The 72,089-nt window shown below is 38.5% G+C and overlaps 1 protein-coding gene across 1 annotated transcript; it reads right to left on the bottom strand.

The window, feature by feature from the left end:
- Nucleotides 1-26,382: 26,382 nt before the first annotated feature.
- Nucleotides 26,383-61,218, bottom strand: TNKS2 (tankyrase 2). Its single transcript, XM_075216430.1, has 27 exons — nt 60,629-61,218; nt 54,111-54,335; nt 52,810-52,905; nt 52,436-52,472; nt 52,203-52,278; nt 49,805-49,899; nt 44,196-44,262; nt 43,140-43,326; nt 41,791-41,912; nt 40,571-40,662; nt 40,399-40,477; nt 39,527-39,698; nt 39,288-39,367; nt 38,700-38,845; nt 37,617-37,782; nt 36,783-37,002; nt 36,406-36,515; nt 35,580-35,768; nt 34,634-34,886; nt 34,101-34,183; nt 33,778-33,898; nt 32,809-32,906; nt 32,610-32,684; nt 32,411-32,516; nt 31,585-31,771; nt 29,792-29,948; nt 26,383-29,107 (listed from the first exon to the last, which is right to left on the bottom strand). Exons 1-27 carry the CDS (start codon nt 60,828-60,830, stop codon nt 29,045-29,047), a joined length of 3,504 nt encoding a protein of 1,167 aa, XP_075072531.1. The 5' UTR covers nt 60,831-61,218; the 3' UTR covers nt 26,383-29,044.
- Between the last annotated feature and the right edge of the window lie 10,871 nt (nt 61,219-72,089).

Here is a 72,089-nt window from a genome sequence, read left to right as displayed (position 1 = left end):
TAATTATTTAAATACGCTAACATTTTTTTATTGATTTGGTTCTTCTTTTGCCCTCTTGAGGTTGTGGTAACATAAGAAGGATAGCAGCAGTACTTGTACCACTGCAGTCCATGCAAGCTTGTAGGGTGTTTGTATTTGTCATCAGTTATTTATATGGCGCCACTAATTCTGCAGCGCTGTACAGAGAACACGGGGAGAACATACAAACTCCACACAGGTAAGGTTATGGTCGAGAATCAAACTCATGTGTTGTGAGGCAGAAGTGCTAACCACTAAGTCAACATGCTGCCTGCACAGCTTCTTGTTTGCAGATTGACAACCAGGAGAAGTTCAACTTGATGCTGCACTGTTCCAGCTTCTAACCAAGACTGGGAGTAACCAGAACCACTGGGTTAGGATCTGAATGACCTTGGTTTTCAAGTCTCCCCTTCTCCTGGTTTTCAACGCAGATGGAATGAGGACTGGATATTTGGTGAGATGTCCCAAATTATAGAGGTTCTTGCACAGGACCTTCAAATGTCTGAGAGTTGAGGGAGTATATATATATATATATATATATATATATATATATATATATATATATGTATATATATTTATAGACCCTGCAACTTGAAACATAGGGTTAAGCAGCAAGATTATCATTCAACTTAATAACACACATGCTGGACATGTGTGTGCGGACATCTACCAATTGCACTGTGCACAATACCTGATATTGAATCTGTCAATCATCCGGCATTGGTGTAATTTCCCAAAGCTTTACTTGTAATAATTGTGAGTAAATACACCTGTTAGTAATTGTGCTCCACACATACTCCTGCCCAGCTATCTAATAACCCTTTTTCTTACGTGGTTCAAAAAAAAAGTTGGAACGCGTGACCCACTAAGCCATTGTGCTGTCCCATGTGTTTTAATTCTATGCCTTCCTTCTTTATTTTTAAAGGCTCAGAATCTTCATTTCAACCATCCTTATTATGTATTCATTCACTGAGACATCCGCTGGTAATTACTACGGCTGGCGATGGTGACCACTTGATGTATAGGGCAAAGCCTTGCCTCCCATGAAAACACCTTTCAGGACATTTCGCTGCTTAATAAATAGAGCAGCTGTCCTTGAACTAAATATTATTTTTCTCTTTTAATTATATTAATAAAAATGCAAAAAGAGGCACAAATAGCAATTGTACTGCGAGGTCCGGCATGTGACATTTTTTAAATGACAATAGTAGACATCCATGTTCTTGTGCCCAAGCACAGCAAGATGTAGGGTTCGGTTCTTTACATTAGCTGTATGTGTATAGACATTAAACTGGCATCACATTCTAATTTCTTAAATCTACATTTTTGCAGTCCATGATAAAAACACTGCATTCAGTCACTGTCATACACTTCTGTGACACACAGCAGTGAGCAGGGCCTGATTAAGGGTTCTGGCCGCAGCCCCCCGAATATATAGGTGTACAGGAACACTTCTGAATATGAATGTTCAGGTGTATTCTCCAGCATTCAAATTTAGACAGATTGTGCCATTGTCTCTTTCCTGTGCTTTATCTTCTCTCTTGCAGGTTTGTTATCCTCTCGCTGGCTTCTTGAAAGTTGGCGTCCTGTTTTGAAGATGCAAAACTTTATTATAATGCACAATGTTAACAAACCCTGAATGATTAGGCCTTTTAGTTAAAACAAAACCCTCCATTATGGCCATCTAAAAGTACCCCATTTTACAGGCATATATAAGCAATATCTGAATATTTGTGGTCAATCAAATACAAAACTCTACCAGCTGCATCTCACTAATATTTAGTCCCCCCCCTCCCACCCTATAGATTTGTATGACAGCCCCCCTCCCTCCTTATATATATGCATGGCAGTCTCCCCTTCACTTACCTATAGTTGTGGTGGCCAGCGTCGCTCCTCAGCTCCTCAGATCAGCAGTCAGGAAGTGAAGACTTCCTGCTTCCTGTCTGCTGCACAGCAACAGGCAGCCTAGCGATTGGCTGCCTGTTGCTGACCAATGATCACCAATTACTTTGATTAACAATTTGTGAATCAAATGCATTTTGCGGCCAGGATCATTGGTACCGGCGAGCCCTGAGATAGATGGAAATCCAATCACCAGCTATTTTGTTTTCCACTACCACCTGCCCCCACAGCTGATGCACTTCAGAGGGAGGAACCGTGCCTGTTTCATTGTATTGGGCCCCACAATTTCTGATGTCAGCCATGTAAACATACACGTTATTATTGCCTTTATAAGAACCTGTAATACACACATTTGGTATGCCTGTATATGTTTGAAGAATAAGCCTAGGGGTACCTACAAACCATTTTTAATAGCATTTGCTTTTCCCAATGTCTGCTAATTTTTCCTTACATAAGCCAAATGAAGTAAAATATTTGTTCTAATATACTATTAAAAACAATGTTCTATTTGTCTCCCCCCCCCCCCCTCTCCCCATTGGGTAGGTTTGATCTAGAGTACAGTTATATAGTGCCATACTGTGTTTCAGTGCTTATATGTCTAGTTTAATCGGTGACAAATTATATTTGGATATGCATATACCATAGTAGACAACTATTGCATCACTAAGCCAAAGTTCCCAGTCGCAGGGGAGTAGCACTGAGCAATATAAAGTACATTTCAGTCCGACACCTACGGAAGCAACACCCAGATGGTTAAAATATATTCAGCTGAATACAAATAGTCCTCGCATCAATGAAGCGTTTTTATTTTAATGTGCATTTTTCTTTTAAAAAGTTAGAACTGGTGAAATATATGCCCTATTCATTAAGCAGTGGCTTTAAATGTGTGTGACTAACTGAATGCTTGAATGATTTTTTTGTCTTCTTATTCACTGCCCATGGGAAAAAAAAGCCCTTATAAATAAAGATTTGTTATCCTGCTCGTAGCCAGTCCTAGTATTACAAGAAATCTGACAGAATGTAAGTTCCCATTAACTACTAAAGGAAAGACAAAGTATTACTATTACACAACTCTAAAATTAATACACCACATGAAAATCTTAGATGTGTGTATGTGTTTGTGTTTTTCCCAGCCATTTTAAATTATGGGATGGTCATTTAAAACCTAGTGTTACATTGGGGCCAAGTCAATATTTAATGAGGTGTTGTGATGGAACATAATTGGACAGTGTTGCTGCTAACCATTTATCACTCAATGATAGCAGGAGTCATTGAAAGAAAAAATGCTCTATTTATTTATTTGTATAAAGCATTTTTTCAAAGCGTAATCCCTGCAAATTAAAAACATTTTTAAAATATTTTGTAAAATTGTTTTACTTTTTTTTTTTTACAAATGGAACTGGAAGACCACGTCAGTAAGTGTCAGAATTGCACAAGTCCGCATAGGCTCATATGTAAGCTCCCATTTTCTGAGTATGCGCAGAATGATCTCACGCAAGATGCGCTACACAAACTGTTTTTTTTTATATATAAAGCATCTTTGCAAGGATCATTAATGCTGTTATGAATGTTGACAAATGTTTTCATGAAAAACATGTGCTCATGTCACTCGTACTGGGCTCTGTGGGATTTAAGAGCACGAGAATAGACTTCCTCCCAATTAAAGACTGGTGAACCAGTTCAAAGGTTCCTAGCTGGCTGGCAAAATGCCTGTCCTCATTTAACTTGTGTGCTGAATGAGCAATCCCAACTGGCATTCCAATCTTTCACCCACTATTTGAAAGTAACACAACATTGTAGCATACAAAAAAGTATTGTTGAAAACACATGCGTCTCGTCTTCCTAAATCTAAAATTGCGGTTTGTAACATAAATGGATTTTGTTCAGGACAGAGTAGAGTAAGAAGCAAATCAATGTAGACAAGAGCAATATAACCTACGTGTCTGAGAGTTTAAGAACTGTGTGTTACTATTCTTGAGTGGTCTACATTTAACCTTGGTGGTTAAACAAAGTAAAATGAAGCCACGAAAGAAAACTGTATTGAAGTTAACTCCTGTAGGCAACACTGAATGATGTTGTTGGAAGACAAGCTGCTCTGATTGGCTACTCGTGGACAAGCCCCTTTACTTTCATTCACATCACAGCCCCTCTAGGAGAATCTACATGTCTATCAGGCTTTGTTTTATTTTATTTTAACCCTTGCTTTACTTTTGTATTACTACAGGACAGAAGAAAAGAAGATATATATGGGTTTATGAAGGGAATAAATAAACAATGAATTTGTTGAGTATTTATTTATAATAAACAATACTGACCTACAGTTTGTGTTTATTTACTATTAGTTAGTTACTTTGTTTGTGTTTATTAAGTATTAGTAACAGGTCCCATCAAATCTTCAATAGCCACAGTTGCATAAATATGCCTTTACCATACTCGGCCAACATTAAAACGGTCCATCGCATCCCAACATTCAGGTGCAGGCAGGAGTAAGTGTCAGATTTGCATAGGCACATATGCATGCTCCCTCTTTCTGGGTATGTGCAGAGTGATGTCACGCAAGATACGCTACACAAACTGCTGTTTTTTTTATATATATAATTATATATATATAAAGCAACTTTCCAAGGATCATGAATTCAGTTATCAATGTTGACAAATGTAAATAACCCAGGCTGTAAGCACAGATGGTGGTTATAGTTTTGGGGGATGGTAACCCATTTTTCATTTTTTTTTCTTTTTTTTTAGCGTAAGTTTGTATGGGGACCAAATTTTTTGTCCCCATTACAAATGAGGTCCCCACAGTGTTGGTGCGCAAATAGGAATACAAGTACATACATCACCTCACTCTCACTCTGCTCCCTTCTTTCACCCTCTCCTCTCTGCATGTCTCACACCCTGCAAAGATAAAAAATATTTTTTTCTAAAATGTAAAGAGCCCCACACACTCCCTCAGACCCATACGTGCCACTCACGCCTCGATATGCCACTCATAACCAGCACATGCCCATCAGACCCGCACATAGCACAACATGCTTCCACATGCCACTCATACCCCCACATGCCACTCAGTAACCCCATCCACATGCCCTCCACCACTAATTAACAACTAATAACTACTAATTAACTAATGACCACTAATTAACCATTAATGACCACTTCACCATAACGTTCAATTATCTTGTCAGTCAAGATTCAGGTCTTTCCAGGGGATAAGGGAGGGGATCATATGGAGGTGATGTGCACTCTTCTGCTCTTCCCTAATTTGCACCATCAATTCTTCCTGCGATCAGATGATGAGCTGAAGATCAGTTCTTTATTCAGCACAGCTTCACTTGCAGATATACAAGTTAGAGCAAAGGTATGATTTAGAAAAGAGCCGGGGTCCACAGGTGAGAGTGTCTGCTGTCCTCCACTGTTCTAGACAGTTCTAGAATAAATCAATTTATTTGCTATGGCCAACACCACTTTTTCCTTCCAGTTACCTGTAGAACAAGTTTTTACAAATATCCCCCTACATGTATAAAATACTAAGAGTTTTCATAAATCTCCCCCAACCCTTCCCTTAGTTAATAAAATGTGTTATTCCTTAAGTGCAATTATCCAACACTTGACAAATTATTAGCACCTTATAACTAGTTGTATGTGACCACATGAAACTCTTGCACACAACATGTATTCCCTTCTGTAATCGCTCCAACAAATTCTGACAGCACAGGGGCATATGTGATGAAATTATTGACATTATCCAGCATAGGAGCAAGCTAATTAACAGCCCATGTACCCCAAGGTAGCCCAATTTAGTGAGTAAAAAACATACATGTTACTTGATTTGCTAATGCTTTTGAGCCACCGATTAAAGGGAAATTCAAGAGACCCCCTTTGTGGGTTTTAACGTAATCAGTGACTGACTAAACATGACTAAAAATGGGAAGGGGAGTAACAGGACAATGCATAGAATATATTAATTGTTACAAATTAATTGTTTTCTGTTCCGCAGTCTTCGTAGTATTTGTGACCACAGATTCTTCTAATATATATATATTATACCTCTAGTTGTTTATCATTGCACCTTTCTTCTGTCTGTTCTTTGCTGGCAGCCCCAACCTAATGCCAGAGTCATACTGTACAAGTAACAGGAAGGAGACAGATTCAGTAAGCATTATAGTAGTTTATAAATATACATCAGTCCTGCTACTGAGATGTTGAGGAGATGTGGTGAATTATAATTACAAATGTCAATTTCTGATTCTAAAGTACAGTTGATTAAACAAGTGTTTTCTATGATATAAAGTCACCAATATATACCTATGATTAAACTATTAATTAACATGGAATTTACATTTGACATATACATAGCATATCATTTCTCTTGTTATTGTTTTTTTTCACAACATTTATTTGAAGAACCATGACGGTTTGCATATTGCAGATATTCTTAGCACAGATTATTTCAAAACGTTTTTTAATTTATTTTCTCAATAATAATAGAATAGTTAAGAGCAACATTTACAACAGTAAAATAGAAGGAAACGGAAACAAAACAATCATACATTAGATCTAAGAATAAAATTCAAAGGATTAGAGGACCATGGACAAAGCAGATTTGTTGGATTTAGGGACCAATTAGGGAACCTGTACACTGTATTCTGAAATTTTAGAATCCTTTTCACCATCCAAGCTTGCTTGAAGTTTAGACTCTCCTTACCAAAAAGGGGGTCAACTTTGACTCAATTATCATTAAGTAAGCATTTACCTGGAAGGCATTTTTTCTTTACACCAAATTTATGTTTTTGAGCTAGCCACCAATTTTAACAATAATTTTTCCTCTCACTTAATGGCTATATAAATCGCAAAAGCATGAAACATATAGGGGATCATTTAGAGTTAAGTGGAAAGCCAAGTTGAACATTTGCACCTGGACAAACCGTTTTGTAAAGAAAGGGGTGCCATTTTTTGCATGCAAGGTAAACACTGCATGAAGCACTCAAGATACTGTGCAACTTTATTTTAAGAAAGCAAACTAGGACGCATCGCCTCCCAACACTAAGGGTTAAATTTATCAAGCTGTGAGCAACCAATCAGATTCTAGCTGTCATTTATTTAGTACATTCTACAAAATGACATCTAGAATCTGATTGGTAGCTATAGGCGACCTCTCCACTTTTTCAAACCTGCAGCGTCATAAATTTACCCCTAAGTCTCTCTGCACATTTTAAACTTAGCCCCCCCACCCCTACAAAGCCCAACAGAGCAACATTATTTTGTCAAGGTCCAATATTGCATCTTCTGCCTGGATTTAACTGTAAATTAACCATAATGGCTACATTTATTGCAAATTCAATACCATAAGATAAAATTCTGCCAAAACTATTCAGATCGGTAAAGGCACTGCATTGATACATAAATTGAATTTTAACTATTATTTATAGCTTATAGAAAAGTGAAATACACAGTAGATGTTATGATAATAGTAACAACGCATCCTGTATGCAAGTGTTCTAGGGATTTTCCATTGTCATTCCATCTAACCAGCCCCTTGAAGAGACAGCTATATGCCTTGGCCCCTGCTTGCTTGAATCTGAGTGCTGGGTGGTCACATATGAATTCCTCTAGCTGGTGGGCCCCATATCTTTGATCAATAAGTTCTTTTGTTATTTTGAACAATGTCTATAACAGACGTTTACTTCTCTAAGTGCCGCTAAAAGAGCTTGTACTTTAGAAAATGTTCTAGATGAAGAGGAAGAGGGGGGGATTGAATGCCTGGGCTGGATGCCACTGCTTCTTTGTAACAGCTCAAATATGTAACTTGGTTTCTTTTCTGTGAATTCCTGCACTGGATGCTTCTCATGGTAATCATCCAATGAATGTTGTGTTCTTTGTAAAACGCATTTATTGGGGGTCAGGAGAGTAAAGATTTCTACCATTGAGCCCTTCAAAATAATATAGTGTTAATTTACACACTTATATCTAGAAAGGTGTCACCTTTCCAAAAGGTATGTGAGGAATTACATTTTATGGTGATATTTCCTCATATACAACCCTAGGCAAGAAGCACATGGCAATGAAAGTGAAGACTGCTAAATAATGAGTTTTGGGTGATGTAATATGTTTATAATTCTTCTAGAAAATTCCCTGCAGCCTAAGACCAGGGCTACATTAGTCATATCAGGTCACATGACAAAGAAACCATCTTTCAATGGAATATATGTGTAACCGGCAGTCTTAGGCTAGGTACACACTGGAGCTTTTTTATTCTATCATTATGGCAATCAGCCGACATACGACCGGATGTCGGTTGGATGACGTGTTAGTGTGTATAGTTACATGATGGTCGAAAGTCGTCCCAAACGGCTGATTGTCGGTTCTTTTGGTTGGTCGCACTGTTTAATAATCTCATTCCAATCCCCTTCTGATCATGTAGTGTGTATGAATTCACGACCGATCCACGACCAACTGCCGACTCCTTTTGGGGTGGGTATATGTACATTTCTGATGCCTGTATATCTCCCATGTGGTGCCGTGTGTGCATGTCAGTCAATTGTCAATTAGGTGCCTCTAACGGAAAAGCAATAATAGCTGTCTATTGCATTTATGAGTATAGGATATGTCTGCTTGTATACTTATATATCTGTGTACATGTAATATAGAAGAAAAGTACGTACCTATGTAATATATAGATGTGTATCAGTGTGTACAAAACCAAAATCTTTTAACACGACAATATGGCTGTGAAGAGTTCCTGCCCGGACGGACGGTCTTTCGTTAATTGTTTAAAACGTGTCTAGTGTGTAAGCATGAATCACCCGAGCGATCAGACATTCAGGTAGGTGCAGTCGTTGTAGATAACACATTGGTCGGAAAAATCTCCAGTGTGTAAGTAGCCTTACTGTAGGGACCAAACAGTAGATAAACAAATTGTCCTATGCCTGTATCCTAAACCTCATATTGTCCAGTACAAGCCTAATAATCCCGTGGGCCTCCAGGAGTTGTGAACCTATGCATTGCCAGCTGATAGTTGGCATGGTATGCTGGGACTTGTAGTTTCTCAGCATCTGGAAAGCCACAGGTTGCCCAGGCATGGCCCTGTACACACCACTATCAGGATCTACTATATTTCCTTTACGATATCAATATTCCAAGGAGAGAGTGACAACATCACTGGATAAGCGCTGGAAAAAATTTGTATTCACAGAACTTTATTTATCAAAGCATTATCACTGAATTATGGACAATAGTGTAATCATTACAACAGTGTACTAGTTACATGCTTCCTATAATGTAGACTATAATGGTCATACGAACTTGTATTTAAGGAAACTAATCAGCAATTAGCTGTTATCTGTCTATTGCAAGTTAAACAATAGTTGGGTGCTTAGTAGAAATGTGACACCTAAATGCAATGTTAGTAAAAGAAGCAATGTACATATTCCAGTATTACTGAAATGCATGGTATTTTAAATAAAATATAATTCTTAAGCAGAGGTGATAGTGTAGACAGAATATAAATAAAAAACAAATTACCCAATTAGATGCCAATTAATACTAATGTTTATTAAATAATACTTTGCTGTATGCTGTAATGCAATATACTGAAATTGTTTTTGAAAGATCCTTTTGTGGCTGAAATCTGATATGTGTGCTGTTCTTTTTAAGACCTATTGATTCGGTGTTATTCACCATAAAAGACCGTGGGAAATGTAATTTTATTGTCAGGCATTCTGATGGTTAATAATGCATGTGCCTTCAGGGATAAGGACATGGGGGCTGAACTGAGTCTCCATAACTCAACCCACCCCCTAGTTCCATGAATAGACAAAATGGCCTGATTAGTATGGTGTGATTTTACTCATCAATGACCACCCCTTAGATGAGGAAGCTCCACCTCCTCACTTAACAAGAGGCCTTTTGCTGGGAACTCACACTGAATTTTTCTTGTCTCGCATATTCAGCAGAGATTATATGGGGCGGGGGGGAGGCATTAAGAATTCTCATGATTGGCAAAACACAGGCATAATGTTCAAATAGTAACATTTCTTTGAAACAAAACCAAGTTATCAGTGTTACAGAGAAACACACTGAGCACTTTACCCTCTATTGTAGCAAATTAAAAGAGGACATATTTTCATTGCATTGATTTCTAGATTATCTATATAAATATGTAATATGCTTCTCAATTCCCTTTAAAGCTGTACGTAATTTATAGGTGCTGTGTAAATAATTCTATAGACTGTCAGGCACTCTAAACTTTTACATTAATGTTAAACATGTCTTTGCTACCGTTGTTTAGCAACCAAAGAAGCAACAGTGCTTACATTTGCTGTAGTTTTATTTTTAATCACAATAACTTATGTATTATAAAAATCAACCTCGTCAAGCACAGAAGATATGAAAACTCATACATTTTCTATTTAGCATATTCATATGATACAAATATTACCAATTTGACCTTGAAAATATCTGAAGGTTTCCAGTATTAATGTACTCTGCCATAAAATGTTTTTTCTCTCTTTTCTAATTTACAAGGGACAGCAAGACAAAGGACTAGATTTACTAAGCTTTTGAAAAAGTGGAGATGTTGCCTATAGCAACCAATCAGATTCTAGCTTTCATTTTGTAGAAGGTACTAAATAAATGAAAGCTAGAATCTGATTGGTTTCTTAGGCAACATCCCCACTTTTTCAAACCCGCAGCTTAGTAAATCTAGCCCAAAGAGATGTTTTCCTCTCACTCCTTTCATGCTCAGCAAAGAAGTCTGCATTCTTATTACGACTGTACCACACAATGTTTTTCATTTTGGTGCTGTCGTCTTGTAGCCAGCACCAAATACCTTATTAAAGCAAAGCACACACTGTATCCAGTAGTACCTGCTGGTATGTCAGGCATATGTTGGTACAAAGAGCACTAGTATATTTTGGATCCGGTCACCAAATTCTGGTTCTCATGATACATACACAAACATGTTTTCACACTGCCTTACTCTTTAAATAACATAAATATGTAAATAATATGAATGATAAAATAAATATATACATACAGTGAAGAGGATGAATGGCAGTGCAGCGTGGCTTAGGGCAGAGGTGCTCAAACTCAGTCCTCAAGAGCTACCTAACAGTTCATGTTTTCAGGATTTCTTTAATCATGCACAAGTGAGTTAATCTATTTTCCCGGGTCAGTAATTATCCCACCTGTTTCTACAGACAGGAATAGTGAAAACATGACCTCTTGGCAGCTCTTGAGGACGGGGTTTGAGCACCTCTGGCTTAGGGGATTTTATAGTAATTGCATTGCAGAACAACTTTACTGATGGATTATAATTTCATTTGCTGGACAACAAGCCGTCTACCCATCACTCTCAGGAAGTGGTAACTGTGCAAAAGTGTAATCTCACATTCCAAGTCCCACCTCCTACCACTTAAATGCCAACCCTTTCCATTTTTATCCTAAAACTATCCTTTGATTAGTCGTATATATGGTGTAAATGAATCATAAAAGTGAGGAGTCATTGTGTTTATTACATGCTGCAATTGTGTGTCAGTGTGTTGAACATTTTATGTGATGCCTATAGATCTCTGGTGAAAAACTGGTCCCATTAAAAAGTATAGGACAATACCCGAAGACCACTAGCTCTGAGCTCATGTAATACTAAAGGCCTTTTGTGTAGTGGAAATGGCCATGTGCCCGTACACACATCCTAAACATGCATCCTTCCACCACTTCATCTCTTTACAATAATCTCCCTCCACAACATGGAATGTAATTTTGACTGGTCTTACCTGTAGAAAGTAAGGTGTGTTTACCACCCCAAGTGTTGTTAACACTGTATGGCTGCTTACAAAACAGCAACTAGGAGTATTTAACAGAATTTAGAATTTATTTATCATAATATCAATATCTTGTCCATTTGAGTGCCCCATTTGATCATCTCATTCCCTCTCTTTGACTATGTTCTAAAACAGCAACTAGTCTTGTTATTTTTATATGTAAATGTCACTCAGTTTGGAACCCTCCCCTATCCCTTCTCTCTTTTTTTCTGCATCCCTCTCCACCACATCTCCCCACCCCCCAAAAACTATAAAATATATATAAAAAATAGAAACCAACAACAAGGCTTGTAAATGTACATTAGAGATTTTATATTAGGAGCAAAGGCGGAACTAGCGAGCTGTGTGCCCCGATGCAGGGAGGTGGGGAGGAGGGAACCGGGGGCCCCCAACCCTCTGCATCAACCATGCAGTGGGCCCTGTTATCTTCAAGGGCCCCAGGCCACTGCACCTGCCGCACCAATGGTAGGTCCACCACTGATTTGGAGGCTTTACTCCAGGACCATCTAGAAGCATCTATAAGCCATGTCCAAACAAAGACACATATAGGGTGTGTGGTCAGTCTACTTAAGTTAATAAATGGTTTAGAAATTAATGACGGAGTATGTTTGAGCTCTAATAGACTTAATAGACAATCTTTTATTTTCTTCAACCACATCCTTTACAGTGTTCATCTAACTGGCTACAACCTTAGTCACTGACACAAAAGGTGTAGAAGAACAATCAAGTCATCACAAGGATAAGAAAGGCTTTTTCAGATACATTTCTACTTTTTGTCCATATGACCTTGTATATATGCTGAACCATTTAATGACACATATGTATTTTTTTTACCACCTGGATAATTTCTATCCACTGCTGATGAAAATACGCAATCTTTAAAATCTTCTGGTAAATTAGATTCTGTTAAAGTAATGGAAATCTTGGGCTCTTCAGGAGTTTCCTCCAAAATAAGTGAAATCCTGTCTGCTCTAACAAGATTAAAAACTAGATCAGGATCAAATTCAACATGCTTAAATCTAATATTCATGTCTTCTGAGAGAATGATCATATCAGGATGACTAGTGGATTCTTCAACTAACACAGGGATCAGGACTTGATCCAGACAGGTCTGTGATCTACTCCTTTTCTGTGCAAAGGTTTGTTGAATACTACACACAATTATGTCCTAAGGAAAGCAATATGAAAAAACCAAGAAGGTTGTAGTTTACAGGACTTTTTAAAGCACCTCTCAGATATATTGTCCCTCTTCTTTTCACAGAGAGGACAAGTTCAGAAAAAGTGAAGATGTAAATATAAGAGGATTTGATGTTGTGACTGATCAGTGTATGTATTTATATACATATACACAGTATATATATATATATATATATATATATATATATATATATATATATATATATATATATTTTACACACACATAGGCACACATCGTTCCTCTGTGAAGCCCTTCCTGCTCTGGTGCATGCCATGATGCCACTCTATGTTACCCTCTTCAGCTCTGACTATGGCATGGGTGTGGTATCCACGCCCAGAGACTTCCCTGAATACTCAGGTGTTTAACACAAAATTTGTGTAGTGGATACTAGTGGTGTGCAGGGAGCCAGAACATCTCATAGAAAAATAAATGTACATTTTGTTTCCTACATCATCTCCTCCTGCACATACGTTTAACATTTGCAATGGTGTACATAGGAAACTCCAAACTCCTCTAGCACATAACCAAATAACATCTCAATGCCCAGCGCCCATTAATTACTACTGCTGCTGTTATTGTGCAATTAAATGGACAGTTAATAGTTAGAGACTCTGCCTTTCTTGTTGTCACTGTTTCACAACCACAGGGTTCTTCCGGCACCTCAGTCTGGGGATTCCTGCCCTACAGACCAGCCACACTACCTGGTTGCAGCACATCCCATCCTCACAGTATAGGAGCACTTTCCATGGAGGCTCTCATATAGAGTACTCTATCATTCCATACACACCCTCCAAGGGTCTCTGTCTGTCATCCCATGTCCCTCCAGACCCGCTCATCCAAAAGCTATCCTCCTCAGCTGGTGGGGACTCTCCCCCTCTTGTCCACACTTGACCAGGTGCAGCTCTCGTGCACTCTTCCATCTTCTCACTCCTCTTCAGATACCCTTGATAGTAGGGATCCCCCTGCTGCTCATACCCCTCTCAGGGGCTTTCATTAAGTTGGGGCTCTAGTCTCTCCCTAATGGGGTCAATTACAGGTGCCCTTGTGGTATCTGCCGCACATCCCCCTCACCAAGGACCTGAGACCACCTTCCTCCTTCCTGGATCCTGGCTTAATGTGGCTCCTTCCATAGGGGCCACCTTACCTACCTATCTCTGGCACTTTCTCGACACTAAGATCCAACCCTTTCATGATGATGTAGCTACCCATGTCTAACTCACGCGAGGCTCGCACCTCGTTACCTACAGACCTCACGGTGATTGCCAGCAGTAATGCTACAAGCTCTTACGTTCTCATCTCTGCATGTCTCACCGCCTGCAAAAATAAAAATATTTTTCCTACAAAATGCACAAAAGAATGATCTCCAAAATTACCGAAGCACCCCACATACCCTCAGACCCACACATGACACAATTGTCCTGATATGCCCTCAGACGTGCACTAGTCACAAAAATGCCCTGACATGTCTCTCATACCCCAGATTACATAAAATGTTACACATACTTGCGTCCGACTCTAAATGAGGTCCAATGTGTTTTTTTTTAACAATATAAAAAAAAATAAGTAATGCATGATAATCGAGTATACGCACGCCCGTATTCAACAGGCAGCAGATCTGAAGATACGTGTGGTGATAAAAATGGATGTAAGGCTGCTGTGCTCTAACAGATAAGACACTACAGGATACGTTCAATAACTATGTGGAATACAAAGTTGCCAAAGGATGCACAGGAAACAAAATCAATTAAAAAAATGGCATTAATGACAACACATTAATAAAAGTGTTCTTTAATTTATTTTTCCCATGAAATACTTTTAATGGCATGTCATGAATGTCTACTGTATATTAAATACATTTTTATAGTTACTACTAATTGCAAACACGTTATATCATAAATACACAGTCATAATCACTAGTAATCAGCACTTAGACTAGTCTTGTAGCTGGAGCAAGAGATATAGCTGAAAGACAGGTACCTGAGAGATGCCCTAGAGTCGAATGCTGCTGCGTGCGCTTGAGCTTGGCACACCCTTACTGTACACAGACTACGGGCATACGCCCAGTCCTCTCCCCATTCCCTCCCTGAAATCGTAGTTTGTATTAAGTGTCCTTTGCGCTTGAAGATGAATTGAATGCTGCTGCGTTCTTTTCCATATGGTCCAGTTCTGGGCACGCGCAGATGAAATGTGTAGATTATACACACAAACTTGCTGTTTACGTGCCTTAATGAATCAGGCCCATAGAGCCTTCAGCCCACTGTAAAAGTACTGTAAAAGTATTATGCACAGTCAGGAGCCGGTTAAATAACATAGATATTGAATGTCACTTTATCATTTCCATTTATACAGTTGCAATCAAGGCTTTCTATTAACATCACATAGTGTTTTATTTAAAGATGTCATTTATGTTCGGTAATTATATCTTTCATGGCCATTGATTTAATGATGGAAAAGAACAAGTGATTTTGTGATGATTGCTCACAAAAAAATTATAGACTAAACTTGTCACACTGCTATAATAATCTTTTCTCACTAAAGGAAGTCCTCCAAAAGATGTTACATGCTCTTTGCTTTTTTGATGTTACATCCTTTTTTTTTTTTTTATGTTTTTGATGTTATATGCTCTTTGCATTGTTTATATAGGAGACATTAGTTGATTACGGGACTAATAATACAAGCATGGATTATTGGTCACTAATTAAATACTTGCCAACCGCCCATCATTTTAAAATGTCAGTGTATTTATGTGAGCTTCACAGATACTTCCATAATTTTGTGATCCCTGCTGATTAGCAGTGATCTCTGGCATCCGCGGATTCCAAAGATGATGCACTGATTTTAAAAATTTCAAACAAATCAATAATTGAAATTAAAATAAATTTACAGTAAATAAAAACTTTGCCCCATAGTGACTTTATTATTGGGCTAATTATTTTTTTCAAACAAATAATGTTTATTTCTCCCCCCAGGCGATAATGGCACAATTTGCAATATCAAGTTCTACCCATCTGTGACACCCACCCCAGCGACCAGAGCAGTCAGAGAAAATTTGGGCCCCGATACAACAACTTCATGTTGACTAGAAGGGAAAATTATGTGCCGCTGATTACCAGCAGCGCCCCGCCATAGGTGTATGTCCATACCATTGGGGCGGGGCTGTGCGTCATTTGGGGCGTGTCTAGGAAGTGAAAAACACAAGGCAAGGAATAATTTGATATATCATCATTAAAGGATACAATCATTTGATGCTACAGGGCTTCTGTAGTGCAGGGAAGGAGCCCTGTAGCACTGTCATTACAGAAATAACCAGCAGCTTTACTCACATATGCTCCCTGTGCCCAGCAGATTTACTCACACATGTACCCTCTGCCCACATGCTTTACTCACACATGCCACTTTGCCCAGCAGCTTCACTCACATATGCTTCCCTCTGCCCACATGCTTTACACACAGATACCCCCTCTGCCCACATGCTTTACACACAGATGTACCCTCTGCCCACATGCTTTACTCACACATGCCCACTCTGCCCAGCAGCTTCACTCACATATGCTCCCTCTGCCCACATGCTTTACACACCCATGCACCCCTTTCCCACATGCTTTACACACACATGCCCCCTCTGCCCTACTTCTTTACACACACATACCCACCTCTGCCCACATGCTTTACACACAGATACCCCCTCTGCCCACATGCTTTACACACAGATACCCCCTCTGCCCACATGCTTTACACACAGATGTACCCTCTGCCCACATGCTTTACTCACACATGCCTACTCTGCCCAGCAGCTTCACTCACATATGCTCCCTCTGCCCACATGCTTTACACACCCATGCACCCCCTGCCCACATGCTTTACACACACATGCCCCCTCTGCCCTACTTCTTTACACACACATGCCCCCTCTGCCCACATGCTTTACACACACATGCCCCTCTGCACAGAGGAAACACAACACACTGGGCATCTTTCACCAACACCACATTATTGGAACATGCAGTGGGAACCCGAAATTTTGGAAATCTAGGCTGATTCAGGAGACAACTCACCAGAAAGGGGACTGAACTGTAAAGATCGTTAATTCTGTAGAATAACATTTGATTGTTGCTATTCCCTCTATTAGACTGGATATCTAGGTTATTTTATCGGTAGACACAGCTGCTGCTCAATACGTGTTGTTTGCTGCTATTCTTTTAAAGTTTGGACACTTAGATTAATCAATTTTGAACAATTTTGCTGATAACATCCTGTGGTATTTTATTCCATATATTTATTTATTTATTCATGTATTTATCTTTATTTATTTAGGAACCTACCTATGATCATTGTTGAAGAAGATAGAAGATTTTCTGCAATGTTTAAGTTTCTAACTATGGATTTATGAAGTGTTGACCATTATCAGGGACTTGCACAATACTAGTTGAACTGGTTGGCTATCTATATTTTAATTGAGCTTGTTTATTGAATGCTTTGCTTTATGGATGGATGACTATTGTAATAAAATTATTTCAATTTTAATTATTATACATTGACATTGGTCAAATTGTTGGAGGACAAGATATATACACGAGATTGCTAACAATACATATAGTGGGATATTAATATCGGACATCTACATGAGCAATAAGATATCACAAGCAATTGGCTAGCTACCCCAATATATCAAATAAAGTATTCTATTCAACTAAATTCAAACGTCAAACCATTACTAATGGAAATACAGACTATATCATAAAACAGGCAGACAACATATCCGCCATTCCTGATACACGCATAATATAAATTGCGACCACCAGTGGGAGTCTCGTCACTTAAATGGCCACAGTGTTGTGAGATATTCTATTGTAAATAATGCTTTTTTTTTTTTTATAGAGCATTTTTAAGTATACATTTTGATAGAGATGTGTGCTAACCCTTGTGTTTCAGTTTCATATCATAAGTTTCACACGTTCTAAACTGCGTTCGTGGTTCAGCTTTGCTAATGGTTTTGCCCTAAAATCATGAAAGGTTTTGATTTTTGATCTGGATTTCATTAAAAATTGTGAAAAATAGGTAAAATAATGTCATTTTGAGCTGTTTTTGCGCCGATATTACTATTTATAGCATTAACATTAATTTAGTTATTTATAGTCTATTTTCTAATGATCCCTTCACAACTGTTCCAATTTTCACCAATTTTGGCTAAAGTCTGCAGCGATCTGACTAGCTAAATTAGTGACAGACCACTGGCACAAATATATGACACACATACATGGAAGATTAACTAAAGATACAATCCCTAGAGTAGGGAATACAACATGCACATAGTTTAACAAACCAAGCAGTTCAGCAACAGGAGCTGTCAGTTTTCAGAAAACTTAAACCAAGGATCAAGCACGGTTGCCAAAATGTAGTGATCCAATTTCAAGATGCTGCAAACCGTTGGGTCCTGACAAAGTGAATAAAGAACTTGATCCACAAGGCTAATGTACTTTGCTGAATCACTAACTTTCATCTCCTCCTTCAGCTTCTCCAGTAGTTTGATTATGGCCATGACTTGATTCAGGCTGTCATTGTCAATTTAAAAGGGTTTCAGTAGTTTGCATAAAATAGTAAGGATTCTCCAATGTGCTGGTGTAAGATAACATGTTCCCCCTCTCCCAATCTCATGGTTTGGTGTGTAAGCCTTAATGGCTTGTTTCAGTTTCCCTAGTCACTGAAGCAAAACAATTAAAAATTGAAAATAATACGCACCATTAATTTCCTTTCCTTTACAAACTCCATGGCAGCCCTGACCATGGGTTAATACCCTGCTCCGCTTAGTGTAGAGAGGAAAAGAGTCGCCGGACCTGGACCAAATATAAGGCAACTACTCCTCAGTTTCTTTTGTAACTTCCCAAGCCATCCTATAACATAACTATTAGAACAAGGGTGGGAAAATATAGGGCTGCCATGAAGTATATCAAGGAAAGAAAATTAACAGTGAGTATAAATTCTCAAAATTTCCTTTCCCAACTCCATGGCAGCTCTGACAATGGGATATACCAAGGCAGTACAATAGTCGGGGGGGGGGGGGGGGGAATAAAAACAAACACCTTATAAACAGTCAACAAAAATTTATTTACACCGTTTGCTGGAGAATCCTTCTCCCAAACGGTGTCTCCGTAGAAGCTGAAACGTCAAGCAGGTAATGCTTAGAGAAAGTGTACATCGATGACCATCCAGCTGCCTTACAGATGTCGGTTGCCGAAGCATGGGTTCTATGTGCCCAGGAGGTCGCTACCATCCTAGTTGAATGCGCCTTCAGTATCTTGGGTACCTCAGACTCTTTCCCCTGTAGGCCTGTGCAATCACTTCTCTAATCCACTTTGCCAATGTGGGTTTGGCTGGGGAAAGCCCCTTGCAAGGACCTTCAGGAAGAACAAATAGTTGCTTTGTCTTCCTAACCTTTTCCGTCTTGACAATGTAGGTAGATATGGCTCTCAGCACATCTAGAGTATGGAGTTGTCTCTCCTCACTATTAGTGGGATGAGGGTAGAGAGACGGTAGTACCAATTCTTGATTGATGTGAAAGGAAGAGACAACCTTGGGTAGATACTCCGGGTTCGTCCTCAAAATCACTATCTTCATAAATGTTCAGGAAGGGTGCTTCACACCATAACGCGTGTATCTCCCCTATCCAACGAGCCGAAGCGATTGCCATTAGAAAGCGCACTCTCCGAGTGAGCCATTTGAGATATAGATCCTGCAATGGTTCGAAGGGGTCAGCGGTTAAGGCATCTAGGACAATAATAAGGTTCCAAGGGGCTAAGAAAGGTTTCACTCTTGGTCATAACCTCTTCAGTGCCTGAAAGAATTGGAAGACAAGATCCTGAGATGACAGCTTGGTATCAAGGAGGATGTTAAGAGCAGATATTTGCACCTTCAATGTAGATGGTGCTAGTCCTTTCACAAAACCATCTTCAAGAAACTCCAATACATCTGGAACACTAGCGGACATGGGATCCTTCGCCATGTTCTCTGCCCAACAAATTAATTTTTTCCAAATTCTGTAATAAATTATAGAGGAATTCTTTTTTCCTTGCCCGATTTAGAATGTCTATTACCTTGTCTGAAACAACTTTGGATTTCAATAGTCGCCTATTACAGTCCTGTTGTCAGAGAATACTCACAGATGTTTGGCTTGTAAGTAGGACTGGAAGTACTGGACTGCACGCCAGACCGCTCTCATCTCCAAGATGATCCCCTGGAGAAGTCTCTCTTCGTCTCACTAGGTGCCCTGTGTGACCATCGCCTGCATGTGAGCACCCCAACCTACTGAACTGGCATCTGTGTTAAGAACACACCAGTCTGGTATAGAGAGAGTCCCACCTTGCTTTCTCAAGCCTTATAGTTGCCACTAGTCTAAGGACTGTCTTGCCGACCTTGAGGTTGATTTTCGAATCTGACGACCTCACTGTATGATCCCATTCTGCAAAGAGGTTTGATTGAAGATCTCTCTTATGCCATCTTGTCTATGGAAGGATTCCTATTGTTGAGGAGAACATCCCTAGGAGGCGAAGGTATGTTTGTGCCAAAATTTGAGGTTGAATCTCAATTTGATGTGCTAAGGACTGGATTTTGTCCAATCTTTCTTGAGAGAGACAGACTTTGTCCATTCTTGTATTTATTTGTATTCCTAGGAACACAAGCTGTTGTGATGGTGTCAGATGGCTTTTTGATACATTGATTAACAAACCGTGCTGTTGCAGAAACTTGAATACTTGGGATGTAACCTCCATGGCCGCTTCTTCTGACTTTGCCGCAATCAGGATATCGTCCAGATACAGTCACAAAGCTACTCCTTTCTCCCCGAGTGCCACAATGAGGACTTTGGTGAATGTTCTTGGAGATGTGGAAAGGCCAAACGGAAGATAAGTAAATTGGAAGTGGCGTCCTTGAATGCAAAACCTCAGGTATTGCTGGTGATGAATCGTCACCGGGATATGAAAATCTGCATCCTTTAAGTCTATTGCCGTCAGAAAATCTCCTGTTTCTACTGCTTTGAGGATTGTGCCAAAAAATTCCATCCAAAAGTGTTTTGCTTGCACATAACAATTCAGAGCCCCTAAATCTAGTACTGTTCTGAAGGCACCTAACACTTTATAGACAAAGAACAGTGTGGAATAGAACCCCATGTTTTCCCGATTTTTTTCGCCACCGGCACAATCGTTTTTGTTTTCACCAGGACTTCCTCCAATGCTTGCTGTTCTAAGAAGGACGTGGGGACTTATTGACTGGACAAATGTGTTTCCTTTTGGCCAGGTATGAAATTCTATGGCATATCCTCTGGTGACTATCTCCTGGACCCACCTGTCTTGTGTGTTCTGATTCCAAATTTTTGCAAAGCGTGATATCCTACCGCCCACTGGGGTTAGTGGAGACTGGATCTGCAGATAGTCATTGGGTTCTTTGCTGTCCCTTGTTTCTCCCTTTTCGATCTGAAGGGCTGAAAGAACCGTCTTGTCACACGGTCTTGATGTCTGGAAAATTGTCTGCCAGGCCTATAGGCATGGGCTTCTTTAAACTTATCCTTGGCGAGTAAGTGAGGAAACGTCTCCCCTTTCTGTCCTGTAGTAAACGATTAGCACTACCATTTGCTAGCCTCTGTATCAGATTATCCAGCTTTCTCCAAACAAGAAATTTCCCTCGTATGGAAGCATTGTCAGACAGCTTTTGGATTGTTGAACTGCCGCCCATGGACATAACCAAAGCGCTCTTCACGCTACAACTGCCGAGGCCATGCTTTTGGAGAACACAATCATATCCAATGAGACTTCACACAAGAAATCAATTCTCTTCTGCATAACCTCTAAGGACTTTAGAAGGTACAATATATTTATTCTATCTTCAATATCTGTATGTAACGTACTGGCCCACAACCTAAGGACTCTAGCTACCGAAGCCATGGCTATCCCAGAGTTTAGAGTTATGCCTGAGATGTGCAATTTCCTGAAGGAAGTCTCCATTCTCCTATCCATGGCGCCTTTCAGTGGTCCCCCATCATCCCATGGGAGAGTGGTCCTTCAGGATAAGCCGGCTATGGCTGAACCCACCTTAGGTACTGAACATCATCTCAGCATATCCTAATCCTGGAAAGGGTACATGCGGTTCAGTCTCCCCATATTAGGATGACTTTTGTCTAAGGCTTGCCACTCCTTAGAGATCAAGTCTTTTATCACCTTATGGGTATGAAACACTCTACATTTCACTTGGTGTTCTGAAAACAGTGCATCCTGTGGTTTGACTGGAACTGTAGGCTCCTCAATGCCTAGAGATTTGTTAATATGCTTGAGTATAACATTTACGGTATCCAAATTAAACATTCTGGGATTCTCTTTCACCTCAGCCTCACTATCTGACTCGGAATCCCAGTCCTGAAGGGAACCAAATGTTTCAGAGGATGGCCGTGGCCTCACTTTCTCCATCTCCTTTGCTATTGGAGTCCTGTCCTCTTTGCCCCCTGCTGTGCGGCCTGAAAATCCTGAATGGCCTTCACCATCCATGAAAAGAACCATTTGAATTATTCTGGGGGGCCAGGCTCTTCTATCGTTTCAGGGGTACGACACACACAACAGATCAATGCAATTTTTCGGCAATTGACCATCACAAGCTGCACACACTTGATTCTTAACTTTACATTTTCTTTTTCCCTGCACAAGCTCCACAGAAGTACTGTAAACAATAGAACAAAAAGGTACCAAGTAAGCTATTCTAAAGTAAACACCCACTTCTAAGAGCTTACCTTGGGATGTCCTTCAGCTTTTTTGGGACCGGCTCCTGGTCCATAGTGCACTGTATCCAGATAGCTGCCAAGTCCTGCAGCATACAACCACCTATAGCAAACAATGAGCCTCATATAATAGGCGTCAGTTGTTTTAAAGAGGTGCTTGTCCTGAGATCATCAGAGTGTGTTCATCGCAGGATAATGCTTTTCATCTGAACAGATGAATGGGAGTAGCACTGCTCGGCAACCTGTCAGCGCACTGTGCATGCGAGTCCTTCATGTGTACACACCCGATTCGGAAGTCCCCAGCAGCATCCAGACTTCCAAACAGCCCAGCTGAAGAAAACGTACAGTTCCGGCCCATGCCCCGCTGGAGTGCACATCCAGCCAGCCTCATGTGGAAAGCCACAAACCTCAGGTAAGGCCCCCCAAATAAAATAAACAAAAAAATGCTACACTGCACTACCCTATCATACACTTGCTGAGACAAGAAAAGAAGACACTGATGAGGAGCTGCATTATATATGCTCCAGGTGGAGCAAATCTTTTCCTGTCTACACTAAGCTGATCAGGGTATTAACCCATTGTGAGGTCTGCCATGGAGTTGGGAAAGGAAATAACACATTTTCACATTCTATTCAGGAGACCTATTATTTTTGTTTCCCGTACATCTTTATTTATTCGATAAGAAACAAGTCATATTTAAAAACAACATTCAGAGACAAAACCACATCATAGATATAATGAAATACTATTTTTATGTAGTCATAGGGGAGAAGAAACCAATCCGTAATGAAGCAGTTAAAAATAAGTTCCATAAAAGGGATTAATTTCAAGAATAGTCTTGTTGCTAAATCTGCTTGTTATTGTTACTGTGTTGAAATGGGAGAAAGAGAAACCAAACCAAAAGCTTTGAGTAGCATTATTGTACAATAGATAATTAGTATCACTTGCAGACACCATGTGGTGATATATTGAATCATACTCATTCATTAGATTCTTGCCACTAACAAGGAGTTGTAAACAATTTAGGGCAATATAAATATACATTGAACCTGTGTGTGCTTGGCATGTATGTTTGAGGGGCGGAGCCAATATGTGTATACACAAAGTTTTCTATATGTCTTTTGTCTCTCAGCCAAGTCTTTACCTATAAAAAAATAATAAATATATATATATATATATATATATATAAAAATATAAGCCATCAGCCCAGTGGCTAAATTCAGTTCCTCCTCTAACAGTGGGTCACACTGTGTCTTAGGGATCCCTAAAGAATGCTATAAACCAGTGGATCCCAAACTCTCAGTTTGAGGCCGCCCTAAGTTCTCAAGAATTTTTTCAAGGCACCCCAGAGCCAAAATAAATACCAAGTAGCCCCCTGCCTTGCTTATCATCGGCCCTGACCTCGCACCACAGGGAGCCGCGGCGCAGTTTGAAAAACACCGCTATAAACCAATATAGTTCAATGCTGCCCCAGGGCACAATTACCAGATTGCACTAAAGAGACTCGTAACACCTTTACCTGGATTACAGACAGTGATGTAGCAACACACTTTTTAGCAGGGAGGAATCTCATGGATTACTTTAGGATTGGATTTATAGAATAGACATAATAAAGGTAATTAGTCTAAGAGTAGTTGGTGCAAATGTGCCCGATAGTCTGCTGAGCACATTTATAGGTGTACCCTTACATCTTGATGCTTGGCAAGAAGTGCCCTTCATCCACCCAAATCCTCCCTTTCCTTTGGCTACCAACGCAAGCCAATAAGAACTCATTACATTGTGACTAGTTTTCCCTATACATGGAAGCCGTCAACACTCAGATTGTTGAACAAATTGGACAGAACTATTATCCTTTCTCTACAGCCAAACAATACTGTGCCCAAATCCAATGATCTGCAGAGAAAACATACTAGTTCACCTCATGCTTTATATAAAAGAGCTACTAATAACACAAATATATATTTAAAATAAAAGTTCAGGAGATGAACATAACTAATAACTGATCATGAGGATACCATTTGCGCTATTTTATTTATCTACATACTATATGCACATCAGATTTACTGTCAACTTAATTGAAGTTGAAAGGACCTGCATGACTCTAAAGTAGCAAATGACAGAAAACAATTAACTGTGAATTAGACAACGTTTCATTCTGTTGAACATCTTAACTCTTATGAAGGAAATGGGACGTTTTACATATATTTACATTTAACCAATTATCTAATGTATTTTATAGCAGGATGCAAACATAGAGATACAGTGGGAGACCATTAAGTCAGAGCTACAGTATATTAAAATGTTATATGTTACAGAACTGGAAATGAAGGATATTAACTTGTCCACTGGTACTAATAAATCTACCCAGAGCAGAAACAGGCTGCCAGCTGTCATGAAGAATGGCTGATCTTATCAGCCTCAGTATTGATGTTGGAACTGTGCCTCAGTAGATCCACATAAAAGGCTTTGTGCTACATCTTAGAAACAACTTTTCTCATTTTGTTCCAATGGAGAAAAGCAGCAGGAAATGTGGTGAGCTGATCCGGTGGTCTTTTCTCTATAGTTCTCCCTCAACAGACATCTATAGCGTTCAAATCTTTAATATGCAATTTATCTTTTGTCAGCAAAGTTTTCCCCATGTCACTCAATTTATATCATAGTTAATTGGTGTCATGTCATATTCTATAAGCAGATGTACAAAAACATTTTGTAGCGGAATTCGATTATTATGGTGTGTTTTATTCGTCTCTATCTAATTTTATGTCGCAGTTTATGAAACACAAATAGAAATATTTAGCAACTCATTCCGTATGCACTGAGAACATTTTTTTTTCCCAGATGGAATACAGTAGGAGGTAAAGATTATGCAATGCAACAGCCTGAAACAACCATACCTGACTGATAGGCACGCAATTTTACAAAATTATATTGCAAGGTTGTGCAGCTAACTAGCCACTGTCATACTTAATGATGGCTCAGTATATCCAGTGGGTAGCAGCTTTCTATATGCTAGTCCATCGTCTACCCCATAACTGATACTACTTTGTATGATAATACAGAATAAAATCTCATTATGTGCACTATTTTAATATCATGAAGTATCTGAAGTATTTCACTACAAATATGGATAACATCATTTAACTAAACTTTCTGTTATCAAGCCATTTGGGACCAGTCTTCTCCTTATGTTAATTGTTATGCCAACACCGACTTTTTTTTATTTTATTTAAGTACTAGATTGTTTTTGAACCAGTGCTTTCCTAGTCAATTTATATATCAATCCAGGCAGGGCTTTACTGTTGCTGGATTAGCTGCAACAGCTGCAGTGCTGTTTTACCAGTTAATTCACTTCCATCAGGTCCTCCACAAGAAGAAAGTAGGTCTATAGTTTTTTGTTTTTTTTTAGAACATACAATATTTTACTCTATAGTCAATGCCATAATGCAAGTGCTGACATTTATCTATGACAACTTGCCCAAGAGATGGCACTGCTCCATTGAAGACACTGTGAATAAGCAGAGTAATCTGAGTGATAGAAATTTTAAACAGTAAGAAAAGAAAAAAAAGGTAACTTTAAACAACTTATAAATGTAATAGAGTAGGCAGACATGACTACAGAGTCTCAAACCTCTGCCATAAAATTTACAATAATGGCTATTTTTCTGTATCAATTTTCAACAACTGGACAAATGCACAGAATTGTTTTATTATGAAACACAAGAAAGCACATAACACAATCATCCATTGCTACAGATTAACTAGCAAGCAAAGTGTATACAGTATATATATATATATTTCATCAAATGAAACACATCCACCAAGTTATGTAAAGTTCTCCACTGCATATAGAACCTGCAAAGACATAAGGACTATCAGAAATGATGGCTCAACAACGGGACACTAAATTTAGCCTTTCAGCTGTAGCTGAACTCCAACCCTCAGTTGATAAAAAATAATGGCTGGGATGGCAAGATTTGGCCACTATAATGCTAGCACTAATCCTGCTGGCAACTCTTGAGCCACAAAATGTATAAAAAGGGTTGTCGTTTCTCAGGCACAATTTTAAAAATTAGCTGTTATGACATAATAAACCCTTCCTTGCAATATACACACACTTATGTGTACATGGACCACTCAAACACTGCACAACATTATAGGCCCACAGCAAGAAAATCCAAAACCTCCATTAGAAAAGTGGAGGCAGCAGTCTGATCAAATGGATCAAGGCTGCTTGTTAAAGAAAGTAGACTTCTGATGGTGGACAAAAAAATACATTGCAGGAAATGTGTTATCAGGACGGAAGCTACTAAGAGTTCAAACCACTGCTAACAACAAATGTATTTAGTTTGTAACTTGACACAAATCCCCAAAGGAGAGTCTTATGTACTCTGCTTTAGAAGAGTGAGGTACCTTAGGTCACCTAATATCCTATGATGATGGAACATTAGACACCCTGTTGAGATTTATATAAAAAATAAAAATATAAAAGGTTCATAATTTTGTATGCCGACAAAATATAGTCAGAAAAGTTTCAACCAAACTTTTTAAATTATTGATCAAGGCCAATACACAAATGGCAATATCAAATGCAGGGCAATGATTTGTTCTGTTTCTAACACAAAAGGTAGCAAGGAATAAAACAATATTTCTATCCGTTTCCACAATGTATTTCAAATTAACTATTCAATTTGGAAACATTTTAGACAAAACTGCATTTTTTTTATGAATTCCAGGTACAAGCCATTGAGAGCACTGGCTCGGTAACATTTAAATATAATGCCACTTTCAGATGTAATTAACTAATGGTAGATAAAGACTGGGTGAGACTCAGCAATAGGCCCCCCTCCACCGCTAGCCCCTACTCACTCTACTGCCACCAAGTTTTAATAGAACATAGGAGAGCAGGGAGCAGCTATCATAGAGACCTACTCTAATAAAACACAAAATGGGCAAAAAAAAAGTGCATATAACCCACAGTATCAACATTTTCACAGACCAACAAATTGCTTTGGTCACAAATTACTGTGCCTGTACCGCTTAGTAGGTTTCATCTCTTGTAGAGACAATGCTTCTTTAGCTATATTGCTGTATCAATAGGAACTGGTGTAGCAGATTTAGGGCCCAGACTACAGCCCCAACCATCCTTTACTATAATCCACTGCTGCAATAAAAATAGAAATCCGGACAAAATAGATCTCCCCAATCAGGAAGCCTCCTCCGATGAAGGTCCAGTGGTGGTTCCCTTCACTTCGGACTCCATACCATAACATTGCAGCTTGGACTGATGCAGTACCACCATTTCTCTGAACCCCATACTTGCTGAAAGAATGGAGCCGCCTAGTAATATTCAAATAGCTGTCAGCACGCAGCAGCAATACAGTCAAACAGTTAGTGACAGCTTTCAGTCGATGTTGACAATCATTTCAATCTTACACTGTGGCTCCACCCCTCCCATCATGCTTCTGTTCGAGCAGCGATTGTAAGGCAAGAGATAGGAACTCAGGGGAAGGGTTTCCTTACTGGGGACACATAATTTTGAGTGATTGTGTTCGATACAATGGTCAAACAGAAATAAAAAAAAAATAGCTTTCACACTAGACAGAATACATTTTTTTGTTTTCTTTTAAAAATATAAAAACCTTCCTCTTAATCTAAATTGATAATTTAAGAAGATAAAAGTAACAAAGGTTAAGCAAGATACAACTGAAAATTATGGAGAAAAATTAAACTAAAATTTCTCAGGGCCAAGTTATCTCTGCAACTTAAGACCATCCTGGTATTTGGTAAATAATGGTCAGCATTGTGGAATACATCCAGCCCAAGGCTTCATTCCAATAAAGTAACATACCCATGTTTTTCCTTGTACAAGACTATATTACAAAGCAATTTAAATAAATATCCGGCTAGTACAAAAAGCTCTTATTTACAGTTTTACAAATGAACTGTATTCAGTGTAAATGCTGTGTTTCAAAATACACAATTTTAGTAATGCAAGTTAATTTTTGTTTTTAGAGGAATTTAGTCAGGATGTCCCATTTTTATTAAAAACAAAAAGAAAGAAAAGGTAAGAGGAAAACAAAACATGATTTAAAATTCAAGTTAACGCAATACATTTCTTTGTGTATAATTAAATATAGACAAACCCATTTAATATCAAGAATGGCGTCTGTTAAAGTGCTGATAAACAAGATTTTTTGTGAATGTTCAGGAAGTATACTAAACATTTCTTTAAAGCTTTAGTCTCTGAGAATGTTGCAATGTATTCACATTGTTTAGTAAAGTCTCTCTTTCCCATTGCCCTCACAGAGATGCTGTTTGCACATAAAGCTTGTGTAGACCAGAGGTTCTTCATCCATCTGATGTGGTGTCGGGCTTCACTATTTGATAGGTTATTAAATATTCTGGGTATGCCTACAGAAAGATTATTAAGTACATTAGCAATAGAACAGACAGTTTTTAGTGATCCCTTAAATAAACTATGTTGAACTCTATATTCACATTTATATGCAATTCATTTTCAGAACTAGAACATGAGGTAATAGAATGGAGGGAAATTATACATACAGATCTCTTACAGTAAGGAACAGATTCAACTCCCTAAATATCTGCAAGAGGCGCCTACGGAACAGCGGCGATACACCTCATGCAGATATTTTCTGACAGAAGTAATGCCGATATTTACTCGCTGTTCTTAAGAACATCGCAGACAAATTAATCTGCCCCTAAGAGTACCGAAAGTATATATGGTCTTTTAAGTAACAAATGTTTTAAACAATCATCTCTAGAATTCCTGCATTGTTGTTTTGTGTTTGCTCATCATAGCATCAAGGATTACAAGGATGAAACATCATTTGTTTCACAAAAAGTCTTAACATATTGGTACGCAATTTGTTAGGTGAAGATCTTCCATATCCACTTTTACTTTGGAACAACATTAAATAATAACCCCAGCCACCAATTTAAATACAGAAATTCCTATTACTCTATTTGGAATGATTATATCACTATGTAAAGACACATCATATTTTGTTCATTCTGAACATAGCACTATCACATGAGATCTCCCCAGGGCCACATACTATGCCATTAAATTACCTGCTCCCCGCGGTAGATCACATACTCTGCCAAGGCAAGTCCATTTACACTAGGCCGGCCAGTGACTGAATGATGGCCAGGAGGGGAATGGGCCATCTTCATTGCACTGAACTGCAGGAACGATTTCCCCAACGTCACTCGACAAAACAGAAGCTGTCTGTATGGAGGGAAATACAGTGGTGTCATTTCTATCAATTACCTTCCCTCCTATGTAACATCACTTTTCTTTATACTTTCACTATCTACATAAGTCATGATGATGCAAACATAAATAACTGAAAAACAGAAATATGGATATGTTGACTAACACTTACATTTCTAACAAACATTGAGATGTAAACATGTAACACTCCTATTAGAGTACTTTCCCTAGTTTCTACAAGTGTTACTATGTCTGCTAATGAATGGATGGTGCAGAGATATAAAGAGCACAAATCATATTGTGTAATAATGTAAATGCCTTGCTCTGAATGCCCACTGATTGTTAGTGTGAGAATAAAGGACCAACAGCAGTTTTTTCACTGATTATTATTAGCCCAAGGGTTACGGGAAGGACTTCCACAGAAATATAGCAGAAAGAATTGGGCATTTTCTGGTAATTCAGAAAAAAAAACAAAAAACAAAAACAAATATTCAGAGCAGTTTTCAATACTAAAAGAACGAACATATACATCCCCCTCCACAACACAACAAATATTATTTTTTTTATTTGCTGGGGGAGGGGGGGGGTTATTTTCACTTTAATGTATCAGTCTCAAAACTTATAGTGATTTGTAGCTGTTTTTGGTGTTTTGGATTGTTGCAAAACCCAAATATAAAAGCAGAAGATAGAAAATCACTGCCATCTGCTGGTAGAAGTTTTCCTTGGCTCTATGCTGTCAATTACTTGCCAGGTTTACAACACAACATGTAGATTTCAAATTCTTCTTCTTTCAATATATGAGAACATAAAACAGCAGCTAAAGCCAGGAAACAGGCTAGGAAAAATTGTTTCAAGGCAGAACTCCTGGTTACTTGTTAAATTTACACTGATCACCTCCTTTATTGGAACCCCAGGAACTGCAGCACACGTCTACATTTCTGTGGTAGAGCTTCAGAAAACTTATCACACATTAATGCAAAGTGGCTACTGATATAGCTGTGAGCGGGAGGACCAATAAGAAGCTGCAAGATCCATCCTTGTGACTTTTTATTGGTTGACAGTCACACCTACAGATGCTGTATGTAAACAACTGGTGCTGTACTGGAGACACAGACAAGCCCTCGGGACATGTACATCGTGTACTTCCTGAGGCCCCAGCAGGGAAAAGAAGCAAGTCAGTCAAACTGTAACAAGTAACAGGGAATGTGGCTTTTAAAGTTAAAGTGAAAAAAAAAAAAGAAAACAGACCCCCCCCCCCCAGCACAAAACAACCTCCTCAAACGAGAAGCAAAATAAACACAGAAGACAATTTAGTTAACCACAGTGACGTATTGAGTGAAAAATAGGCTTTCAGTTTAATACAATGTCATATTATAACATCCTAACTATTATACTACAGTGAATATTTCAGCAATACACAAGTAAACACTATTGCACAGCACATCAGTCCAACATACTGTGCCTGGGAAGATTGCCATGTTAAATGCTGGAATAGGTAGTGTAGAATGACGGAAATAGGACAATAGAAGCGCCATTAAGGAATGATGGGACCATAAAAAAAGTGCTATATCCAGGAATTAAAAGGCTGTGTATTACAGAGCTGTATTTTATATCGGTCATAGGCTAAAACCTCTACTGTAATGACACATACCTATGGCAAACATAACAAGATCGGTCTTTATGAAGTGGGCACCCAGTGCCTCCTCCAATGCCATAAACATACTGGTTGCTTTTTGAAGAGTTTTCAGCAAAATATATCCCAGCTCCAAACATACCACCGATGTAAGCATGCCTTTCATCAAACCCCTTGTGAATAATTGCATTTACAAACGGAGAACCTGGGAATACATGAAGGGAAGATGAATCCAATGACTGTATAAAAACATGGAAGTATATTGTTAATCTTGTAGAAAAATGGTTAATAAAAGAGTAACAATGATTAGCAATCACTTTTTTCTACAACATAAAACAGATTAAATAGGTTTTCCTTTAGGCCTCAGATCAAATACTGCTCTGCTACTAAACTAGACTATAAACATATGAATCTCAGGTGTACTTAGAAAACATGAAACTGCAATTAGCTCAAAACAATTTATGGTCCCTAATTAAGCAAATACTTGGCTTCAGGAGGTCTGTAACACTTAATTACACTAGAGATAAGTGTATGAAATATTGCATGTCAGTGGGAGTTAGTGGATGAGGATAGTGTTCATTTTTCACCAAGCAAATATACTTATCCAATGCTGTATGCAAACATGAGCACACATTAAACTTTATCTTTCATAGGTACATACATGACTTACAAAGCTACAGACTGCTTGCAAAGTACATATTTTTTTAATTGCTCAAATTTACAATATTTTAAAGCTTAGACAATTTTGCTGTCTGTAGCGGATTCTTGGGGAGAGCTTTCGATCTTTAATGGGACCTTCATGTTGTAAACAGGTGCAATAATCACCCTTACATGTGACACTTACCGTGAAACAGCATCCGTTCATTGGCGTGATTATGATTCTCCTCTGTAACCTCTTTTCTTTGGTGAGTGTACCTCTCCCAGAGCTTTTTATTACATACCTTCTGAATCTAGGGAATTACAGGAATGACATTAGTTTTGTATTCTTCTTGATGCAGACTTACACAAAGCACACCAAAATCGCTCCTAGCTTATCAATGTACCTTTAATATATTATATCTGTTGAAGACGCCACCTGCATGCCCCCCATCTCTATGTTCTCTGACTGTGCTCTGCATCTAAATTGTAAGGAAGGAAAAAATAGCACTTTTCAAATACTAGCAGACACTGAGTCTTTACAGAAAGGAACGGTACAAACTGCTGGGATAAAAAAGCATTGGAAGACATTGTAAATTATGTTACCTCCTCATCCACAGAAATAAATTCTTTGTCATCTGGAGCAAGGTCAATTAAAATAGTCCCACTGTTAGAGTTATTCAGTGTTAAGTATGGATTCAAACCTAAAGGATAAATAAAACAGATACATCTTTACACAATATAGTATTGAGAAAGGAAAAGCCTTACCAAATCTACAGTAACAGAATTATGGTACCTACATGTACTGTAATTTTAATGGCTAAATTGGCTTTGTTAGACTAAACTGGTTAAAAATAGCTGTATCTCTGGGCCCAAAACAATTGTCCCATTTGTCAACATTTTGATTGGGTCAGGTAGTAAAGTTCTGTCACTCAAAGGCCACCTCAGAATGTATGGGAGATCAAGGGATGTTGGGTCATATTGAATACCAAGCATTTGTTTACCACATGTGGAAATTGTCCGATTTAAACTAATTTGTCTCAAAATCAATGCATAATTGGGACTTTATTTGATCAAAGAGCGCTGGAGAAATACCGAAATTTTTCTAAATTTCAATTGTCTCTGTCTAATGATTGAGTCTCTGTGTGTGTGTATGCAGCCATCGGCCAAGAGCACTCATGGATATGGCCTGACTGCATATCAGTTAAATCTGTCCAATTTGAACATCCAGTTGTTAACAAATTGTACACAGATCAGCTATAGGGGGTGGGGGGGGGGGGGGGGGGGAGAGGGTAGTGTGTTGGGGTAAATGTATGAAGCCCAGAGTTTCCAGCGGGTTTGAAAAGTGGAGATGTTACCTATAGCAACCAATCAGATTCTAGTTATTTATTTAGTGCATTCTACAAAATGATAACTAGAATCTTATTGGTTGCTATAGGCAACATCTCCATTTTCAAACCCGCTGGGAACTCTGAGCTTGATCACATATTAACCGTTTTCAGTGAGCATTGTACTCTTACATGTTATTCCAGATATTTTACTGTACTCAAAATTAGACAAATATATATTAATTACCTTGTTGACCAGATATAAGCCTTTCCAGGCCTTTGATGATTTTATGTCTGTGTCCATAAGCATTAATCCCAATCTCCTTAAATTCCTTGTGTCCCATTTCAATTAAGACGTCAAGTGTGATCTACAAATAGAAAGAGTATTTATATTAAAATATAAGCTAAAAAAAAAATTCTTTTTTAATTAGTAAGTCACTAGACAGTAAGCATGTTTGACAGATTTAGTTAAGCATAAACTTCAGTTATTTGGCATAATGTTACCTCAGTAACGTATACTGTAGGTTTTGGTATATATTAAAGTCTAACACTGTAGTTTATTGAACTCACCTGCTCTCTCTCAAAGATGTCAATTAAGTGTTCAAGTCCAAGGTTCCTCAAAAACTGACTGATGCTTAGGTCAACCCCAGGTACTTTAAAAAGTAAACAAAAGTAATACAGGCATCAGTCCCTCTGTACCCAAGTCAGACCAGTGTAAGACACTTATTAGTCATCGTTATCAAGTCAAAATAATACAAATATTAGTCTTTCTGCTAGTAAGTGAAAGTTGAATAGGTTCCTCTTCCCCCGATTATCAGCTAATGTTGGAGGTTGTCAGGTGAGGAATAATGTGGTTGATGAAAAGGTGGTCAACTTCTTTAAAAAGTTTATCAATTTACATTTCAAACCAAAACAAACAGTAATGTTAATATGATTATTCCATGCATGTACTCTCCATAATGCAACAATAAAATAATTCGTAGCATTTGCATTCTCAATGTGCTCTACTTATTTAGAAACAATTTAGGAGATAGATTATTTGCAGTGATCAAATTAATCATTTCTGAGTGTGGTAGCATTTTTGAGAAATGTTTAATATTTACCGTCTTCCTTTTTCTCTAATCCTACAGCTCCTTCAGCTCCTCCACTACTTGCAGATGGTGCCTCGGAGAAGCTGGTAGCCAGGTTATCCAAGCTGCTGGCAGCAGATAGAGTGGGTGGACTGGAGGGCACATTAGAGAGAACTCCCGCTACTGTGGTTGTAGGCTGGCAAACACTGATAAGCTGAGGTTTATAAAATGCTGGTAGAGCAGCTGGGGGCATAGCTGCTGCAAGAAGGGCACGTACGTCATCAGCCTGTTTAAAGAACAAAATCGAAAAAGGCTCATGGATACACGGTTTCATAAGCTTGAAATGGTCATAACTGTATATTATTTTAGCCATACCAATTACATGTCAATGAAGAGGAAACTTCAGGGCCAGTTAGGGCATACTTTAACATCACTGACTTTGTTTTTCACTGGGTGGTTGCTGAATATAGGTGCTGTGTGCTAACCTACCTTTAAGATATCTGCAATCACTGTCTTACTAGTGTCAGTTTTTGTATTTTGGTAGATTACAAAAAAGACTGATCTGCCCACACACAGGCAGATTCCACTGATTTACCAGAATGGCTAACCGTTGTATATCTATGTTGTATTTGTTGAAGATCAGATGTTCTAGTGATCAAATGGCTAGATCTTATAAAGTACAATTAGTGTTGCTCACAGTTAGATCGTGGTCATCATCAAAACATATTTATGGTCAACATCTGATCGATAAAAATCCAATAGATGCAATGGATTTTGGACCCATACACTCAGAGATATGCAGCCATTAAGATGTTATGCAGCAATTGAAGGGAGGTGTAGATTAAGGCAGGGATGAGATAAAAATATATTGTAGCCGAGTTTGTTGGTTTGTACAGTGAAGTTGTGGCAAATAGTGGTGTAGTCATGTAATGTCAAAATGGACAATATAAACACAAGGATAATGAAACTAAATACTTACTGTGACCAAGTCTAATGAGGTTTGCCCCTCTTGATTTTTCAAAGTAGGATCTGCCCCATGTGCCAGTAGCAGTGCACAAAGCTGAGTTCTTCCCTTCTGAGCAGCTTCGTGCAGGGGTGTAAAAGCCCACTTGTCCGTGGCATTCACACATGCATTGTATTTTATAAGTAAAGCCGCCACTTCCACATGCTGCAAAATAATAACTTGACTAGTTATTCACATACAAGTTTATAGATTACGCACACATTTAAACAAAGGATATTAGTAAATGTGATCAAAGAAAACTATTGATTCCACGTATGAGAAACACTGGAAAGTGCATCAACATACACCATCAAACAACATATAAATCATTCTAAGTTCTAGCTATGAGAAATCACAAAAAACATTACAAAAAATGTGTGAATTAAAGCAAGTCTAAGTGTCTAAACTCCTAGTTCCACCTACTATACCCCAATGTCTAGCATTGTCCCCAATGGTAGGAAAGAGAAAAAATGAAACAAAATCTGTATATCTTTTAACCTGTGTAAAAATAAGCTAGCAGTTTTTATGCGTTGAACATTGACTATCATTACTAAAAAAAAAAATTCAGTGACGATATTCAATCACAGTATTTAATTGATGGGATGGCCTCCGTAAGCTAACAGTTTATGTTTAAAAAAGAGGATATTATCAAAAATGGGGGAGGGAGGAGACAAAGAGGAGCTATTTCTAAGGAAAAGGCCATACCCAGTAAAATACAAATACATTAATGCAATTTTCTTAATCACAACAACATTTGCGGATTTTGCTTTTGCCATGAATGTAACTTAAAATTCCAACATACCCCATAGGATGCTGCGTTGTGCAATGGGATTAGTCCCCCTTTATCTTGTGCATTTACATCAGCACCTTGCTGTAACAGGTACTCTGCAACTTCTAGATTATTGTAGCCAGCTGACGAAAAAAAGAAAAGTCTTAATGGCATGCAAGTGAGAGATGCTCCGATTAGTATCTTTTTAACCGTAAGTTTTCTCGTAAATATTTCTGAGCCATTTTGTGCAAATCCCTGAGAATTTCACTGAAAGTACCAGAATGGCTGACTGTAAGAAAATCGTGAACAGAAAATCTAAATCCTAATCTTATGTCAACAAATATGACAGCAGCTGAACAGACAAGGAGTCTTTCACAAAGTTAATTAAGGAGTAAACACTTAATACTGACCTGCTAAATGTAATGGTGTAGAGTGTCTGCCCTGCGTATCTCTACAATTGACTTTGTCAGGTGTGCACAATTTCTTAAGTCGGGCCACACAGCCTCTTTTAGCAGCATCTAATAAGGCGGCGTCTCCGCGCAGAAGATCTTGAATATCTGTATCTCCATCTTTGACCAGGTCCAGTGGTGTATTGCCGTCTCTATTCTTCTTAGTTGAGTCGGCTCCATGCTGTTCAGAATAGAGCATTTCAAACATTACAGGAAACACAAGTGGAACGGTTGTAATGGTACAAGAGGGCAACAATCCCCTCTGTTATAGAACAAATTCAAAGAGGACCAGTTATATTATATGAAGCACAACAACAAACTGTGCTTTTTGTTCTTTAATCGCACTAGCTATCTAAGATCTATGGAATGTAGGATTGCCATTTGTCATAGGGGCTGGGACATATTCTTACATTTTAACAAAGAAAAATACATACAAATTTTTTTTGTTCTGCTTGCTTGCTAATTTTTTTTGCTGTTTTTGGGTTATAAATACCTGATTTTTGCACAGAATGTTGCTCTGTTTTTTCAACACCATTTTGTTATGTAAAAGCAAGAACTATATTCGTAACAGTAGAGCCTATGCCGTCTTATTCTGTGATTTAGGTTATATGACATTTTCAAAATTGAGAAACTTTAAGACCCAAATGTGATGTAACTGGGTCAGATGGATAGTGCTAAAAAATGCTGCCGGACACAGAAACAGAATTATTGTTTAATTAAATCAACAGACTTGAATTTGTGTTCAGGATATTCCTTTATGCAAGATAGATTCAGGTTCACAATGCATGATCATACCTGAAGCAGTAACTTGCAAATCTCATATTTCCCTTTTGCTGCTGCTTCGTGTAAAGGGGTGAATTTCCACAGATCGGCAACATTAATAACTGCTCCAGCCTTGACAAGCAGCTCTGCTACCTCATAATGTCCATAGGAACATGCATTGTGTAATGGAACCAGACCTCTGAAAAACAAAGCGAAATACAAATACTGAAATCGTAATAAAAAAAACATATCAAATACCCAACAGTAAAAGTATGTGTTTACATGCTCCAATGTATTGCATGTGAACATACTCAAAGTTCAAAAAGAAAATAAAAAAAGTTTGAAAAATTTAAAACAAAACAAAAACACAAAAAAAAACCCAAACAAAAACAAAAAACAAAACACACAATGTTTTAGGGGCCAAAATATAAACAAAAACACCAAAAATAGTAGAAATATTACAGGTAGCACTGGAAATGTTAGAAGTTGCTTAATAAAATACAGGCTGAATTACATGAAAGCATCTAACAGTACAAAAATGTTTTTCCTATTTTACCCTCCAGTAAGATGTCCATAAATTAAAAGGAAAAGCAAAACAAACCACCACAATATGTACTTGCCAAAAGTGCCTAAAGCAATATATCACAACAATAAAATCAAATTTACTTGGGCAAGGTAAAAAACAACAAGTTATTCCTTTAGTAAGTGACGAGATATGCAAATAATGGTGGGGCTTCCGGAGGAGCACTTTACACATGGAATCCTGGTAACATTAAATAACGTACAGAGAAATATGGTGTGTAACAAATTCATAAAGAGTGTCTGCAGAACTGCTATAACAAAAAAAAATGGTGGATGATGCTGCACCAGGACTATGAAGATCTGAATTTGGCATCTTATTTATCCACACCACACAAGACAAACCAAACTGATAAATTGGCAACTGAGAAATAAACAGAAATCCATAGAGAATGAGGCATGATGCCACATAAATAGGCTGTTTTTACAGTCAAACAAAATAATTTGCTACAAATCCCTTTGAAATCTAACTAGTTGCACAGAATTTGCAGATTCTGTTGTCTCTGAGGACTAAGTGAATCAATGTAAACTACTCACCCTTTATCTTTTGCATGGACATCAGCTCCGTGCTGCAATAGATATTCCACAACCGCCACTCGATTGTATCCTGCAGCAAAATGGAGCGGAGTAGACTGACGCCCTTCTACATCTCTGCAATTAACCGTTTGTGCATTGCACAGTTTCTAGAAGAAGGACAGAACATAATTAGTCTTTTTTAAGACAAGAATTCCTAAACAGTTGTTAAAAACATTGAGCATTATGTCTCAATAACTTTAGTAGTCATTTTAATAACATCTCTTTAAGCAGATAGCCATATAATATGTAACCTTTGCCTATGCAATGGGGAGGTGGCTGTTATGTGAACAGAATCGACATTCGGCCTATTAATTCACTATATAATACGGACATCACTTCCTGCCTCAGTGATGTCACTAGTTCCTACTGGATGGTTAGATTACACTCATTGAATATTGGTTCAACCCACAAAATAGCTGCCCCCTCTGTATGTAGGTGACAGACACACTAACATCCAGTCATACTTGTTACTCAATTAACATTCCTTCTAACATACAGCTTGAAACAACTTGCATGTAAAATTACATAATCACATAGAAAAATGCTCACTTTCACTATATCTAGATCTCCAGATTTAGCCGCTTCCAGCAACTGACGATCTGCATCAGAGTTACTGAATGTTAAGCCTTCTGTTGAAAAACAAGGTTGAAATGAATACAAAGCATTGGAACTACATCAATACACTTAACTTGAAATGAAGCACAACCAACCTAATAAAAAAGGGCGACATTTAAAAACAAACCATTTGTTTAGCTACATGAGATAAAGACACAACCATATGTACGTACCCTGGAGTATCTGCTGTACACTTTCATTTCCCATTTGAAGAGAAGTGAAGCCCTGAAGCGATACAATTGCTGGATCACATCCTGAGTTCAACAGAAGTCTGCAGGTTTGCAAATGGCCACAATGTGAAGCACGGTGGAGGCAGGTCTGCCCCAAGTTATCCAAAGCATTAACCTAGGTAAAAGAAATACAATAAATGAATGGCGTCATTCATCAATCCACAATAATGGCACCGAGGAATTATGTCAATACTCAGGGAAGAGGTGGACCAAATATAGATGCTATTGTAACCCATCATGCGGCAGGGGAACAGGAATATATGTAAATTATGCCATTAGCCAACCTTATGGATTTATCAATAAATTAAAATCTGCCAACACCATCTGTAAAGCTTAAAGCAGGAGTTTTCTATATTAAGCCAAACATCTGTTGACATCCTTCTGTAACTCCAAGGATACATAGGTGAAACAGAATTGAGAACTGAAAGTATCTCAAATAACGGATTTTCCTACCACAACCAAGTAACCCCTAACCATCCATTCTACAAATACAGAGATTCAATTTGGCTTCAATGGTTTCACAGATGTAATCAAAAAACACCATATCCCACATCTGTCAGCCTGGCAGTCTGCAGACTTTAAATCAGGATGCACAGCTTACATTGTTAATAGTTTTGAGATCCAGCACAGAGGGCTATTCCGGCCGCCATTAAGACTACATGAGTATCTCAGAAACAGCTGGAAACAAGCAAGATGTTTTATATGAAAAAGGATGATGCAAACAGAGCAAAGTACTTGTTTATTGGCCAGAGTAGAGAAACTTTATATTATACTACTGCCAATGGGGTTCTCAGTTGTTCAAGAAAAATTCCTACCTTGGCCTCATGTTTCACCAACACCTCTACAACATCATTATGACCTTTCTCTGATGCTACATGGAGCGGTGACAAAAAGCTTTTGAGAGAACGGGAAAAAAATATGGAGTTAAAAAAGGTTTTCAACGAATGAGTGGAAACACACACTGTAATGGGTAGAAGGAGCACTCACTCTTTGGTCTTCTCATTGACATTTGCCCCTTTCCTAAGTAGTAGTTCACATACTTGTTTCCTCTTGGGATATGGAGATACTGCAGCAAAATGCTATGCAACATACAAAGAAAAGCAAAAAAATACTTTTAAAAAAAGCACACAAATTATATCCTGTAAAGCTATATTGCAAGAAGGTTTTATTTATTTCTAAGATATACCATACAATTTTCAGGCTTAAGTTCTAAAAGTAATGACAATTTGAAGAAAGCAATAACTCATTGATAAATAGAAACTGCGCATATCTAGAATGTTGGCATGTTGCACAATTCCTAAAATACAGAGTTTCTATATAAAAACAACATACAACAAAGAGTAAAAATCAGATGAATACTAAAAAGGAGCCCATAGGCATTGTACTACAGAAAAAGCACTATTTTTTTCTCGCACTATTAACACTTAACTGAGTCTTACTTTAGCAGATAGTTCATATAATAAGGGAACATTGCTTTACAACCCCTATTAAACTGCTATACTTTCACTTTTTCAGAAAATACTGAAGAGATAAGCCTGTTTTCCCTGGAGCCCTGTTTTACTGGGAAGTAGGGCGAGACAGATGACCTAGGAATAGTTTTCAGGCATAAGAAAACTTTGAGTCTGTGTTTTTTCACTCTACAGTCTATGACATACATGGAGTTTCCAGGCGAACAGAGGCCGTGTAGAATACTCTCATGAGAAAGTAGAGTTGAATTGCACTAGAGGTACTTTAAGGGTACCATAATATAAAGAGACTGAAGTACAAACACTTGTCTAAAACTTTTATTTTTAAGCGCAGTAATAGTTCATCTCCACAGCACGGGGTGGGGAACCCAGAAACACCCTGTTCTCAGCATTCTCGCTCCACAATCAACAGCATCAATTTGATCTCAGCTTATATCAGACTCAGAGATGACTGCAGTAAAACAAGTGACAGGCTACTGCTGCCATGTATTCTTAAAATATTTAAATGAAGAGGGTGTTTATGTCTCTGTATCATTTGTCTGTCCACTACTCATTTCATTTAAACAAAAAAGCTAAAAATGTATATAAACACACAGAAATTAAAATTTTGAACAAAATCACAAATTATATATAAATATATTTGCTCAAGTCATTAGTTTAAACTGTGTAAAGTCCCCACAAGGTAACAGGTAGGGCAAGTATTAAAAATAACTACATGAAAGTTTTATTTGCAAAACATACCAAAGCAGTCTCATGAGTCTGCGGATGTTTGAAATTGACTATTTCCAGTGAGATATGCTTTTTAATACGGGCTACATCTGCTTCTCTAGCTGCCAGTAGCAAGGAATGACCTTTGAATTCATCTAGATGGGAAACAAAGAGACAGGAAATGGCAGAATATTAGTGCTAGACAATTCATGTGCAGTGAGTCACAGAGCATAACAAATATGTTCAGGTTATGTATTTATTCCCATGTAAAAAAAAACACATTGTTTATAAATAAACTTGGTCTAATAAAATAAGGACACCAAGGGGTATATTTACTAAACTGTGGGTTTGAAAAAGTTGAGATGTTGCCTACAGCAACCAGATTCTAGTTATCATTTATTTAGTACATGCTACAAAATGACAGCTAGAATCGGATTGGTTGCTACAGGCAACATCTCTACTTTTTCAAACCCGCAGTTTAGTAAATATACCCCCAACTGTTTTTATTTTTGAGCCACTGCTATCACAAGTATAATTATGGGATTTACTGTCTGACAGAGAAAAGGTTACATCATATTCAGTAATGAATGGTTGCCCTCTTGTAACCTGCCAGAAAGAGCAATAATGATGTCCCTTACAGGATGCCGAATATGTTGCAGCGTACACAGCTTCACACAGGTTATATTAAGGGGGGTTATCAAAAACTCGACTGCCCATTTAAAACAACTGTTTAAATTTACATGTAACAATTGATAGTAATTAAATTATGTAATGTCAACATCTAATGCAATACATTAAAAAAAATCACTGCCAATAAGCATAGTTATTCATTTACATAAGATGTCTACCATCTAATAAGTATTGTTGGTTTATTCTAATAGGGGGGAACTATTTGTAATATTGCATCAAAATGCTACTGTTTTACTGTTTCCCAGCTAATACCCAACAACAATGGTGCCTTGGCGGGTCTGTTTTCCAACTTGTCACAGGCAGTAAACATGTAAGTCCTCTGCCAAATCTTACTACGGACCGTTCAAACAGTGTCTTGCACGATCTCTGGGACGGTCAGTCACAGTGATGTTGGTAACATGACAGAGGATGGCAGAGGCAATGTCTCGGTCCAGGGAATCCATGTGGAACAACATGAAAGACTAGGCCATGCAGTGGTTGCAAGTTTAGCAAAGGAACTACAGAATGCAACTTTCCAATTATGACACTTGCATCATATTTGAATAATACGTAAGGAAAGTTGGACATCTATGTGTAGGGCTATCATAGTTTAATATTTTTTTTACATTTGTGGTCCTTTAAACAAACAGGAGGTATGTGTGTTATCACACACCTGAAAACCATTAACACACCCAAATCAAATCAGGACTCACATGATAATTGTTCCTTCAACTGCGGCGTTGGTGCCAAATCAATGGCACTTTTATTGTGGCAGTTGAGCATGTTGGGATCGGCTCCATAGCTAAGCAAGAGAGAACACACCTCCACACGGTTCTTAGATGCTGCTTCATGAAGAGGAGTGAATTGCCAGAGGTCCATTGCATTCACACAGGCACCATGCTGAGAAGAAATATTTTAGGGAACTTAACGGAGGTATGGTAAAATGTGTTCAAATGAGTTACAGTTATCTAAGTTCAAGTTCTTCATAATCTACCTGGCAGCAGTATTAGTGGATTCCTTTAATTATAAGGAAGGAAAAGAGTTTTGGTCCAGTAGCCAGAAAGTATAATCTAAACAGGTATCCACAAACTCTGGTACAATCATGAAATGACTGGAAACATGAGGTAGTTATGGCCACGTCTACCAATTTAGCCTGCCTCGTATGTGGCCATATTTTGTTAATGTGTTTGGCGACTACACACTTGTATCTGTGATTGTGGTTAGCTTGATCTATGACTGGCAGTAATGGTTGCTTTTCATATGGCTGGAGAGCTGTCTTCTGTGGCTTAAACAGTTGTAAAACCTATAGCAAGCCTTGTTGTAAGAACATTAATGACATCATGGAGAAATATGTATAAAACAGAGAACAGGGAAAATGGTTAAAACCATAAGGACTGTAAGTGTTTCACCCAGTACTTATATATTTTGTAAGGAATTCTGATGACTTAGAAGAATGATAATGAAGTATGCAGACTCCTTTCACTATGGATACCTCCTGTTGATAAAGTTCTTTATACAACAGGAACCACTTGTAATTTTCCCAGCTGGTGCACCCGAGCCAGCCACAAGACTCACAGAGCAGACATATAAAACAGGGAGTATATGTACATCCAAGCACACCAAGGCACAGTACATCAAAGCACATTCACATCCTGGTTAAAAAACAGGTTAAAAATGTAACTAATGATTTTAGAAGACATACAAATTACCTCATTACAACATTGCGGTTTCTAATTACAGCAGATACTAAAAATTGGAATCAAAATTACCTTTACAAGAAGTTCTGTTACTTCATAGTGGCCATATGAGCAAGCATTGTGAAGAGGCACCAAATCTCTAAAAATACAGAAAAAGAATCAGAATAGTCACAATGGTGACAATTGATGACAAAACCTATGATATGTGTTAACCTTTCAAGGAAGATATAAATACATCACCCGTAGTGTTTTGTAGAACAGTACTTCATTTTACACACAATCTTAGTGCATTTAGTTAAGTAACTATGAATACGTCCTGCCAGGCCAGTCGTTTTTTTATCAAAATAAACTTGAACAAGTTCATCTTAACTGGGTGAATTGCTACAACTGGGCTGTTGGTAATTCCCAGGAAAGCAGAAGCACCCTGTTTATTTGTATTTTGTCATCCCAATTTTCCCAGTTTTAAGAATGACACAAATATTATTTTTCACAAAGTCAGCTGCCTCAGTTTTTATGCTGCCAATTTGCGTATACTCCAGAATGTCATGAAGGGTGATCAGATGAATTGCAATTAATTTCAAAGTCCCTCTTTGCCATGACAATGAATATCCCAAAAACAACATTTCCACTGCATTTCAGCACTGTCACAAAAGGACCAGCTGACATAAATTCAGTGATTTTCTCATTAACACAGGTGAGTGTGTTGACGAGGACAAGGTTGGAGATCACTCTGTCGTGCTGACGGAGTTAGAATAACAGACTAGAAGCTTTAAAAGAAGGGTGGTGCTTGAAATCATTGTTCCTCTTCTGTTAACCATGATTATCTGCAAGGAAACACGTGCAGTCATCATTGTTTTGCACAAAAAGGGCTTTACAGGCAAGGATGTTGTTGCTAATAATATTACACCTAAGTTAACCATTTATTGGATCATCAAGAACTTCAAGGACAGAAGTTTAATAGTTGTGAAGGCGGCTTTAGGGCGCCCAAAAACATCCAGCAAGTGACAGGACCGTCTCCTAAAGTTCATTCAGCTGCGAAATCAGGGCACCACCAGTGCAGAGCTTGCTTAGGAATGGCAGGTGTGAGTGCATTTGCACACACAGTGAGGTGAAGACTTTTGGAGGATGGCCTGGTGTCAACAATACCAGCAAAGAAGACACTTCTCTCCAATAAAAACCATCAGGGACAGACTGATATTCTGCAAAAAGTATAGGGATTGGATGTGCGGAGGTAAAATGATTTTCTCTGATGAATCCCCTTTCAGATTGTTTGGGGCATATGGAAAACCGCTAGTCCGGACAAGAAAAGGTGAGCGCTACGATCAGTCCTGTGTCATGCCAACAGTAAAGCATCCTGAGGCCATTCATGTGCGGCGGGGTTGCTTCTCAGCCAAGGGAGTGGGCTCACAGTCATGAATAAAGAATGGTACCAAAACATCCTCCAAGAGCAACTTCTCCCAACCATCCAAGAACAGTTTGGTGACAAACAATGCCTTTCCCAGCATGATTGAGCACCTTGACATTAGGCAGAAGTGATAACTAAATGGCTCAGGGATCAAAACATCAAAATTTTGGGTCTATGGCCGGGAAACTCCCCAGACCTTAATCCCAATGAGAACTTGTGGTCAATCCTCAAGAGGCAGGACAGACAAAAACCCACAAATTCTGACAAACTCCAAGCATTGATTAGACAAGAATGGGCGGCCATCAGTCAGTATGTGGCCCAGAAGTTGATTGACAGCATGCCATTTGCAGAGGTCTTCAAAAAGAAGAATCAACACTGCAAATATTGACGGTGCATAAACTTAAATTGTCAATAAAAGCCTTTGACACTTATGAAATGCTTATAATTTTACTTCAGTCTACCATAGCAACATCTGACAAAAAGGTCTTAAAACACTGAAGCAGCAAACTTTGTGAAAACCAATACTTGTGTCATTCTCAAAACTTTTGGCCATGACTGTATGTTGCGTAACAAAGACGACAAATCATTACAAAAAGTATGGTTAACTGTAAAAATTAAAACAAAATGAAATGGTCTATCCATACAAAATGAAAAAAAATTAACCATGTACTGCTTTTGGGCGCCTGTGTTCTCTATGCATCTTGCTGTGCAGTAGAAGAGTGCAGAGGTGCCTGTACTGCCAAACAAAGTACATAATTCATGTATTTTTGTTGAGAATTTTGGTGACCATCTAAAGCACTGGTATAAAAATGCAGTGTAACTCAAAGTACATCATCTCTCTTAAGCAAAACTATAATTTTCACATTAATGTCTTTGCCATGTTAGTGTAAAAGAAAACAAGCAAAAGAGGCCCTGGGAAGTGTGTATATAATTCATGTTACATATAACAAATTCTTAAGTGTGACCAAAAACCACCGACATTTAAATATCAGCATAATAACACTACGGAGTTCAGAGTACACAGCTACACAGTTTCCCCAAGTCCCTCTATCAGTGTATTTAATGGGTGATGTAGAGGAAGTGATTCTGAGCAATGACGAGATTCTCATTGGGTGTTTATGTTCTATGCTGGGAATGTTATACCCAAACACTCATTTCTTGCTGCCAGAAGACTTATCTACAGACTGGTGTTCTACATTATTTCAAAAAGGCTAAACCCTTTTGAAATGTAATATCAGGCAATTGACAAAACTAATTTGTGAATTGACTGGCCTGTGGCCAGCATAATGCCTTATACCCACTTGCATTTGTTTTGTGTTAAAAATACAAGTGTAAATGCCATTGAAATAGGTTATTTGTGGTTTTACGCACAAGAGATTGAAGGTTGCCTAGTCTTCCCCAGTGCATTGCAAGTTATCAGCACAAGTGAATGAAGCAGATAGTTTTTCTAATAATGATGAAACACACCCTAATGTGAGTAACAACACAAGTGGCATGGAGTCATTGAAAACAATGGCTTCCATTTCAGACCTGTTTAATTTGCTGTATTAGCGTTTTTAACACAATGCACAAAAGTGACATCTTAGAGAAGTGGGAGGGTTAAAGGTATTTTTTTTATTTTTTTATTTTTAAAAGCCACTTATTTAACTGGACGAAGGAGGTATTTCAAACCCCTTGCTGTGCCACATCGATACAAACAGTATAGGAAGCAATGCAGTAAGAATATTAGAATGTATATCTACATACGCTTTTGCTTTTTTAATACTTATTATTATGTAGAGCACAATCATATAATGCAGAGCTTTCCAGAGTATATTGAATCATATCAGTCCCTCCATTGGAGTTTAGTCTTAATTCTGTACCACAAATTCACACACTGGAGGAAACAAGAACATTTAAAACTCCAGACAGATAGTTCTGTCGTTGGAATCAAACCGATGGCCCAGCACTGTCAGGCAGCAGTGCTAATCACTGTACCATCCCACTTTGGGGGAAACAAAGTTAGAGTGCTTTAAATGTTTGTCTTACATGTTGTTCATTTGTTAGTATTAACATTGCTAAAATAAATAATAGCCTACATTTCAGTGCATCATAAATGACTAAATGGAAATGCCAAACATATGAAATAGCAAACCACTGTAGCGATTGAAATATTACAGTGGATTTGCCACCTGTGTAGGCATCCACATGGGCTGAACCAGTGACATTACTAAGGCACCTTCTAATAGTCATGAGGCCTTGTCATTTCCCCTATAAATACCGTATTGACAACAGGGTTATCCAGTTTTAAAAATAAAAATCATCATATAATTATATTGGTCTTATAATTATACAGATTAGTCCACAAAAACATTTTACAGTAAGTTTGTTTAAACTTGGTGGGGCTAAATAATGCAGCTCAGCAGATTTACATCCAAAGAAAGGTTCACTGGCTGTTAATGATATTAAAGCATTACTTCACAAGATCAAGATCAGGGACCTACTGTATAATTCAACTGTAATAAGTTTGCTATGCTCATAAGTGACGCATGACTGCTAGACATATACCACTATTATAAGAATATAAGAAATCATGACTTAGGCAATCACCTTCTATGCAGATGGGTATGTGAACTACTACTGTTTATACGAGGGAGGGGGGAGGGAAACAAAAAACAATCAAACAAGGTAAAATCTGCCCAACATGTGTTTCCATGAGAGCAAAACATATGTCTAGTTGACCTAAATTTAAATTTCTCCCAGGAATAATGTGTTAGGGAATTTAGACTGTAAGCCCCAATGGGGCAGGTGACTGATGTGAGCGAGTTCTCTGTACAGCGCTGCGGAATTGGTGGCGCTATATAAATAAATGATGATGATAGGCAGTGCTGTTTCTTGATAATTAACAAATATTTGTAAAACACCAGGAAAATTGTGCATAACATTTCATTCCAATTCACTAAAATGTGTTTAAACAAATGGAAAAATCTGAATAGGTAATTGTTGTATTTAGAACCTATACATTGCTATTGTGTCAACTTGGACATGATACAAATGCTTATAAAGCATGAGTAAGGGCTGTTAATTTGAAAACATGGAGTATAGTAGACCTGTTAGGGAGACAGGAAATGATTGATAAGCTACAGTACTGATTATCAGTCACTGTATTGTGGGACCAACTTGCTTTCTATGGAGGTATTTTAATTAGTAATATGTGCCAGCCAGGAACGCTACTTGGCGTTTTGTGTGATGCGATATCAGACAGATACATTGCACAAAGTAAAGTAGAACAGTGTTTTCAAAACGATCACTCTCCTGAGATATAATCACATTTTAAACTGGAAAATGCCCATTTAGTTTAGACAAAATGCTGTTACTTGCTTAATTTTAACACTTAACATTTGTATATGTGACCCAATGTTAGGATTCTCATTGATTAGCTAGTACCATCCTATTAGCAGAAGCACCTAATTGCAAATACATGCAACTAGGGCATCTGCTTTTCTTATTATTTTAGAGGTAGGTTTTAAATTAGATCTGACTGATGAGTGTAGGGAGTTCCTGTTTTTTATGTGCACTTGTAGTGATTAGGCCTCCTCTTATTACCCTGTGCTAATTAAAAACTGACTTCGCAACCAGCTTTTTTTTTTTTTTTTAGTAGTATACATATTGCATTAATCTGCCAATCAATCCATAAGTAGAGAAGACAAATATAGAGTCATGCTCATCATCTATTTAATTATTAAGTTATATTTTAAGCGGTTTTCACACATTTAATACAACGGTGCTCAAAAAGTGTGTGTGCATAGACAAGCCGTTACGGTTTGTATACAGTACTAAAAATAAGGTTAACAAGAGAACCTGTTATTAGGAACTGGAATCCCATTTTGTTTATACATTGCAGTGTCTCGTGCACTATGCTTCTATTAAAAAAACGCTGTTCTTCTACCTGGGAGAGCATATAGCTAAAAGCTGCTCAACCTAGGAACAGAGTAGGGATACTTTCCAAGCAATATCCCTGGCAAACGTGACAGAACACTTTTTATACATATATAGTGCATCCAGAAGGTACAATTGGACCGCTCAGAGTGATAGGTTTGTTGGAATTAATAATCAGAGCCAATAGGGGCTGTAACAATCCCAACACAGTAAGCAGAACACAATCACTAGAATATTTCAATGTACAAGACTGAATCACGAAAGACATACTAATAAACAAGTAACAATTAATGATTAACGATTAATTCTCTTTGTGTTTAAGGCAGAACTAGTATAGATTAGCAGTGTGTCACCATACCCTTTATCCTTGGCATGTACGTCTGCTCCATGCTGAAGTAACAGCTGTACAATTTTGACACGGTTATAGCCTGCAGCTAAGTGAAGTGGTGTCGACTGTAGATATAAAAAGAAATACAAAAACAATACACAAAACATATTAAACAAAGTGGTCTCCCATCTTCAAATAACTTTAATCTACTGGGTTGTACATGCTTTCATCCTCCTGCTTAATTCTGTATTTACCACAAACTTCTTAGAAATGTTTCCAATGCATAGAGCTGAGCTTCGCTATATTGAAAGCCCATTTAACTATACAACACTGTCTGCATGATATAAAGGCTTTGGTGAAAAACACAGAACATAGTCAAAAATGTAAAGCAATGTATTTGGTAAAAGTTGCAGAAGGGCATGTACAAACCAATATATTAAAAGGTGGAAATCCTTTTAAACAACTAGGAAAGTATCAAAAGTGTGGCTGATCTTCAATGTAAACTATACATAAAATGTGGGAATCATGTATACTGGACCTGAAATATCAGGTTTTTTGCTTATTGCAAAATGATTTAAATATATTCCCCCAAGCTCTTCCTCACCAACTCTAATCCTACCTAAATTTAAGATACTAAACTAAAAATGAAAACATTGACATATGAAGCATAAACATAATATGTTGTTCAGTCTTACCCTTACTTTCCACTGCAGCTTTGTTAAAAAAAATGTGAATTAAGCATTTTCTCAACAAATCCATTGCTAAAATCTTTAGTATACAAAGGGGCTTTGAATGGGAGCAAAAAGCTTAAATGATAAAGCATAGTATGAGGATTACAAATGTAGACATTGGTGAATTCATATTCGGGGAAGAGCCAGCAAACTGTAGTCTGTGTGGAGAATAATTACTACATTAGGACAATAAAAAATAAAACGCATAAGTTTTGACTCTCAAATGCCCTAGAGCAGGGGTCGGGAACCCTCAGCACACAGGCCAGAAGTGGCACGCAGACCACTTCTGTCTGGCACGCCAAGCTCTGCTGCTGCGCATGTAAATCAAGTCCGTTTCAGCCATCTTCGGACGTTTTAGTTTGACAGCAGCAGAGCTTGGTGTGCAGACAGAAGTTTGACAGCAGCCTAGTGAAGCAGCTCCTGTGGAACACAAGATCGGCATCTAAGGCAGAATATGACTGGGGGCCCATCTAAGAGACAGAATATGATTGGGGGCCCAACTAAGAGACAGAATATGATTGGGGGACACACATCTATAAGGCAGAAAATGACTGGGGGCACATCTATCAGGGATAACGAACTGGGGGCACAATTATGAGGGATAACAATCTGGGGCACAATTATGAGGGATAATCTGGGGCACAACTGTGTGGCATAATATGAACTGGGGGCACTATTGTGTGGCATAACAATCTTTTTTTTGTTGGTCCGATTACTATTATTATAATATTAGCGTTTTAAAATAAGAAATAAATATAAATTTCCACTTCGACCACTGTGTATATATAAGTGTGGCAGTAAGGATAATGTAAGTGAATGGAATTTGATAGTCAATCAAAACAGTAAATGAAGTGGTGTACGGCATATCACTGTATAACAGCACACCTGGGCTTGAAAAGATTTTTGTCTGCGATGTAAAAAGGGTTGCCGACCCCTGCCCTAGAGTGATGCAGGATACAGAAGCAGGGCTTTTCTAAGCAATGTCGGCTTTCTCCAAAGAATATAACAGACAGAATGGACAGATTTGGCAAAGTATAATATAATTACTTCAAGGTATATTACTTAGCCAAGTAATAGATAGGCTTTGGTTTTTATTACTGTGCATAAGTGGCTTTCCATACACTGACATATACACTAATATCTTACACAGATTATGCCTAATCATCACATATTTCTCCAGCCTTAACTTTAGTTTACCACTATATTTGGTACTGCTCTTCTTTCTACTCACTGCAGGTAGATGGTAAACATATCAGATGTTAGACACTTCTATCTTCCTTTAAACATAACCTATATTCTCCTCGATCTACCTGGTCTAAAAAAGCCAATCGAAAAGAGATGAAGCTAATCACTAGAAAAACGAGCAGTCGCAGATACAAACGCAGCTGCGCTCATCCTTTCTAATGCCTTGACCATCACTTGACAACACTAGTGACACCGCATGATAAGAGCTTTCACATGCAGTGGGGGAGGCTGGAGGACAATGGGCCTCCCCAATCACAGGCAGCAGTAGGTATGGGGGTAACTGGAACCAATAGGTTCCTCTCCCATACCTGATTACATGCTTTACTAGCGTTATAAAAATGCTATTAAAGGAATAATTTTCCTAATGTCAGCATGCAAATGCCCCAATGGAAGAGGCAGTGGACAGCATCAACAATAACCTTTACAAGCATTGAGAACAAACTGTATATTACCTTTCTTCCATCACTTGCATGAGAATTAACATTAAGGGGAGTTAGCAGGCCCATCATTTTCTCTTCATTTCCGCTTCTATAAAAAGCAAAAGTACAAGAAAAGTAGGTAAAAGCAGCGCATGTGTTAATATTGTCCTAAATATTAGTAACATAGAATTACATTCATCATAGAAGGCAGATGCTATTAAATATATTCATGTATGGTTCATACATGAATATCGGAGGATACATACCGAGCACTTTCCAACAGTTCATCTTTCTTGTATTCCCCTGCAAAGGTGAAAATACATAAATTATTAAAAGAAAACAAAGAAACCGCTGCACTTGCATGATCTCTCGCCTCCTTTCACAAATATATACCCAACAAATGACAACTTACACTGATAGCAGGGATACTTTTCATAAAAACTATATTACAAAATGAGTTACATTCATCTGAACTAAACAAGAGGAAACATTAAATAACAAGACCTAGCAAGTTTAAATGATTTGTGGAAATGAATTACAGTATATGTCTCTTTACAGTGACCTGCCAGACTAAATATCACCAGCCATAGTATGTTAAACTAGTAGCTCAAGGTAATAACCAGTGCAAAGCAATCATTACCTGTCAGCACTGCTTTTGCAGAGGGGTCAGATAAATCCAAAGCTGTCCGGCTGTCTGTATTACGGATTGTTGGATCTGCTCCATGCTGAAGCAGTACTATAAAACAAAACAGCCACTATTAGTGGTAGATACTGAACAAGCTCCCTACAATGTAATCTGTACACTTTACTACACTTAATAAAAGCAGGAGCTCCAACTTAAAACATTAAAAGCAAAAATGATAATATGCTGTAGTGATGTCAAAGCAACACTTCACGTACATTTTATGGTCTAAATAATATCCTTATTTAGTTTTACAATGTATAATAAAATATGTAGTGACAAAGCAATCATATAAATATAGCCACCAACACAATAGCTGTACTTTGAAGGAACAGATCTCACACATATTGCGGTAATTAACCCACAGCAACCAGTCACACATTTACTTTTGGTCTAACTAGCCCTGGTTCAATTAAAGCTAATTGCTGATTGATTGCTCTGGGTAACAGTGCAACTATGTGATTTTTATAAAGAACTTCCATTAATTGTAAAGTAAATGCAGCTGCATCTTTGATCACTTACTGATAAGTGTTTACGCGCTACATAATATAGTAATTTTTACTCCACTCGTGATAAAATATGTTACCATACCTTTTAGAACATAGGACTATCTGAAGCAAAGGGAGGCACTAAATTTGGTAAAGAAAATAATTTGTGCCCACTTCTGTTTCCTTTCTATCTGATCAAATGCAGCTGTAACTCAAGTGAAAATTCAAATACTATTGGTGTATTTATTAAACAGACAGACTGAATTCCACCCTGTATATAGAACTGTGCTACCAGAAGATGCATCTCATACGTTTCAGATGCAGAATTTCAGGGGAGAATTTGGGAGGTAGTCTACAATGCAGACAAGGCAGCTTCCTGTTGGATATCTGCTCTTGTCAGGAATGGTAGCTGACTAACTGTATCTGTATATCAACAATCAAGTGTCTTCCATCCACTGCTATATTAGTTCATAATAAAAAAAGGATTACAAGTATAATGGTACAGAGCCTCTTAATTAACACATCAAAAATATCATCTTCAATCCTTCTGTAACATAATTATACATAGTTATTTTTAACTAAACTGACTACGGTAATTATTAACAACTATGTATACCTGGAAGAATATCCCTATAATTAAGGTGGGCCATATTGGCTTAAAGTAGCTATAAACACTGTCTAGTAAAGGGATGCCTTTCTGTGTATGTTAGTATTAAGCAGAGCATTAACTGTGTTTTCCACATTATATAACCACAATAGAAATAGGCATACCTATGCAAACATCTATTTTGCCTTTGATAGCAGCTTCATGGAGTGGAGTATAATTCCAATTGTCACGGGCATTAGGATCCGCGCCATGTCTCAGTAGGAGATTGACAACCTCAGCATGACCAAAAGAGCAGGCATTGTGGAGAGGAATAAGACCGCCATCATCGCGAGCATGGACGTTGGCAGCACTCTGCAGTAAATGTTCAACAACATCCTTCCGTCCAAATCCTTGAGACACAAAATAAAACAACTCAAATTTTGAAAATACGAACAAACCCAACCACACACATTTAAAAGACATGTCAGTGTCTAGTTAGAGCAAGCTCAGCTTTCAGCGGTCCTCAGTGGTTGGCAAAATTTAATTTAACATTTTATTATAAATGAGCTGCATTTACCTACTAAACAAAGGGAACGAACCACATAAAAGTCTATATGTAGCAGACTCCATGTTCAGCAAAGACTGGTTATACAAGTTTGATATTTGCTAGTAAAATGGGGCCGCTAAAGTTAACTTGACATTTATTACAGACAAAAGCACAAAAATGTCATGTTACAAATCATTATAATATCATTGACCATACAGACTACACCATAACATAATTTAGCACTACTAGGTAGACTAAGATAATACTGCCCAGTAGCACAATGGTTATTACTTTTAAAACGTGAGATTTAAACTCATTAGCATGTGATTTGAAGGTCAGGCTTGAATAGAAACACACCCTGAAGAGGGTTCAGTCCTCCATAATCTGCACAGGAAACCAGTAAATGAGACAGCAAGTTTATATGTGAAATGTGCCAATAATGATCAATTCTTACATATACCTTCATATATTTTATAACTGCCAATGATCTCTAATTTCCTGGTACTAAGATACTGTTAATTTGTTCCTGTAAAAGGCCCCATCCCCCCCCCCCCCCCCCCCAATATTGACCGACAACACAATAAGTGTTTTTTTATCTATGTACATTGGTTGCAGTTCTTACCACTGGTTGCTCTTAATGTCAATTGTTAAGAGCCAAGGAGTACGCTGGTACTATATAAAAAAAATAATAATAGCATGGCAGGGTCAATGTTGTGGGGGTGCAGAAGTAATTTTGGGTCTGTTTTATAAATTAGTGAAATTGAAGGGTAATGTACAACCTTTTTAAAAGTTGGAGGGCCACACATGCAGCCTTTGAATTATATCATGTTGCCACCACTGATTTACAAACAACTTACCAGGTAAGGCTGGTTTTCCACCCAATTATCGGGCCAACCACACGATAAACGACTGTTTGGCCTGAAAACTCATTAGTGTGTACGCTCCAACGATGACTGACTCGTTCCAAAGCTCATCACATCGTTTGATTTGATAAACGGACTAAAAATCTTGTTCAACGATGGAACTATGTTGTTCCAATTCTGCGGTGTGTATGCACTCACAACCAGATCTCCATAGAGTTTACAGAGTTACCATCTTTTAAGCTGATGGTTATTACAGATGAAGAGCACAGATCAGAAGTTAAATCTGGTAAAACGGGTAGTAAACAGTATACCTGATCAGTATGCTGATTGGGACTTTCAGTCATTTGTAAAATCATTAATGATATCACATCGGGAGAAATTTTCTGTAGTGTATACCCAGCCTAAGGGTCTTCTGAATTATGCAAGAATTACTACTTTTGTTTACAAGGGTCTATTGCAAAATACATCTGCTGCAATGAGATTTACTCATTTGACCCAGTGAACCTAAATGTGTAAACTGCCACTGTAAAAATGGTTTTAAAATTGCTGTTGGGCATATTTTTAATTCTATGATCAAAAATATGTATTTTATAAATACAGAAAGTTGAGTTTTGAATATCATAAAGCAGTTTACCATTATGTTGAATTACAGATATGATACACCACAGAAACAAAATGTAGCATGACCACTGGTCCTCATAAACATAATACCCTGACTCCATTCCTGACCAATAGATATAACTAGATTAGTCCTGTATGCAAGATACTTGAGGTAAAATAATGGTCCTGCACACAGAGGATTTAACATCAACATATAAGAATTACTTATGTCAAATAACTACAATATTTATTTCCAGGAAATAAACTTCCAGGAAGAAGGTGTTTTGTGAATAAAGAACATGTTTCAACTATAGGATCTAGTAGGATATGAAAGTACAATTGTTATACTTGTAATGTAGTTTATGAACCTACTACAGCATATGCTAGACCATTTTTGGCAACTACAGACCAAAACTGAATTAAAAGGCACACTAGGGTATTTATTTTTGTCCTGCTAATGTTTACGAACAAACAAAACCTTTTCAGCCAACAAATATGAACAATCATTTATCATACAAGAAATGACACAGCTGGGTCAAAAGAAAATTCCAGTGGAAGAATCACATGCAAGCTTGTAAATCATATGTAAAAAAAATGTTGAATACCTAGCCTGAAGAACTCCTGAACAATAAAAGTTGCTTCACCCTTAAGACAGATAGGACCAGATAAATGTATTACATATATTTAGAACAATTCACACAACACACACACATACATACTGTAATACTGACCACACATACTGGCTAAACAACTGTTTGAATCTGACTGACTCACAAAACTGCAAATATAATTGTTTAGACAAATGGTTGAATTACAATGTAAGACAGGCCAATTACACATGCCCCTATCCATAAAAATGGTTGGACTGGCATGCTGTCAATGGGGCCAGCAAAATCTGAATGAGATACAAGCATAGCTGTGTGAATCGTGTAGACCAATAGAAAACAGTTCCTCTGAATAAACTTCCTTCAAACTGTCAGGTAATAAATATCTTGCTAAACCCTTTCGCATGTGACGTTAAACTAGAGATAATTTGAAGAAAAAACAAAACAAAAAAAACCCCAGATCTTTAGCTCAGTCATTTTAGTCACTAGGTTTACTGCTGCATTATTATTTACAGTAAAGTATCTTGCAAAAACAATAAAGACAAGAGGTTTGTCAGCATGAAACACTGTTTGGGAAAGTGAGGCTTATTCTTGTGGGAATTAGATGACCAGCAAAATCAATGAGGAGCAATGAACAAAGATATTTTGTACGAAAAACCTTGCTGCTATAGATTTTGTGGTGCAGGCATATCGGTCACTGCAGATCTATACTTGCTGGAGTATACAAATAAAACACATCGTAAAAACAAACATGGTAAAGTTATTAATCAGCTTCCTAGCCTGCTTACCAATATTTTCAATGAAATAAAAGACATTACATCACAAATACAGCTATGGGAGTTCACATGCCTTGTTAAAACATTAGCACAAATTTTGAGTGCAAGAAAACATGCAACTATATAATAATTGGAGACTTTAGTAACCATTGATAGTTATGTTAAAATGCACACTCTACATTTGCAAGTTTCAGTTTTATTGTATTAACGCACAATAGTCAAAGTGGAAATTTAGAAGTGGCAGTATGAAAAATGAAAGTGAATGAAATTTGATAGTTTTACAATTAAGGCAGTAGAAGTGGTGGTATAGCATACCACTGTTTACCAGTTCACTTTGACCACTGTTAATGGACAAATGGCAGAAATTGATCATGCTAATAATCTTCCAGTCACATACACAAATTACTAAGTCTAAACCTTGTGGAAAGCTAATGGTTAACACTAGGAGCACTGGAAATTCTTTAGAAATCAGCAGCAGCTAACATAAGTGGGATTCTGCTATTATGATAGATACAATGCCATAGTTTTTAGTATTGTTTTATAGGGAATGACATTAAACACCACATAAACATTAACTAGAAAGCTGAGATTCACTCTCTCCATGCCAAGTATAACATCCTGCTATAAAGCCCCCGCAGGGAGACACAATCACTACTCCACTTCCAATCAGAGGCTAATCCATCACCCCTGATGGCCATTCTGCAAACAGCAATCCTAAGAGAAAACAACCACCAAGAGAGGCCCCATTACACTCATCACATTCTAAAAGAAACAGTTATCTATCTTTAAAAAGACTACTTTACTACCTAAAGCTTTGTGCACATGGGAGACTTGGCTGAATATGCGGTTCTTGTGTTTTTGTAGAATGCATTTTAAATAAGGAAGGTATGTCCAAAGTGGAGATTTAACTGTACCAATATATAATTTTCTAAAGGATACATTTTCTTAATCAAATGTATATATTAACATTCAGAAAAAAATATATAAATTCAAAAGTGAATCACGGATCCTAATGGTTAAAAATTGCATGGATAGAACAGGTACATGTGTTGGATCTGTCATCCAGAAACCCTTAGGCATATCGTTTTAAGAATAAAAAAAAAAGGAAATTGCTGCTGCTGGGTGAAAATCTCACACAGTCATATGGTCACTTGGTTCCTCCTCCCACAGAACTGTTAAACAAATTATTAAGAAAGGGAATATCAAAGACAGTATAGAAAACACACAGGCAATGTCAAAGTCTATTTTAAGTATGATACTCAATATTGAACATGGCAAATTTCCAACTTATTTGAAAAGCTATCCCATGTTACCCTAGCATTTTTTTTTTTTGACACATTCAACCTGGTGTTATGACATGCTGGTTAAGTTTCACTTCTTTGACCTGCAGGTTTTCCACCTTCATGACTAGGTAAAAATTCACATTTTTACAATGTGACAGTTTGACAGGCAATAACATACTACTTAGCCAGGGAAATAGAGAGGAAATAGCATAGCTTCATCTGTGTCTTACAGAGGGCGAGCCAATAAAGGTTGTTTAGGCATGGGTTAAAAAAAAAAACAAAAAAAACAACCTTGTCACATATTTTAGCTTTGTTTATTTTAACTGGATTTTAGTGATGCCTAAAGCATAGATGAGACTACAGGGTTTTCCAAAAAAATAGAATGTTGAGGTTGGGCTGCAAGCTTAAATATTTTATTCAAAATATTAGCAATCCACTAAATTCTATTATGCTTGATATATTCAAATTTCTACTGTAATAGCAAGTGCTGACAACAAGTTTTCATTTCTTAGTTTGTCAAAGTGTACTGACACTGCTTTTAGGAGTCAAGTAGGACTTTCACTTGGTAGCATTAATTAATAAATAGATCTAAGGAAAATCTACCCAAATACATTTTTCCTTGATTTCACAGAACATTTTAGAATTAACTAGTGCTACTGTATAAATAGAACTCAATATTCTTTACTATGTCTCTGGAGTATAGGGGCAATGTCTTAGTGCTTTTATTCAAGACACAACATTTAGTCTAGAAACAAAGTTTATCTTTCAAAGTTCAATGTTTCTCTCACATGACAACAAGGGCCCTACCTTGAGAAAGCAGTAGAAGCGCACTAAAAATACTCTACTGGACACCCCAAAGTATTAAGCTATAGATATTATCAACATTCATGAGGTCTGCTTTTTTGCTGGATCTAAATGGAAGTTTATGCCTACTGCACTTCTGTGCTTCCTTTTTCATGCTGACAAACGAAAATGGACAAATATCAAAAAACACATTCTCTGTGATAACAACACAGTGCACGTCATTTTGACTTTCATGGCGCAATTATTCCATAGCTAATTTTATCTGTTGCAGATTCTTTCCAGTGCCAGATCATTAGAAACACCCCAAAATGACTCCTCTAGAGGTCTAGACCCAAAGGTATAGTCCTCTAGATGGTCAAAGTACATGCTTCTTTCTAGGGATTGAAGCATATACTTTACCCTTGTTTTTGGAAAGTATTTGTTTGAAATAAGCCCCACAAAATGAAAACTGTATCCCCCACCCACTAATGTTTCCCATCAGCAGGGCATTTTTTCAACCACAACATGGCCCACTAAAGAAACACATCAGACACGCATTTGGCTACTTCTGGATATGCGTGTGCTGTTTCTAGCCACATAGACACAACATTGGTTATTTAAGCAGGGCTGGACAAATCCTAGTCACAACTGACAACTTACAAATGCACCCTGACAACTGAAGAAAGTCCTCAGTGCTCTTTGTGCCCCCCATTTCTACTGCCTTAGAGACAGGCCGTAGAGGACAGTCCTTTCTCCTGCACGTCTGTCAATTTTAATGGTTCCAGGTATTACGCCTTTACAAGGATAACATTGTGCAGCGCTATTACTTCTGCTGGGAACTAGAGTGACATAACTAGGGATCCATGGGGAAGCAAGCACAGTAATAGGGGTGCATAGCCCTGAGTATTATATCCATAACCATCAAGTGTCAGGCAGGTGCCCTGGGTGGGGGGGTAAGGGGGCATATGCTGTGGACATAAAAGAAGCTGTAATTATTTTTATGGGGGACAGAGAGAGGTTATGCTTTTTTGGGAGAACACATTTGATCACTACAAAGTCACTAATGCAGCCAGATAAAGTAATCTTCATTGATCCTTAGACACTATTGCCAAAGATAAGGAGATTTTGCACTGACATATCCTCGTCACAGCTCTAAGACTGCCAGGTAGGCAGATCCCACCAGCCCTTCCTACACCTGAACAGTGCTAGCAGCCTAGTGGTGCCCACTCCCCGGCCTGGTCCTTACCTGCAGCGAAGTGCAGCGGGGTAGATTTCCTGCCCGCAGTGTCTCTGCTGTTCACGTTGTCAGTATTCACCAGTTTCCTCACACGCTCCACGTCACCATTCCTACAAGCTTCGAACAGCTCCCGGGCCGGCTCCCCACTCGCCGCTGAGTCTCCGTGGGAAGCAGCCGAGCCCGAGGCCCCGGCGCAGCGGCGGCCTGACATCCTCCACCAGCAGTCCCGGCCTGGCTGGACGGGGGAGGAGGAAGGAGCAGCCGTCGCGCCCGGGGTACGGTGAAGTGCCTGAGCTCCCAGGCCGCAGCCCCCCTTACTGCCGCCCTGGCGGGTCACCGCCACCCGGAGGCCATCACCCGGGCAGTCTGCGCGCACTTGGACCCCGCGAGCCGCCGTCTCGTTCTGATGATTAGACCCTCGCGCCGCTGTCACTCCGTTCCCGACACTCCATTACCAGGTGGCGTCACAGTCGTTAGTCCAGTGTCCGGTCCGGTTTAAGGTCGGTAATCGGTACAGACGGGGTTCGGCAGCCCAGCCAGCATGAAGCTTTTACCGTCACGTGACCTGCAGGCAGCCCAGGGAAAACAGAGGCTGTGCGCGTGCACGGTGACACATACCGACACTCGGCACGCGCGCGTCACTGACGTCACCGCCATCAGGCCGCAGCTCCAGGTCTGAGAGCCGAGACATAGCTCTTTCCCATAGAAACAGGGACTATGTCACTCAGCTGCCAATTGCCCCTGATTAACGCAGTCCCAGGCTCTAAAGGTTTTCGTCTATGGAAATATGCTTGTTTTTCAGAATTGACAAAGTTTGACAAATCCTTTTTAGATGATAACATTATTTTCATTATTCTCAGACCTTAATAAATTTATGTGTTGCCTAGAAGTATTTAAAGTGCAAATAGATTACATTATAGCCAAGGTCAGTAAAATTATCAGTACTTGTAATTATACAGGCACCGATTGAACAGAGGAGGAGAATGAACTGCAGGGACAAGCTGTCCTAGGAGTGGTGGCTTCCACAGGGACAATTACTGTCAGAATCCATCCTATTTAAATCACTTTGTTCTCTGCCAGCACACTCCTCACCTAATTTGTAATGTCCTTAAACAGCTTGAGGGCATGAGAAGAAGGGGGTGGGTGGGGAGACCTCCATCATCATCATCATTTATATAGCGCCACTAATTACGCAGCGCTGTACAGAGAACTCATTCACATCAATCCCTGCCCCATTGGAGCTTACAGTCTAAATTCCCTAATATAGACACACACTCACACACAGACAATTTTTGATAGCAGCCAATTAACCTACCAGTATGTTTTTTTTTTGGAGTGTGGGAGGAAACCCATGCAAACACAGGGAGAACATACAAACTCCACACAGATAAGGCCATGGTTGGGAATTGAACTCATGACCTCAGTGCTGGGAGGCAGAAATGCTAACCACTATGCCACTGTGCTGCACCTCCTTGATTATCCTGCACTGGAGATTTGAAATGGCCATGCAAGTGGAAGCGGCGCTGGTTGTTTTTTTGCAGCAGAACACATATAATGAAAAAGTACCAATATAATGGTGACTAGTACATGAATGCCCGCCTAGACAGTACCGTGCTTGATGTGCTTAGCAAACACTCTCCCCTGCAATCCTGCACTTCTTGCCAGGAAATGGATGGGCTGTGGCACTGCTCCAAATGAGGAAGGGGGGGGGGGGGGGGTCGTCTCATTAGGAGCCTCCTGTATGGTTTCCTGCTCTTTAAAATCCAAGGAGCTCAGTAATTCTGTGCTGATTATAGGTGTAGTCACACTGTTTCGGTGAGAAGCCTGCCTGCCAGTATATTAAGTAGTGATTCTGGTTTTAGCCCCTAACCTCTCTCTAGATTTCTGCCTGGCCTGATCATTGCTTTGAATCTTGACATCTCTGGATTTCGGCCTGCCCTGACTTTTACTGTTGACTTTGACTACTCTTTGGCCAGGACAGACCTTTGCTTGGACCCAGGCTTGCTTCCTGCTCTGACCTCTAGGAGGCTGTCTGACGCATACAGACACAGCTCCTGACCTCATTGAGTACCTTTGTTCATTGTTATATCACAGTACCATGTAACCATAGTCTCCTATAGATCTAGTGCTAGAGTCAGTTCCAAAATAAGCCCCTACTACTACATACCTAAGACCAAAATAAGCCCCTACTACTACTACATACCTAAGACCAAATAGCAACCAAGTAGCAGTGAGAAATTTCCGCACTAAGGGTGAGAGGGCTATTAAAGGCGAAGACTAGCCTGATTCTCAAGGTTTATGCTAGGAATTTTGACATCTGGCCTGACACCAAATATTACACAGGTCATGTGTCAGCATGCCCATCTCTTATGTAATTAACGCCTATTATTACTGATTTAACAACATTTCAATACAAATAGCACTCTTAAATCAAGTATTATTCAGGTCAAATTTAAAGGACCACTAAACACAAAATAATTTTTTATTCCACTACTGGTCTTCATCATCATCATCAACATTTATTTATATAGCGGCAGCAAATTCCGTAGCGCTTTACAATTGGGAGCAAACATTAATAAAACAATACTGGGTAATACATACTGAGAGGTAAGAAAACCCTGCTCGCAAGCATCATTTATTTATATTGCGCCAGCAAATTTTTTAGTGCTTTATAATTGCTGGTCAGAAATTACTTATAACTATTGCCTCTCAGAACTGTCAATCTGAAGAGATGAAAACCAGAGAGACTTTGTGGCATGTGGGTTGCACCAAATGCAAAGTGGGCATGACTCAAATTTTCACAGCCAATTAAATTTGTGAAGATTGTTAATGAAATACAATACAGCTCCATCTGACCAGCATTCAATGCAGAGTCAATTATAGTGACCAATGTACAATGCATATATCATTCTAGTGGCAGATATAAAGTACAGAGTGCATTGTAGAATGAGATATAGATTGTAGAGGTCATTGTGTTAACCAATATACAATATAGAGAGCATCAGTGACAGTTGCACAATACAGTGAGCCCTACCACATATATAAAAAATGTATTTTAAAAATGTGTACGTTAAACACGTGCATATATTATGACAGGTAAACAGTTCCATGTTTATTTTTTATGTGCATCTGTAATTAAAGATTATTACAAAGCGGATGTTTTAAGACATGTTCTTGTGAAGATAGGATTTTAGAATTACCATTCCTATCATGATCCTGTCTTCGTTACTCTTTTCTCTAAGCATGTCCAGTTCTTTTATTTATGTAGAACACCTTCAGAAGTTATTAACATGCTAAGTTACATCTGTGTTTGGAATAAATTCTAGGGGGTATATTTACTAAACTGCGGGTTTGAAAAAGTGAAAATGTTGCCTATAGCAACCAATCATATTCTAGGTGTCATTTTGTAGAATGCACTAGATCAGGGTTTCCCAAACCCAGTCCTCAGAGCTCCCTAACTGCAGGTTTTCTGGATCACGTGACATAATTAGGACCACCTGTGGATCTGTTACAATGTGTCAGTCAGTAATGAATACACCTGTGCTCCAGCAAGCAGGCGCGGGCTGGGAGAGGGAAGCCCTGGGGGCGCACAGGCGGCCGCATCACATGAAACGGGATGCAGCCGCGTCATTGATGACGTGGCCGCATCGCCTGTCATGTGATGCGTCCGCCTGTGCGCTGACGCGGCCGCATCTCATGTCATCAGATGCGGCCGCCGGTGAAAAGGTGGTATATTGCATCCGGGGGGCGGTCGGCCGGCCTACCCCCCGGCCCTAATGGCGGTCTGACTGAGCGGCCCAGGGGGCCGCTGCCCCCCAGGCCAGCCCTCCCCTGCCAGCAAGGAGATATGGAAAACCTGCACTGTTAGGGAGCCCTGAGGACTGGGTTTGGGAGACCCTGCACTAGATAAATGATGCCTCCATTTTAGAGATGCCTCCATTCTTGCAATGCTCGCGGTCTCTGATGGTGTAAGGAAATTAGAGCCTTTTAAACACTTATTCTTGCTGGATTGTACTAGGAGAAAAGATCTATGGATGTTCCTGTGACTTAGCCAACACTAGTATACACTCGCGTGTGCACTGCATTTGCTACATAGCTGTATAAAACATTCATTTTAAGCACTGGAATTCATTTTTAAAGTGCACTCTGGATGGTCTTCTGTAAATGTTTAGTATGATGTCCAGTTTTGGACTAAAGACTTCTGGTTATACCATTTAAATGGCAACTTTTCAAAACCATAGTTTTCCCACTGTCCTTTAAGACCATGACACAGGCTACTTCTGTCACAGAATTCCACCCACAATCACTTATTTTGAAAACTGTTTGCGTAATTTCACTGAGTCATCCCTAGTTTCGGTTCTTCTAAAAAAAAAATTTTAGGTTAGAGAGTGGTGTAGGAAGTGGTTTCCTTAGAAAAACAATTGCCAACATATCAGTGCAACTAAATAGTTTTTTATACAAAACCCAAATATGTCAACATGAATTTTCTTTTCTGTGCTTATATTATTTCATATCCATTTATTTATCATGTTTCGGCATATGAAGCTATAGAACATGAATATTTTGAAGTGTATGGTCATCAAATCTTTCAGAATTTAGATTCGAACAGCCCTACAAGACGTTCCTGTGTCTTCAGACTGGCTTTACCTGTGGTTTTACAATATCACCATTAAACCACAATCTTTAATCTCACAACCATTGAGATGTGAGTCTATGGGTTTATATATATTCAGAAGACAGAAGCGCTCTCTCCAGGTTTGTAAAAAAAAAAGATTAAAAAAAAAGACTTTAATAGTATAGAAAACAAGTGCATGCAGAGACATTTCTCAAGACCTAAACTACCATGGTAGTAACCTCATATTTATACCCAAGTGCTAGATAGATAAAAACTACTGTACCAGGTGTTACAATCTCTGTTTTAGAGCCAAAAAGGATAAAAACATATATGCATTGCAGCGTGGAACGCAAACTGGAAGTTGAAAACCAGAAGCAAAAGTGAAAAAAAACGCATAAGGAGACCAAAATTACCTGATTATATATAACACTCACCACCTAATTAGAACTAGTAAAACGACCTGATGCTAGCAGAAAATATAATGAAACTGGCAAATTACAATAGATTTATCCGAATTACCGGAACTGAAAGTGTGTTCCACACTGGAACGCAAACCATACATCGCATATAATCAATAGACAAACCCGATGCAACCAAAAAACAAGGTCAAAATTAAAATAAAAGCAGAAAACTTTTAAAAAAACGTATAAATCGTCAATAACAAAATATAACAAAATATAAAATTTATGACTAAACCTAAATAAACAAAACCAGAAATGCACATCACGCTGGGATGTACACAATCTATACAACAAACTAATACAAGAACTAAATATAAGCATATATAACATTAAGGGGCAGGTAAAGAGAAATGTACCACAAAAAGAAAAATAAATATAAAAAAGCACATGTATAAATATAAGGATGATATGATATCAGCTGATGACATCACACAATACAATATAAAGTGCAAAACCATTATACAAATCATTTAGCATTAATATAGAATCATTATTATAGGTTATATTGAAGAACACAAAACCATTCTATGAACCACAATAACATTTGTACAAAGCCAATATTATAACCAAAATAGTTTAATATACAGTACATCATAGTAGTATAAAAACACAGGAAACCCAACATGATCAAAACATGACTTGATAGTGTAGTGATAACAATATATTTTATCCCATATAGATGAGTATGATAGGTTTCCAACTAAAGTGATAATTCAAGTATAGAGAATAAATATTCTTTGAACCATAATATTTCTGATTGTGGCAACATGGTCCAAGTGTAAAAAAAATATTTTTTGTCAGAGTTATGTCCAATTCCATATAGTCCATAAGAAAAAAATATGAACCATAGTCAGATTTAGTACACCCCTTGATTCAAAAAGTATGCAAGGTGTACAGGATCATTTAATCCTTTAGGAGAAACTGTTTCTAATCTATGGATTCAGCTCTGACACAGGATCTGTGTCAGAGCTGGGCTAAATAGGGGAAAAATTGTTTTATTTAATTTAAAGGGGTAGTACTACAGTGGTAGGAGGTTGGACAATTTATTTATGTAATATTTTATTTTAGGCTAACTTCTGGATTGCAGAGGCATCTCACGAGAGACTAGATGCTAGGCATGTACCTGGATGTGCACTGAGTGGACCATCCGGACCCACCTCTGCAAAACCAAGGCATTATGTGGTGTACATTGGTTGAACTTTGTAAATTATCTCCACATACTCTTTATCCCCCCAGTAATTAGTCCTAGCCCCCACAGAGCATTATGACAGGGAGGAACTGCTGACAGGACAGCAGGTGCAGAGCACTGGGGCCTCCACCCGACAGGATCTGATACTAATTTAATCAAAACCGCAGATACCTCTGATGTGATAAAAAGAACATAATTTTGAATATTTGTTATGGACTTTGATTACCATCATCACAATTAAATTATATAATATTACCCATACTTACCAACTTTTTCAAAAGCCTGCCTGGGAGTTCCTGGAGTTTAAATTAGTTCAGATAGAAAAATAATTTGCAGATAATTATTGAAAATCAATTTTATTCACATGTACATCTTAAATAAAGTGAACTCATTCAGCTGTTACATAATTTGCAGTCAGTGTATCATCACAGCGTGTCATATTTTAGTTGCAATTAGTTCCTAACGTCAGCTTTTATTTTTCACTTCAACAGAGCATTATATGCTCTTGTTTATTAGATGTTAATGTATGTTTTATACATCAGTTCATCCGTTTTGTGCTGTAGAACCTGGTATTTCTTGTTTAACATTTCTTTTGAACATTATTCATCTCCATTTAATTGCCAGTGTTACAAAGTACAAGACAACAGATTCCTATAGTGACAGAATCATAGTTGCTAACATTCTGAAATAGTTTACTGCTGACCTGAGCATCTAAGCACGTGACACACAATACTGTCTTTGCAGATCTTGGAGCACTACAATTCCCATAAGGTCATATATACAGGATTTGATTATAATGTACTTTTTTGCATTTTAAATAAGCTTGTATATAAAAAAAAAAACTTATAAAGGCCAGCGAATAATAAGATTTGCATAAAACATGCAGAAAAAGAGCCATTGTATAGTGTTATAGTGATATTTCCATGGAAAAATTTCCTGGGACAGGTCTTTAAAACCTGTTGCTGTTTCTGGAAATTAGAGGCAGTTGACAAGTAGGATTCTTGTGAATGAAGAATAATACTGGTATTTGTTTAAATGTAATCAGTAGAAAAGGAAAGCCCTCCGAGGATTAAGGTACAATAACTTCAATAAAGAGGATTGATTTATCAATGTATCAACCTCATGAGGTCCTTTTTTTGAGATATTTGAGAAAGTTACATGTGAGTTCAAAACACTGATATAAATCTGCTTTATTCATGTTACTGTTTGTGTATTTTATTGGGATGGAGAGGATATATTTTTGCACCTGGGCCAAGTCCATTATGGGATGTGTATGAATATACTACTAAGCAGGGGCGGAACTAGTGAGCAGTGGTCCTCGATACAGGGAGGTGGGGAGGAGGGAACCAGGGCCCTCTACATCTGCCATGCTGTAGGCCCCATCATCGTCATGCACGGCACCTGCCGCATCAATATCGGAAACCAATGGGCCCCATCGGCTCTGATCATGGGGCTTGAAAGTCTCTCTTACTTCCACCTACTACTACTCAGCGGTATGTATGTATTTGCTGTATGGGAGAGGACAAGTTGTTCAGCCTGTAGTTGGCCCACCACATATCATGCTTGGGTGCTCCCGTAGCCTGTTATAGCTTCAAACTGTAATTGAAAACCTTCTGTAGTATAATCAGGGGAATAGGTACTATCTCCTTGGTGAACAGCAGCAGTAAAGCACACAAGTCCAGAGGTTTCAGGATAACAGCCATAGCCAGTTTATTCACCAGCTTGTAAACAAAACAAAATATAAACAAAATCCTATCCGTCTGGCTACTAGCTAATACATTTAGCAAGACCCTCTCTCAGGTGTTTGGACCTTGTGTCCAAACACACAGTCAATATATTGTTGCTCACCATAGCAGAGTGTCTCAGGAGTCAACACACCTCCTCCCCAGGTCTGAGACACTGGTTGCCTATTCTAGCTGCTTTTTTCACAGGCACCTCCCAGGTGCATCTCTTGATCAGTTTCTTTTGAGACTTGCAGACTAGAAGACCCGGACTGGGCCTTTCTTCTTGCCATCAGATCCTCTTACATTGGCTCACCCCCATGTGTCAAGCATTTGTCTGCCCCTTTCACTTTAGATTGTAAGCTCTAGTGAGCAGGGCCCTCTTCCCTCCTGTTCTCATTACCTATAACTTTTGCTCACCACTACACTGCACACCTCCTCCTTGTAGTGTTATTTGTTTACTGTATTGTACTGTTATACCATGTACCATTTTGTTGTTTTCCCCTCTGTATGGTGCAGTGTCTATCTCATGTGGTGCCCTGTAAATAAAAGTTAATAATAATAATAATAATAATATGAATAAACGTATCTGGTATGATCAGATGGGGACCAAGATGCTCTTTGCACCCACAGATGAAGGCATATTTTGTGACACAGTGGACCTGTTTATAATGGTCAGTAGGTGCGGAGAGATGCACAATGCTTTTGGATGCAGTATTCAATGCAATTCAATGATTAAATGCAAACATACTGGATTAATAAACCAGTTAACCAGTTAACAGATAATATGTACTTGAATATATATCTTTTAGGGATAAACTCTATCCCTCTTTGTATTTAGATGTAACCCATGGCACCTGCATGTCTTTAGGGTATGATGGGGTTGGCAGTTTGGGGCATGGTTACACCTGAATCTACTTCTTGGTCCTCAGGATGGTAGTTCTTCACGATTCTTACTGGGGTAGATTTGGGTAACCACTGCCTGACTCAAGGACAATGGTTAGTGGTTACAAATTGAAACACACACTTGACCAATGGGACAAGTTACCTGGAACATTTATTAACAGGAATTGAATTCCGGGGGCTCAATGAGTAGAGTTGTAGTAAATGATTACTGGTACCTGAATGAATTAGAGTGACCAGCATAAAGTTGTGACAGTAAATATTTTAACATTCACAGCAAGTGACAAAGATACTGTTTGGCATATATTCTGTTCTGTGACCTATAGTTCAGGAAGACAAACGATACAGGGTTTTTGTCCCATGTATACTGCAGTGCAAAGCTGGCATGGTTCCTCACACAGGCTGCAGATATATGGCGGTTTTGAGCACTCAAAGAAAGACTCATGGTCTGTCTCGATAGGTTTCCCAGTTCTCCTGTGATTAGGCTGAATGAGTGCAAGCTCTCTCTGCTCTTCCAAGTATTTGGTAGTGAGCTGGAAGTGGGCAATGCTGGACAACTTGAACACATTTGGACTCCAGGACTGAATCTGGACTCCCTCTGGACCAGATCTGTACTCCCTCCTGACACATGGACTCCCTCTGGACACTTGGACAGGATCTGGACTTCCTCTTGGCACCTAGACACCGCTGGGCCTCTGTACTGGCCAGCAGTTCTTCCATTCTGGGGCCCACAATGTCTTCTCTCCTCTATGGCCAAACAACCCCACTCTGACAGTACCCCTTCAAACACTCCCTGAAAACTCATCTCTTTAGACAAGCCTACCATCTACTACCCGTCTCTCCTCTACCACCACACTACACAGTTCACGCTTGCTTACATTTATTCACCTTTTATATTCAAAAACAGCTCAAAACCAAATCATTTGACTTATTTTCACAAGATCTTTTAGGAGTTTTGGGCAAAATCTGTAATAATACCAAAACACGAAGATGTATTAGTACTAAAACCACATCCAAAACCAAAACACGGGGTCAGTGCACATCTCTTATTGATATGCCAGTCGTAATCATCAACAAACATTTATTTTAATTGTAGGTGTTTTTTGTTTTGTTTTTTAAGACGGAGAGACAAACAGTATGGTGTCCTTTCTGAAAAAGCTGATACCAGCACTAAGCTATGATAAGCTTGGCTGATTACACTATAACAGGAAATCCCGCAGAATGGGGGCCCTCCTTGTCATAATGTCACTCAGCCCTAGCCCTAGCATGGGGTTGAATTCCTTAGGGGAATCAGGTCCTTAAAAAAAAAAAGGCGCCCTCCAGAAGAAAACTGCCAAAACTGAAAGCACGGTCACCTCTCAACACCTCTTCAAGTGTGTGAACAAAATTGTTAAAATATACAATTAGAGGTTACTGAGGTCTCACCACTACTATCCAATACAGAATGTCTTTCCCACACTCTGACCAATCAGAGCAAAGCTGTTCTATATTGGTTATAAGCTGACCTAACCGGCCTGTCAGTTCCGCCGTTGCTCCACAAGGATCATGCTATCGTTGCACACAGAGGGCCTGATTCCTTAATGCACGTATTCTGAGCGCAACCTGCGTTTAGTATTAAACGCGCGTATTTTGGCTTTGCATACCACCAAATTCATGGAGGCATGGATCTCAGGATACATGTGCGGTTGAAATTCAGGGCAGGTCTGCTGTGCTCTACTACACAAGAATTATTCAATTAATGTCACCTCTTTGTGATAAATATTTATTTATATTCCCCTTTTCTTTAAAAACACTGCAAAGGTCCGTACTGATGATGAAAAGCTCAGCACCTCACAGACAGTCCTTGCTGCAGTGCTCTTGGGACAAATACTTCATCAAGTAAGAGCTTGGTGTACAGCTGTAGGAGGAAACATTTGGGAAATGAAAGCTGGGGGCTGCTTAGATATTCCTGGGGGGACAGAAAAAAAACCTGAGACCGGGAGCTGGAGGTAGAGTGTTGTAGAGAGAGAGAGAAAGTGAAAGAGATGGTGAGACATATATTGCTGTAAGACAGAGCTGGGGAAGAAAGTGCTGTTGAGAGAGAGTCAGTGACATTATTGTTATTCATTATTGAGAAGTTTTCTCAGCATTGTATCACCCCCTCCCCCTACACCGGAGCCAGGGAGCTGCTCTACTTCATGTCTGTACAATTTATTTTTGTGCACTTGTCTTTGCTGATATATATGCTCTTTGGTTACCCTTAGTAATTTCATTATGTCCTGTCATGTGTGCTTGACATTTAATGACAGCTATTTGATTTGGCAATGGTATGACTACTAACAAGTCTTTTACTTCCTCTGTATGGGCAATAGGTGTACCTGGTGCTGTTAAAAGTACCCTTGTTTCCTTATTAATCCAAAATCACATACCACTCTGAACGCATACGTATAATCTGTGTATTCATTTACTCTTTTACCTTCTGCTAGTTGACAAACTTTAGTTAGTGCTAGTTAGTTGTTTAGCCAATTGTGCTGAATGAAGCTGTGACAAGAGAGAGGAATGTGTTTGTATGTAATTAACTACTGCATATCCTGTGTTTCTC

The sequence above is a fragment of the Mixophyes fleayi genome, chromosome 6 (assembly GCF_038048845.1).
Source record: "Mixophyes fleayi isolate aMixFle1 chromosome 6, aMixFle1.hap1, whole genome shotgun sequence".
Taxonomy (NCBI): Eukaryota; Metazoa; Chordata; class Amphibia; order Anura; family Limnodynastidae; genus Mixophyes; species Mixophyes fleayi.
Note: the sequence above shows the minus strand (reverse complement) of the source record. Positions and strands in the feature narration are given on the sequence as shown.

Bases quoted from the DNA above. Each gene is read 5' to 3' on its own strand.
- TNKS2 (XM_075216430.1), bottom strand. From the start codon at position 60,830: ATGTCAGGCCGCCGCTGCGCCGGGGCCTCGGGCTCGGCTGCTTCCCAC. The intron at 37,003-37,616 runs GTATGATCATGC...TATTCTGAACAG, and splicing joins TTTGCAAGTTACTGCTTCAG to CATGGAGCCGACTCAACTAA. The intron at 34,887-35,579 runs GTAAGTATTTAG...TTCTTTAAACAG, and splicing joins CCTCATTAGACTTGGTCACA to GCTGATGACGTACGTGCCCT.